The sequence below is a fragment of the Dendrobates tinctorius genome, unplaced genomic scaffold (genome assembly GCF_039654945.1).
Source record: "Dendrobates tinctorius isolate UK_male_01 unplaced genomic scaffold, ASM3965494v1 ptg000071l, whole genome shotgun sequence".
Classification (NCBI taxonomy): Eukaryota; Metazoa; Chordata; class Amphibia; order Anura; family Dendrobatidae; genus Dendrobates; species Dendrobates tinctorius.
The window spans coordinates 4,865,441-4,937,529 of NW_027361739.1; positions in this window are offsets into that span (position 1 = coordinate 4,865,441).

Here is a 72,089-nt window from a genome sequence, read left to right on the forward strand (position 1 = left end):
CACAGGAGAATACACAGGAGTGCGCTGAATACAGGATAGTGCAAGACGGGTACACGTGGGCACATTAGGCGTGTAGCGAGTAACACATCCGGAGGTAAACAAAGCAGGATGCGTGAAAGGAGCACGACAGGGTACAGAATGAGACAGCAGTCGTGCAAGGAGGTGTAACAGAAAACAGAAATAGAGTGAATGCCAGGAGGCACGACTGAGCAAGATACAAGGGACAGAATACGAGAGAATGTGCCAGGAGGCACAACTGAGCATGAAGCAACAAGGGTTCAGAGCAAGTGCTAGGAGCACCACAGAATAGCAGACAGGCAGAGGACCTGAGAACAGCGCACAGCCAGGCTGCGACACAGCTGACCCAGCCAGGAAGCACAACAATAATCAGGCACCTCCCCTAGGGGGAGGTCGTCTGATATAGCACATGACTACTACTGGTTCCGGGTCAGGACCTAGCCAGAAAGCACATGACCACTACAGGTTCCGGGTCAGGTCCTCCATTACCATAGAGAGGACCGAGCCCTATACAGCACTGACAGGAGCGCGCAAGCGCAAACGTGACATGGAGGAGGAGACCAGGGGACGAGAGCTGCGCGTGCGCACCTGACGGGGACCCCCAAGGGACCGCTGTACCGGAGGGAGTGACGTCGGGGCCTAAGCCCCGCCTCCTGCTGAGTGCGGCATAACAGTTAATTAAATGACAGATTGAATACAGTGCAATGCCTTCCATATAGCGGTGAATAGCACTTGCTGTAGTAGAAGAGTTGGTCAAGTTAAATCAAGGCTAAGGAAATGGAAATGTGCAACTTGGACCAAGAAAAACTAATTGCAGAGCAGCGACATTTGAAAAAAGCATTCAAATAATGCTTTGAAAACACTACTTGTGTATCCCGATTTCAATTCAATCTGTCTTTGGAAACCGCTTAAGAGAGTGAGTGCACCATTCTCAGAGAAACTGCCGATACTGAGCGATTGAGCATCCCCCCCCACCTGTCTGCTGAGGCTCCTTCAGCAGACTGAAGCTGACTACTACTGCGCAGCTGCTACAGACTCTGGGTTGCCCATTGTGACACGTGGTCCCATTGTTCCAGTGATCCAAAGTTCCAAAGTATTCCAGGAATAGAACACATCCAAGCATTGTGTTCTATGAATGGAATGAATCCTATCATAGTGTTCCATGGATGGAACACATCCTATTTACTGCAGGCAAGCAGCGCACCAAGCTGCTGCTGCTGCTACAAGCCACTAGAATACCGTCTGTCAGACAGGTGGACGTAGGCCGAACATTCAAATAACTCGCCAGATAAATTGTTGCTTTTCCATTTAATTCATATATGAATTCATTATAATAATAATAATAAAAAAAAGAAGAAGAAGCGGGCGGCACCGCTGTTACCGTGCTAGGATCCGTGGCTTGCAGCAGGCGGTGAGCTCACATGGAGGATTCCCGGGTGCTTGACCTCATAACAAATCACTTGTGGTTTCCAAAGAAAAAAGGTCGCACTCTGCGAGATAATAGTGAAGATTTATTGACACATAATTACATGTCACGTCGGGGATGTGATAACAAGAGTGTCAAGTGGCTGACAACGGCCGTTTCGCGCTACTCGAGCACTTCCACGGGTCAAAGTGCAGGGGGAAATGACGGATTCTTAAGCAAATCATGTCATCCAGTCACTCCTCCTACCTCAGCCGCTGTATAACTAACAAGTAAAACAGACAGGTGCTCAGTGCAAACATATAAAAAACACACATATTTCACCGCTGCAGCGGGAACAATAATCTTACATATAAAGACAAATATTACAAGGACTATTGAGTGATTATCAACATAACTAAAGGACCCCTATTATCAAATTAACCCTTCTGGGTAATCTGTTCCAAAGGAAACAGCTTATTAGTATAAATCCGAGAGCTGCATGATACTAAATCCATAGGAAGTGTGTGCTTCCATACATTATGATCTAATCAAGATATATATATGCAATTTTACCATGGCTCCAGCAATTAAAATAAAAAATTACTGACACCTATCTTTTGGCCATTTATGTCACAATGATGATCTAAGCCCATTGTATTGTCCTTGTTAAAACGATTTTAGGGCAAATTATACCGCATGATTCAGAACTAACCAATTAAGGAAATACCTATATATTTTTTTAATTATATTTTTTTATGAGATATGTATTACTTAACACCAATAATTTACATTATCCCCTAGATATTTGTCTATTTGTCCTTAATTTATAACCTGCCAGTATTTACGGAAAAAGAAATGCATTATTTAAATCAGTTATCACCAAAAAATGGCCATATCTATTTTATCATTGAAACCTATGGGACCAGTTGCCCGTGTATCCATAATCCATTTGGATTCCCGCTTCAATAATAATATATTCAAATTCCCTCCTTGTGGGGGTAACATGACTTTTTCAATACCAGCAAAAGAAAGGACACCTGGATCCATCCCATGTACAGTCCTAACATGATCAATAAGACGTGGCACTCCTTTTCCCGTTGTTATCGACTTGAAGTGTTCCCGAAATCGAACATAGAGTGGACGTATTGTCTTTCCTATGTAAAAAAATCGACATGTACAGAAGATGACATAAACCACATGATCGGTCTTACATGTAATTAGACTGGACACTGTATGTCTAACAGCACCTATTTGTAGTATATGGCCAGTGCAATGATATCTACAATAAGGACATTGTCCACATTTATAATTTCCCTTAGGTATTCCTTGATTCAACCATGTATCACGTGGAGTTATTAACCGGTTCTGCACTAGAACATCCCTAATCCTTGTACTACGTTTATTAGAAATGAGTGGTCCTCTTGACACTATATCAAACAGCTCTCTATCTTGTTCCAAAATGTGCCAGTGTTTCCTAATTACCGATCTAATCTGCCTATCCATCGGACCATAACGGAAACAAAAGGTGAATCTCTTTTCCTTCTTACTCTCTTTACTCTGTTGATAAACTACACATCTCCTGCTGTCATCCCAATGTGATCTCAGTTGTTGAAGTGTGGTGTCCAATAAATGGTCAGGATATCCTCGTTGCCTCAATCTCTCATATAGTTCTCTGGATTGTCGTTCCCGACCATCCACTGTATTATTCAAACGAAATATTCGCAAAAATTGACTATATGGTACTGAATTAACGGTATGTGTGGGATGATAGCTATCATACCGCAATATGGAATTGGTGGCTATAGGTTTCCTAAAAACCGAAGTACAAATAGTATCATCTTTGATCTCCAACAGGACATCTAAAAACTCTAATTTAACACCTCCAAATTTATGGGTGAATACCATATTCATTTGGTTCACATCATTGAGATAATTAACAAATTCCACAAATATATCTTCTGTACCGTCCCAAATTATGAACACATCGTCCACATATCTAAGGTATAGTCTAATATGTCTAAAATATTTTTGCATGTTGTAAATATATTTCTCCTCGAAAGCTCCCAAAAACAGATTCGCAAACGTACAAGATACTGGTGTACCCATCGCTGTTCCCACATTTTGACAATACCATTTTGAATCAAAAGTGAAGGCATTGTGTGTTAAAATAAAACTCAATGCATCACAGACAAAATCAATAAAACCTTGTTCTTTCCCTATGGTACCTAATATCTCTCTAATAGTGTCAACTCCCAATTGTTGAGGAATCCTTGTATACAGACTCTCTACATCTATTGATGTTAGGAAAAAGCCAGGTTGCCAACCAAACTCATGTATTACTTCTAAAAAAGCTTTCGTGTCTCTTATGTAAGACGGGATCTGAGTGAGCAGAGGTCGTAGTAACCAATCTACATATTGTGAAAGTGCCTCCATCACTGATCCTATCCCAGAAATAATGGGGCGACCTGGAGGACAAGAGAGGGATTTATGTAATTTTGGTACGTGGTACCAGTGAGGACGTGTGGGAAATTCAGGTAATAATTTTTCTGCCTTTTTTTCAGAAATAGTATTTTTTACAACATACTGCCTAAGTAAAGACCTCAAGTCTCTTATATATTTAGGGGTAGGATCTCCCACCAATTTAGTGTATGTTACTGTATCTGATAATTGTCGATGGGCTTCTGCTAAATACATTTCTCTGGGCAAAAAAACAGTATTCCCTCCTTTATTTGATGGTCTCACTACTGTGTCCGTCCAATCTCTGATTTCTCTCATTGCTTGCTTCTCTGCCACTGTTAAATTCGAAGGTGCTATAGGATATACTAATGCCTCTACATCTTTAATGACTAACATCTCAAATAAATCGATTAGGTTTCCTGGGGAGACAGGGGGCATATATTGGGATGTTACACCCCCTAAGAATGGGGTTTTAATCATTTGTGGAAAATCACCCTCAGGTTCAGTAATGCTCAACAATAATGCAGCGTCTTCATGCACTTCTGCCAAAGTACCTACTCCTGCCATAAATCCCAAAGGACCCACTTCACATTGTACCTCCCCTGATAATGGAGTGTCAGTAGGTGATTTGAATAAAAAATGCTTATGTAGGTGCATCTTCCTAATAGATTTAAACAAATCAATCTTAAATTCTGTCAAATCAAAATTACCTGGTATACAAAAATTAAGACCCTTAGCTAGTAATGAATAATGAGAATCTTGTAACACATGATCGGTTAGATTAATTACTGCAAGCAATGATGTGTCCCTTAACGTCTTGGTCTCCATGAAACCTGTTTTCTCTTGCGATTTTGTCCATAAGGTCTTCCTCCTTCCTCTTCTGATCCTCCGCCTAAAGGGATGTGTGATCCAGACGCACCTGCCTCTGCTGATGCTTGCTGATCAGATGGAATCATGGATAAACTAACACCTTCTCCCATGCTTGAATCAGAATCCGTTGTCAAATAATCTCTCCTAATTGGTGCATGATTCTGTTTGTGGAAATGGCGCTTATATTTCCCTTTTCCTGATTGTCCAGTATGTGCATTCATTCGTTGCTTATTCCAGCTGAATATCTGACCATTCAAAAAATCATTTTTATCACGTAAAAATTTGTCTCGTTTCCTTAATTTAATCTCTGCCTGCATCGGTAACAATTTACTGTCCATTTTTTTATTCAATGTAAGCCACTGAAACGCGAAACGGCCGTTGTCAGCCACTTGACACTCTTGTTATCACATCCCCGACGTGACATGTAATTATGTGTCAATAAATCTTCACTATTATCTCGCAGAGTGCGACCTTCTTTCTTTGGAAACCATAATAATAATAATAATAATAAATTTTATTTTTATAGCGCCGACATATTCCGCAGCACTTTACATTTCAGAGGGGTTTTGTACAGACAATAGACATTACAGCATAACAATAATCACATACAGTAGATTATAACAAATACCAAGAGGAAAGAGGGCCCTGCTCGCAAGCTTACAGTCTATGAGGAAAGAGGGAGACACGAAAGGTGGGTGGCAACAGTTGCCCTGATTGTATGGACCAGCCATAATGTTAGGTGTGTGACAGTACGGACACAGAGGGCTAATGGATGCATAGAGCATGTGGGAGAATGATGCGGGGAACCTGGTTATGGTAAAACTTTTGGCTCTGCCACACAGGGATAGATTAGGTTAATGTGTTGAGATGGTAGGCCAGTCTGAATAAATGCGTTTTCAGGACACGTTTAAAATTGTGGGGATTGGGGACTAATCGTATTGACCTGGGAAGTGCATTCCAAAGAATTGGCGCGGCACGTGTAAAGTCTTGGAGACGGGAGTGGGAGGTTCTGACTATTGAGGATACTAACCTCAGGTCATCAGCAGAACGGAGGGCGCGGGTAGGGTGGTATACTGAAACAAGGGAGGAGATGTAGGGTGGTGCTGAGCCATGGAGGGCTTTGTGAGTGAGGGTAATAAGTTTATACTGAATTCTGGAGTGGATGGGTAGCCAGTGTAATGACTGGCACAAGGTAGAGGCATCGGTGTAACGATTGGTGAGGAAAATGATCCTGGCTGCAGCATTCAAGACAGATTGGAGGGGGGAGAGTTTGGTAAGAGGGAGACCGATTAGAAGAGAGTTACAATAGTCGAGACGAGAATGAATAAGAGAAACAGTAAGAATTTTTGCAGAGTCAAAGGTAAGAAAAGGTCGAATTCTAGAAATGTTTTTGAGGTGCAGATGACAAGAGCGAGCCAGTGATCGAATGTGGGGGGCAAAGGAAAGCTCGGAATCAAGTATGACCCCAAGACAGCGGGCCTGTTGCTGGGGAGTAATAGTGGAAACACACACAGAAATGGCAATGTCGGGTATTCATTCAAAATTGAACAGTAAATTTCAAAGTTGAAAGGCCACAAGAGGGGGACAATGTTTCAAAAATGAAATTACATATCATTGCATGAGGGATGTGGTAGGAATTGAATGCTTGAATTAAGGCTGGGGAAGTACTGAGGGGAAGGGGCTGCAGGCCTTGTAGCAGGTGGGTGTGCAGAAATGTAGCTATCCAAAGCCAAACACATTACTGCAGCTTATCACACCTGTACCTACCAAGCAGCAAAGGACAAGATAGATCGTTAATTAAATGACAGATTGAATACAGTGCAATGCCTTCCATATAGAGGTGAATAGCACTTGCTGTAGTAGAAGAGTTGTTCAAGTTAAATCAAGGCTAAGGAATTGGAAATGTGCAACTTGGACCAAGAAAAACTAATTGCAGAGCAGCAACATTTGAATAAAGCATTCAAATAATGCTTTGAAAACACTACTTGTGTATCCCGATTTCAATTCAATCTGTCTTTGGAAACCGCTTAAGAGAGTGAGTGCACCATTCTCAGAGAAACTGCCGATACTGAGCGAGCGAGCGAGCATCCCCCCCACCTGTCTGCTGAGGCTCCCTCAGCAGACTGAAGCTGACTACTACTGCGCAGCTGCTACAGACTCTGGGTTGCCCATTGTGACACGTGGTCCCATTATTCCAGTAATCCAAAGTGTACCAGGAATAGAACACATCCAAGCATTGTGTTCTATGAATGGAATGAATCCTATCATAGTGTTCCATGGATGGAACACATCCTATTTACTGCAGGCAAGCAGCGCACCTAGCTGCTGCTGCTACAAGCCACTATAATACTGTCTGTCAGACAGGTGGACGTAGGCCGAACATTCAAATAACTCGCCAGATAAATTGTGGCTTTTCCATTTAATTCATATATGAATTCATTCAAAATTGAACAGTAAATTTCAAAGTTGAAAGGCCACAAGAGGGGGACAATGTTTCAAAAATGAAATGACATATCCTTGCATGAGGGATGTGGTAGGAATTGAATGCTTGAATTAAGGCTGGGGAAGTACTGAGGGGAAGGGGCTGCAGGCCTTGTAGCAGGTGGGTGTGCAGAAATGTAGCTATCCAAAGCCAAACACATTACTGCAGCTTATCACACCTGTACCTACCAAGCAGCAAAGGACAAGATAGATCGTTAATTAAATGACAGATTGAATACAGTGCAATGCCTTCCATATAGAGGTGAATAGCACTTGCTGTAGTAGAAGAGTTGGTCAAGTTAAATCAAGGCTAAGGAATTGGAAATGTGCAACTTGGACCAAGAAAAACTAATTGCAGAGCAGCGACATTTGAAAAAAGCATTCAAATAATGCTTTGAAAACACTACTTGTGTATCCCGATTTCAATTCAATCTGTCTTTGGAAACCGCTTAACCTCTTTCCGACCGCCCACAGTAGATAAACGTTGGCGCTTGCTGGGCTTTGTGCAGCGCCGACGTTTATCTACTGTCGGCGGTTTTGTGCCCCCCGGGACCCCCACATACCTTACAACGTGGGGATCCCGGTGCACAATGCATGCTGGGACCCCCGACGTCATCGAGACCTGATTGGTTCAGGTCCTGATGACGTCAGTGTCACAGCAGCCAATGGGAGCGATCGCTGGGAAAGCTGCTTGTTTCCTGGCGATCTCACTCATTGTAACTCGGCTTCTCCTCTGATCTAACACTGACAGATGATCAGAGGTGAAGCAGCGTTACTGTGTGACTAGATTGCTGGCTGGCACAGCTGATCGCTGCCTGGCACAGCTGTGCCAGGCAGCGATCTTGTCACACAGTAACGCTGCTTCTCCTCTGATCATCTGTCATTGTGAGATAAGAGGAGAAGTCGCGTTACTATTTGCCAGGCAGCGATCTTGTCACATAGTAACGCTGCTTCACCTCTGATCATCTGTCAGTGTGAGATCAGAGTAGAAGTGGCGTTACTATGAGTCAGATATCAGGGCAGCGATCTTGTCACAAAAATAAAAAAAAGTAAAGAAAAAAAAAGCAGGTACACAGGTTAGGGCTAGGGCTAGGGTTAGGGTTAGGGCTAGGGTTAGGGCGAGGGTTAGGGCGAGGGTTAGGGCTATGGTTAGGGCTAGGGCTGGGATTAAGGTTATGGGTGTGTTGGTGTTAGGTTTTTGGTTAGGGTTATGGTTAGGGCTGAGATTAGGGTTAGGGGTGTGTTGTGGTTAGGGTTGGAATTAGAATTGGGGGTTTCCACTGTTTAGGTACATCAGGGACTCTGTAAATGCAATATGACACCCGCAGACCATTCCATCAAAGTCTGTATTCCAGAACGTCACTACTTCCCTTCCGAGCCCCACCGTGTGCCCAAACAGTAGTTTTCTCCCACATATGGGGTACCAGCGTACTCAGGACAAATTGGACAACAACTCTTAGGGTCCAATTTCTCCTGTTACCCTAGTGAAAATAAAAATTGGGGACTAATTGATCATGTTTGTGGAAAAAAAATGATTTTTTTATTTTCACCCCTCTACATTATAAACTTTACTGAAACACTTGGGGGTTCAAAGTGCTCACCACATATCTAGATAAGTCCCTTGAGGGGGTCTAATTTCCAAAATGGGGTCACTTGTGGGGGGTTTCCACTGTTTAGGTACATCAGGGGCTCACCAAATGCGACATTGCATCCGATATCAATTCCAGCCAATTCTGCATTGAAAAAGTCAAACGGCACTCCTTCCGTTCTGAGCTCTGCCGTGTGCTCCAACAGTGGTTTAGCCCCACATAAGGGGTATTGGCATATTCGGGAGAAATTGCACAAAAAATTTTGTGGTTCATTTTCTCTTTTTACACTTGTGAAAATAAAAAAAAATGGTTTTGAAGTAAAATGTTTGTGAAAAAAAGGTAAATGTTTATTTTTTCCTTCCATATTCCATTCATTCATGTGAAGCACCTGAAAGGTTAATAAACTTCTTGAATGTGGTTTTGAGTACATGGAGAGGTGCAGTTTTTAGAATGGTGTCACTTTTGGGTATTTTCTGTCATATTGACCCCCCAAACTCACTTCAAATGTGAGGTGGTCCCTAAAAAAAATGGTGTTGCAAATTTTGTTGTAAAAATGAGAAATCGCTGGTCAACTTTTAACCCTTATAACTTCCTAAAAAAAAAAAAATTATGTTTCCAAAATTGTGCAGATGTAAAGTAGACATGTGGGAAATGTTATTTATAAACTATTTTGTGCGATATCACTCTCTGATTTAAGGGCATAAAAATTAAAAGTTTGAAAATTGCAACATTTTCTAAATTTTTGCCAAATTTTGATTTTTTTAACAAATAAGCGCAGATTATATCTAAAAAATTTTCCGACCATCATGAACTACAATATGTCATGAGAAAACAGTGTCAGAATCAGTAGGATCCGTTGAAGCGTTCTAGAGTTATGACCTCATAAAGTGACACTGGTCAGAATTGAAAAAATTGGCCCGGTCACGAAGGCAAAAACAGGCTCGGGTGCGAAGGGGTTAAGAGAGTGAGTTCACCATTCTCAGAGAAACTGCCGATACCGAGCGAGCGAGCATCCCCCCCACCTGTCTGCTGAGGCTCCCTCAGCAGACTGAAGCTGACTACTACTGCGCAGCTGTTACAGACTCTAGGTTGCCCATTGTGACACGTGGTCCCATTGTTCCAGTGAGCCAAAGTGTTCCAGGAATAGAACACATCCAAGCATTGTGTTCTATGAATGGAATGAATCCTATCATAGTGTTCCATGGATGGAACACATCGTATTTACTGCAGGCAAGCAGCGCACCTAGCTGCTGCTGCTGCTACAAGCCACTAGAATACCGTCTGTCAGACAGGTGGACGTAGGCCGAACATTCAAATAACTCGCCAGATAAATTGTTGCTTTTCCATTTAATTCATATATGAATTCATTCAAAATTGAACAGTAAATTTCAAAGTTGAAAGGCCACAAGAGGGGGACAATGTTTCAAAAATGAAATGACATATCATTGCATGAGGGATGTGGTAGGAATTGAATGCTTGAATTAAGGCTGGGGAAGTACTGAGGGGAAGGGGCTGCAGGCCTTGTAGCAGGTGGGTGTGCAGAAATGTAGCTATCCAAAGCCAAACACATTACTGCAGCTTAACACACCTGTACCTACCAAGCAGCAAAGGACAAGATAGATCGTTAATTAAATGACAGATTGAATACAGTGCAATGCCTTCCATGTAGAGGTGAATAGCACTTGCTGTAGTAGAAGAGTTGGTCAAGTTAAATCAAGGAATTGGAAATGTGCAACTTGGACCAAGAAAAACTAATTGCAGAGCAGCGACATTTGAAAAAAGCATTCAAATAATGCTTTGAAAACACTACTTGCGTATCCCGATTTCAAATCAATCTGTCTTTGGAAACCGCTTAAGAGAGTGAGTGCACCATTCTCAGAGAAACTGCCGATACTGAGCGAGCGAGCGAGCTTCCCCCCCACCTGTCTGCTGAGGCTCCCTCAGCAGACTGAAGCTACTACTGCGCAACTGCTACAGACTCTAGGTTGCCCATTGTGACACGTGGTCCCATGGTTCCAGTTATCCAAAGTGTTCCAGGAATAGAACACATCCAAGCATTGTGTTCTATGAATGGAATGAATCCTATCATAGTGTTCCACGGATGGAACACATCCTATTTACTGCAGGCAAGCAGCGCACCTAGCTGCTGCTGCTGCTACAAGCCACTAGAATACCATCTGTCAGACAGGTGGACGTAGGCCGAACATTCAAATAACTTGCCAGATAAATTGTTGCTTTTCCATTTAATTCATATATGAATTCATTCAAAATTGAACAGTAAATTTCAAAGTTGAAAGGCCACAAGAGGGGGACAATGTTTCAAAAATGAAATGACATATCATTGCATGAGGGATGTGGTAGGAATTGAATGCTTGAAATAAGGCTGGGGTAGTACTGAGGGGAAGGGGCTGCAGACCTTGTAGCAGGTGGGTGTGCAGAAATGTAGCTATCCAAAGCCAAACACATTACTGCAGCTTATCACACCTGTACCTAACAAGCAGCAAAGGACAAGATAGATCGTTAATTAAATGACAGATTGAATACAGTGCAATGCCTTCCATATAGAGGTGAATAGCACTTGCTGTAGTAGAAGAGTTGGTCAAGTTAAATCAAGGCTAAGGAATTGGAAATGTGCAACTTGGACCAAGAAAAACTAATTGAAGAGCAGCGACATTTGAAAAAAGCATTCAAATAATGCTTTGAAAACACTACTTGTGTATCCCGATTTCAATTCAATCTGTCTTTGGAAACCGCTTAAGAGAGTGAGTGCACCATTCTCAGAGAAACTGCCAATACTGAGCGAGCGAGGGAGCATCCCCCCCACCTGTCTGCTGAGGCTCCCTCAGCAGACTGAAGCTGACTACTACTGCGCAGCTGCTACAGACTCTGGGTTGCCCATTGTGACACGTGGTCCCATTGTTCCAGTGATACAAAGTGTTCCAGGAATAGAACACATCCAAGCATTGTGTTCTATGAATGGAATGAATCCTATCATAGTGTTCCATGGATGGAACACATCCTATTTACTGCAGGCAATCAGCGCACCTAGCTGCTGCTCCTGCTACAAACCACTAGAATACCGTCTGTCAGACAGGTGGACGTAGGCCGAACATTCAAATAACTCGCCAGATGATTTGTTGCTTTTCCATTTAATTCATATATGAATTCATTCAAATTTGAACAGTAAATTTCAAAGTTGAAAGGCCACAAGAGGGGGACAATGTTTCAAAAATGAAATGACATATCATTGCATGAGGGATGTGGTAGGAATTGAATGCCTGAATTAAGGCTGGGGAAGTACTGAGGGGAAGGGGCTGCAGGCCTTGTAGCAGGTGGGTGTGCAGAAATGTAGCTATCCAAAGCCAAACACATTACTGCAGCTTATCACTCCTGTACCTACCAAGCAGCAAAGGACAAGATAGATCGTTAATTAAATGACAGATTGAATACAGTGCAATGCCTTCCATATAGAGGTGAATAGCACTTGCTGTAGTAGAAGAGTTGGTCAAGTTAAAACAAGGCTAAGGAATTGGAAATGTGCAACTTGGACCAAGAAAAACTAATTGAAGAGCAGCGACATTTGAAAAAAGCATTCAAATAATGCTTTTAAAACACTACTTGTGTATCCCGATTTCAATCCAATCTGTCTTTGGAAACCGCTTAAGAGAGTGAGTGCACCATTCTCAGAGAAACTGCCGATACTGAGCGAGCGAGCGAGCTTCCCCCCCACCTGTCTGCTGAGGCTCCCTCAGCAGACTGAAGCTGACTACTACTGCGCAGCTGCTACAGACTCTGGGTTGCCCATTGTGACACGTGGTTCCATTGTTCCAGTGATACAAAGTGTTCCAGGAATAGAACACATCCAAGCATTGTGTTCTATGAATGGAATGAATCCTATCATAGTGTTCCATGGATGGAACACATCCTATTTACTGCAGGCAAGCAGCGCACCTAGCTGCTGCTGCTGCTACAAGCCGCTAGAATACAGTCTGTCAGACAGGTGGACGTAGGCCGAACATTCAAATAACTCGCCAGATAAATTGTTGCTTTTCCATTTAATTCATATATGAATTCATTCAAAATTGAACAGTAAATTTCAAAGTTGAAAGGCCACAAGAGGGGGACAATGTTTCAAAAATGAAATGACATATCATTGCATGAGGGATGTGGTAGGAATTGAATGCTTGAATTAAGGCTGGGGAAGTACTGAGGGGAAGGGGCTGCAGGCCTTGTAGCAGGTGGGTGTGCAGAAATGTAGCTATCCAAAGCCAAACACATTACTGCAGCTTATCACACCTGTACCTACCAAGCAGCAAAGGACAAGATAGATCGTTAATTAAATGCCAGATTGAATACAGTGCAATGCCTTCCATATAGAGGTGAATAGCACTTGCTGTAGTAGAAGAGTTGGTCAAGTTAAATCAAGGCTAAGGAATTGGAAATGTGCAACTTGGACCAAGAAAAACTAATTGCAGAGCAGCGACATTTGAAAAAAGCATTCAAATAATGCTTTGAAAACACTACTTGTGTATACCGATTTCAATTTAATCTGTCTTTGGAATCGGCTTAAGAGAGTGAGTGCACCATTCTCAGAGAAACTGCCGATACTGAGCGAGCGAGCGAGCATCCCCCCCCCACCTGTCTGCTGAGGCTCCCTCAGCAGACTGAAGCTGACTACTACTGCGCAGCTGCTACAGACTCTGGGTTGCCCATTGTGACACGTGGTCCCACTGTTCCAGTGATCCAAAGTGTTCCAGGAATAGAACACATCCAAGCATTGTGTTCTATGAATGGAATGAATCCTATCATAGTGTTCCATGGATGGAACACATCCTATTTACTGCAGGCAAGCAGCGCACCTAGCTGCTGCTGCTACAAGCCACTAGAATACAGTCTGTCAGACAGGTGGACGTAGGCCGAACATTCAAATAACTCGCCAGATAAATTGTTGCTTTTCCATTTAATTCATATATGAATTCATTCAAAATTGAACACTAAATTTCAAAGTTGAAAGGCCACAAGAGGGGGACAATGTTTCAAAAATGAAATGACATATCATTGCATGAGGGATGTGGTAGGAATTGAATGCATGAATTAAGACTGGGGAAGTACTGAGGGGAAGGGGCTGCAGGCCTTGTAGCAGGTGGGTGTGCAGAAATGTAGCTATCCAAAGCCAAACACATTACTGCGGCTTATCACACCTGTACCTACCAAGCAGCAAAGGACAAGATAGTTAATTAAATGACAGATTGAATACAGTCCAATGCCTTCCATATAGAGGTGAATAGCACTTGCTGTAGTAGAAGAGTTGGTCAAGTTAAATCAAGGCTAAGGAATTGGAAATGTGCCACTTGCACCAAGAAAAACTAATTGCAGAGCAGCGACATTTGAAAAAAGCATTCAAATAATGCTTTGAAAACACTACTTGTGTATCCCGATTTCAAATCAATCTGTCTTTGGAAACCGCTGCACCATTCTCAGAGAAACTGCCGATACTGAGCGAGCGAGCGAGCGAGCATCCCCCCACCTGTCTGCTGAGGCTCCCTAAGCAGACTGAAGCTGTCTACTACTGCGCAGCTGCTACACACTCTGGGTTGCCCATTGTGACACGTGGTCCCATTGTTCCAGTGATACAAAGTGTTCCAGGAATAGAACACATCCAAGCATTGTGTTCTATGAATGGAATGAATCCTATCATAGTGTTCCATGGATGGAACACATCCTATTTACTGCAGGCAAGCAGCGCACCTAGCTGCTGCTGCTGCTACAAGCCACTAGAATACCGTTTGTTAGACAGGTGGACGTAGGCCGAACATTCAAATAACTCGCCAGATGAATTGTTGCTTTTCCATTTAATTCATATATGAATTCATTCAAAATTGAACAGTAAATTTCAAAGTTGAAAGGCCACAAGAGGAGGACAATGTTTCAAAAATGAAATGACATATCATTGCATGAGGGATGTGGTAGGAATTGAATGCTTGAATTAAGGCTGGGGAAGTACTGAGGGGAAGGGGCTGCAGGCCTTGTAGCAGGTGGGTGTGCAGAAATGTAGCTATCCAAAGCCAAACACATTATTGCAGCTTATCACACCTGTACCTACCAAGCAGCAAAGGACAAGATAGATCGTTAATTAAATGACAGATTGAATACAGTGCAATGCCTTCCATATAGAGGTGAATAGCACTTGCTGTAGTAGAAGAGTTGATCAAGTTAAATCAAGGCTAAGGAATTGGAAATGTGCAACTTGGACCAAGAAAAACTAATTGCAGAGCAGCGACATTTGAAAAAAGCATTCAAATAATGCTTTGAAATCACTACTTGAGTATCCCGATTTCAATTCAATCTGTCCTTGGAAACCGCTTAAGAGAGTGAATGCACCATTCTCAGAGAAACTGCCGATACTGAGCGAGCGAGCGAGCGAGCATCCCCCCACCTGTCTGCTGAGGCTCCCTCAGCAGACTGAAGCTGACTACTACTGCGCAGCTGCTACAGACTCTGGGTTGCCCATTGTGACACGTGGTCCCATTGTTCCAGTGATCCAAGGTGTTCCAGGAATAGAACACATCCAAGCATTGTGTTCTATGAATGGAATGAATCCTATCATAGTGTTCCATGGATGGAACACATCCTATTTACTGCAGGCAAGCAGCGCACCTAGCTGCTGCTGCTGCTGCTACAAGCCACTAGAATACCATCTGTCAGACAGGTGGACGTAGGCCGAACATTCAAATAACTCGCCAGATGAATTGTTGCTTTTCCATTTAATTCATATATGAATTCATTCAAAATTGAACAGTAAATTTCAAAGTTGAAAGGCCACAAGAGGGGGACAATGTTTCAAAAATGAAATGACATATCATTGCATGAGGGATGTGCTAGGAATTGAATGCCTGAATTAAGGCTGGGGAAGTACTGAGGGGAAGGGGCTGCAGGCCTTGCAGCAGGTGGGTGTGCAGAAATGTAGCTATCCAAAGCCAAACACATTACTGCAGCTTATCACACCTGTACCTACCAAGCAGCAAAGGACAAGATAGATCGTTAATTAAATGACAGATTGAATACAGTGCAATGCCTTCCATATAGAGGTGAATAGCACTTGCTGTAGTAGAAGAGTTGGTCAAGTTAAATCAAGGCTAAGGAATTGGAAATGTGCAACTTAGACCAAGAAAAACTAATTGCAGAGCAGCGACATTTGAAAAAAGCATTCAAATAATGCTTTGGAAACACTACTTGTGTATCCCGATTTCAATTCAATCTGTCTTTGGAAACCGCTTAAGAGAGTGAGGGCACCATTCTCAGAGAAACTGCCGATACTGAGCGAGCGAGCGAGCATCCCCCCCCCACCTGTCTGCTGAGGCTCCCTCAGCAGACTGAAGCTGTCTACTACTGCGCAGCTGCTACAGACTCTGGGTTGCCCATTGTGACACGTGGTCCCATTGTTCCAGTGATCCAAAGTGTTCCAGGAATAGAACACATCCAAGCATTGTGTTCTATGAATGGAATGAATCCTATCATAGTGTTCCATGGATGGAACACATCCTATTTACTGCAGGCAAGCAGCGCACCTAGCTCCTGATGCTGCAAGCCGCTAGAATACCGTCTGTCAGACAGGTGGACGTAGGCCTAACATTCAAATAACTCGCCAGATGAATTGTTGCTTTTCCATTTAATTCATATATGAATTCATTCAAAATTGAACATTAAATTTCAAAGTTGAAAGGCCACAAGAGGGGGACAATGTTTCACAAAAGAAATGACATATCATTCCATATGGGATGAGGTAGGAATTGAATGCATGAATTAAGGCTGGGGAAGTACTGAGGGGAAGGGGCTGCAGGCCTTGTAGCAGGTGGGTGTGCAGAAATGTAGCTATCCAAAGCCAAACACATTACTGCAGCTTATCACACCTGTACCAACCAAGCAGCAAAGGACAAGATAGATCGTTAATTAAATGACAGATTGAATACAGTGCAATGCCTTCCATATAGAGGTGAATAGCACTTGCTGTAGTAGAAGAGTTGGTCAAGTTAAATCAAGGCTAAGGAATTGGAAATGTGCCACTTGCACCAAGAAAAACTAATTGCAGAGCAGCGACATTTGAAAAAAGCATTTAAATAATGCTTTGAAAACACTACTTGAGTATCCCGATTTCAAATCAATCTGTCTTTGGAAACCACTTAAGAGAGTGAGTGCACCATTCTCAGAGAAACTGCCGATACTGAGCGAGCGAGCATCCCCCCCCACCTGTCTGCTGAGGCTCCCTCAGCAGACTGAAGCTGACAACTACTGCGCAGCTGCTACAGACTCTGGGTTGCCCATTGTGACACGTGGTCCCATTGTTCCAGTGATCCAAAGTGTTCCAGGAATAGAACACATCCAAGCATTGTGTTCTCTGAATGGAATGAATCCTATCATAGTGTTCCATGGATGGAACACATCCTATTTACTGCAGGCAAGCAGCGCACCTAGCTGCTGCTGCTGCTGCTACAAGCCACTAGAATACCGTCTGTCAGACAGGTGGACGTAGGCCGAACATTCAAATAACTCGCCAGATAAATTGTTGCTTTTCCATTTAATTCATATATGAATTCATTCAAAATTGAACAGTAAATTTCAAAGTTGAAAGGCCACAAGAGGGGGACAATGTTTCAAAAATGAAATGACATATCATTGCATGAGGGATGTGGTAGGAATTGAATGCTTGAATTAAGGCTGGGGAAGTACTGAGGGGAAGGGGCTGCAGGCCTTTTAGCAGGTGGGTGTGCAGAAATGTAGCTATCCAAAGCCAAACACAATACTGAAGCTTATCACACCTGTACCTTCCAAGCAGCAAAGGACAAGATAGATCGTTAATTAAATGACAGATTGAATACAGTGCAATGCCTTCCATATAGAGGTGAATAGCACTTGCTGTAGTAGAAGAGTTGGTCAAGTTAAATCAACGCTAAGGGATTGGAAATGTGCAACCTGGACCAAGAAAAACTAATTGCAGAGCAGCGACATTTGAAAAAAGCATTCAAATAATGCTTTGAAAACACTACTTGTGTATCCCGATTTCAATTCAATCTGTCTTTGGAAACTGCTTAAGAGAGTGAGTGCACCATTCTCAGAGAAACTGCCGATACTGAGCGAGCGAGCGAGCATCCCCCCCACCTGTCTACTGAGGCTCCCTCAGCAGACTGAAGCTGACTACTACTGCACAGCTGCTACAGACTCTGGGTTGCCCATTGTGACACGTGGTCCCATTGTTCCAGGGATCCAAAGTGTTCCAGGAATAGAACACATCCAAGCATTGTGTTCTATGAATGGAATGAATCCTATCATAGTGTTCCATGGATGGAACACATCCTATTTACTGCAGGCAAGCAGCGCTGTTATGAGTTCATTTTCCCCTTCGTCACTGAGGTCTGGTGAGCTCCCTATTCTGGTGGAGTAAGGTAGTGAGCCTGATTATCAGGCACCTGAGCCTGATGATGATGACTGGCTGAGTGGACTCACGGACTGGATATAAGGCTGCCGATGCCCTACGGCCCTACGGGTGATTTCTCTGTGGACTTCTAGGAGACCAGTCTGATTCCTGCTCCTCTAAAGCTAAGTTTTCTGCTTTGCCTGTTAGCATTTGTGTTTTGTTTTTGTTTGCCTTGCTTTTCTGGATTCTGCCATTCCCTGCTGGGGTGAGCTGAATCTCCTTTTGCCGGTTGCTCTGTCTTCAGAATATTCCTGAGTACTGACATAGCTTTTTGAAGCCTAGCGTCTTCAGGGCCTTTTTCACTGTCAGTTTGTTGGCTCTTATTTTCAAAGGGTTTTTCACGGATTGCCGACAGCAGCCTTCCTGTCCTTGCCTATCTAGTTAGCTTGGGCCCCGTCTTTGCTCAGTCTATCTTTCTGTCTGTGTTAGTGTTCTTTCTTCTTGCTTCACCGTCATTATATGTTGGGGGCTGCCTTTTGCTTTGGGGTCTGCTCTGGGGCAGTTTAGATTTCCCTTTCTGTCTTTAGGCTATATAGTCCTTCGGCTGTGATCGAGGGGTCTAGGGCATCGCAGGAACCCCCCACGGCTACTGCTAGTTGTGTTGATAGGTTCAGGGGTCTGCAGTCCGATAGCTGCCAACTTCTCTGGTTTTCTGGACCTAGCTAGCATTTCTGTTTTTGCCTCCTACGGTGACTCATTCATAACAGAATCACCCGCCATACCGCAGATCCTAGGGTACTCAATAGCAGGAAAGAATTGTGTTTAAAAAAAAAAAAAAAAAGAGTGTGTATATTCTTTCCTCTATATCTCTGAGGCCGTAGGGGGAATTTTTTTTTTTTCTCTCAATGGAGATAAAGCAATTGTCTGATCATGTGGAGCAGCTCGCTGTGGAAGTGCGGGGAATTTCCGCCTACCTTGCTCGTTCGCATGCTCTTGAACCAAAGATCCCTACATCTGATGTATTTTTTGGGGATCGATCTAAATTTTTGAGTTTCAAAAATAATTGTAAATTATTTTTTGCCTTGAAGCCTAACTCGTCAGGGAGCTCCGCGCAGCAGGTTAAAATTGTCATCTCTTTGCTGCATGGCGATCCCCAGGATTGGGCGTTTTCTTTGAAACCAGATGATCCTATTCTGACTAATGTGAACGCATTCTTTCAAGCCTTGGGGTTGTTGTATGACGAACCTAATGCTATTGATCAGGCTGAAAAGACCCTGTTGGCATTGAACCAGGGTCGAGATTCTGCAGAGTTGTACTGTCAAAAGTTCCGAAAGTGGGCGGTCCTTACTACCTGGAATGATAATGCCTTGGCTGCTCTCTTTCGGAAGGGTTGTCAGAAGCCGTAAAAGATACTATGGTGGGATTTCCTGTTCCCTCTGGTCTGGACGATTCTATGTCATTAGCCATTCAGGTTGATCGGCGTTTACGTGAACGCAGGATTGCACGAGAGGTGTTGCCACCGGTTGAACAGACGTCTGAACCTATGCAATGTGATAGGGTTTTGTCTAGGGTGCAACGTCAGGAGTTCAGAAGGCGTAATAAGTTGTGTTTTTTCTGTGGAGATGCCTCGCATATTATTTCTGTTTGTCCTAAACGAGAGAAACGCTTTGCACACACGTTTTCTGTTGGTGGTGTTCAACCTAAGTTTATTCTGGCAATTACTCTGATCTGCTCCCTGTCCACATTTTCCGCCAAGGCTTTTGTGGATTCAGGAGCAGCGCTAAACCTAATGGACTTGGATTTTGATAAACGTTGTGGATTTCCGATGACACCTCTTCAGATGCCTATCCCTTTGAGGGGGATTGATGCTACTCCTTTGGCGAAAAATAAACCTCAGTTTTGGACCCAGGTGGTCATGCGGGTCGCCCCAGACCATCAAGAAAATTGCAGATTTTTGGTGTTGCATGGTCTGCATGATGCCGTTGTTCTGGGGTTTCCCTGGTTGCAAATTCATAATCCAGTTTTGGATTGGAAATCTGTATCTGTGGTGAGTTGGGGTTGTCGGGTGTGCCTTTAGTGAGGCTCCGGTTTTATCCACCTCTCCTCAGTCGCATGATGTTCCTGACTATTTGGCGGACTTTTATGATGTATTTAGTGAGAATGAGTCTGCATCTTTGCCTCCTCATAGGAGTTATGACTGTGCAATTGAACTGAGCCCGGGGTGTAGATTTCCCAAGGGTCGGCTCTTCAATTTATCTGTGCCCGAGCACGAGGCTATGCGATCCTATATTAAGGAGGCGTTGGAGAAGGGTCATATTAGACCATCCTCTTCACCCTTAGGTGCCGGTTTTTTTTTTTTGTGGCCAAAAAGGATGGTTCTTTAAGGCCTTGTATTGATTATCGTGCCCTCAACAAAATTACTATTAAATATCAGTATCCGTTACCCCTGATTTCGGATCTATTCTCTAGAGTTAGAGGTGCTTGCTGGTTTACCAAGCTTGACCTCAGGGGGGTGTATAATCTTATCCGCATTAAGCAGGGGGATGAATGGAAGACGGCGTTTAATACTCCGGAGGGACATTTTGAGTACCTGGTGATGCCTTTTGGGCTCACTAATGCCCCTTCTGTCTTCCAGTGCTTCATGAACAATATTTTCCGAGACTTTGTCGATAGATTTTTGATTATCTATCTGGATGATATTTTGATCTTCTCCAAGGATTGGGATTCTCATGTGGAACATGTTCGGACTGTGTTCCGGATCTTGAGGGAGAATTCCCTGTATGTCAAAGGATCGAAATGCCTTTTTGGAGTACAGAGGATTTCATTTTTGGGATTTATTTTGTCTCCGTCAACTATTGAAATGGACCCGGCCAAGGTACAGGCCATTTATGATTGGGTTCAGCCCACTTATTTGAAGGCCCTCCTGAAGTTTTTGGGTTTTGCTAATTTTTATCGGAAATTTATAGCAAAATTTTCTAGTATTGCCAAGCCATTGACTGATCTGACTAAGAAGGGTGCTGATGTGTTGAATTGGTCTCCGGAGGCTGTTGCTTCCTTTCAGGAGCTGAAGCGAAGATTTACCTCCGCCCCGGTTTTGCGGCAACCTGATATCTCACTCCCGTTCCAGGTAGAGGTGGATGCTTTTGAGATTGGTGCAGGAGCTGTTTTGTCCCAAAAGGATCCTGTGACATCTAAGATGAATCCCTGTGCTTTCTTTTCCCGAAAGTTCTCTCCATCTGAACGTAACTATGATGTGGGGAATCGGGAACTGTTGGCCATGAAATGGGCATTTGAGGAGTGGAGAGATTGGTTGGAGGGAGCTAAACATCAAGTTGTGGTCCTCACTGACCACAAGAATTTGTTTTGCCTAGAGTCGGCTAAACGCTTGAACCCTAGACAGGCTAGGTGGGCCTTGTTTTTTACACGTTTTGATTTTGTGGTCTCTTTTCTTCCTGGAACTAAGAATGTCAAGGCAGACGCCCTCTCTAGGAGCTTCTTTGCTGATTCTCCTGTGGTGACCAAGCCTGCTACCATCTTAGGCGAAGGGGTAGTTCTTTCTGCCATCTCGCCCGATTTGAGATTTGCTCTGCAAGAGTTCCAGGAGGACAAGCCTGAGCGTTGTCCCAGTGAAAAGTTGTATGTTCCTGACCAGTGGAAGAAGAGAGTGATGTCTGAAGTTCATTGCTCTGCATTGGCTGGTCATCCAGGTATTTTTGGTACTAGAGATCTGGTGAGTCGCTCTTTTTGGTGGCCCACCTTGTCTCATGATGTCAGGAATTTTGTGCAGTCCTGTGGGACTTGCTCCCGGTCTAAATCTTGTTCTCGCTCTAGTGGGTTGTTGATGCCTTTGCCGGTCCCCAGGAGGCCATGGACCCATATTTCTATGGATTTCATCTCTGATATGCCGGTCTCTCAAAGAATAACTGTTATTTGGGTGATTTGTGATAGGTTCTCTAAGATGGTTCATCTTGTACCACTCTCTAAGTTGCCGTCTTCCTCTGAGTTGGTGCCCCTGTTTTTGCAACAGGTGGTTCGCTTGCACGGGATTCCTGAGAACATTGTATCTGACAGAGGAGTTCAGTTTGTGTCTAGATTTTGGAGGACTTTCTGTTCCAAGCTGGGAATTCAGTTGTCCTTCTCCTCTGCTTTTCACCCTCAGACCAATGGGCAGACAGAGAGAACAAACCAGACCTTGGAGTCGTATTTGAGATGTTTTATTTCCGCTGATCAGGATGATTGGGTTTCATTTTTGCCCTTGGCCGAATTTGCTTTAAATAATAGAGCTAGTTCTGCCACTTTGATGTCACCTTTTTTTTGTAACTTTGGGTTTCATCCTCGATTTTCCTCAGGGCAGGTGGAGCCTTCTGCCTGCCCAGGTGTTGACACTGTGGTGGAGAGAATGCACCAGATCTGGGACCAAGTGGTGGATAAGTTATCTCTCTCCCAGGAAAAGGCCCAGCGGTTTTCCAATCGACATAGGACCATTGGTCCCCAGTTTAAGATTGGTGATATGGTGTGGTTATCATCAAAAAATATTGCTATGAAGGTGGCTTCTCCTAAGTTTAAGCCTAGATTTATTGGACCTTACAAGATTTTGGAGATTATTAATCCGGTCTCTTTTCGTTTGGCTCTTCCTGTCACATTTAAGATCCATAATGTGTTCCATAAGTCCTTGTTGAAGAGGTTTGTTGAACCAGTTGTTCCTGGGGTGGCACCTCCGGACCCTGTATTGGTTGAAGGTAACATGGAATATGAGGTAGAGAAAATACTGGATTCCCGTCTGGCTAGACGGAGACTCCAGTATTTGGTTAAGTGGAAGGGTTATGGTCAGGAGGATAATTCCTGGGTCTCTGCCTCTGATATTCATGCCAAAAGATTGGTGCGTGCCTTTCATCGGGCTCATCCTGATCGCCCTGGTGGCGTGGTTGAGGGTTCGGTGACCCCTCCTCAAGGGGGAGGTACTGTTGTGAGTTCATTTTCCCCTTCGTCACTGAGGTCTGGTGAGCTCCCTATTCTGGTGGAGGAAGGTAGTGAGCCTGATTATCAGGCACCTGAGCCTGATGATGATGACTGGCAAGAGTGGAGTCACGGACTGGATATAAGGCTGCCGACGCCCTTCTGACCTGCGGGTGATTTCTCTGTGGACTTCTAGGAGACCAGTCTGATTCCTGCTCCTCTAAAGCTAAGTTTTCTGCTTTGCCTGTTAGCATTTGTGTTTTGTTTTTGTTTGCCTTGCTTTTCTGGATTCTGCCATTCCCTGCTGAGGTGAGCTGAATCTCCTTTTGCCGGTTGCTCTGTCTTCAGAATATTCCTGAGTACTGACATAGCTTTTTGAAGCCTAGCGTCTTCAGGGCCTTTTTCACTGTCAGTTTGTTGGCTCTTATTTTCATAGGGTTTTTCACGGATTGCAGACAACAGCCTTCCTGTCCTTTCCTATCTAGTTAGCTAGGGCCCCGTCTTTGCTCAGTCTATCTTACTGTCTGTGTTAGTGTTCTTTCTTCTTGCTTCACCGTCATTATATGTTGGGGGCTGCCTTTTGCTTTGGGGTCTGCTCTGGGGCAGTTTAGATTTCCCTTTCTGTCTTTAGGCTATATAGTCCTCTGGCTGTGATCGAGGGGTCTAGGGCATCGTAGGACCCCCCACGGCTGCTGCTAGTTGTGTTGATAGGTTCAGGGGTCTGCAGTCCGATAGCTGCCAACTTCTCTGGGTTTCTGGACTTAGCTAGCATTTTTGTTTTTGCCTCCTACGGTGACTAATTCATAACACAGCGCACCTAGCTGCTGCTGATGCTGCAAGCCGCTAGAATACCGTCTGTCAGACAGGTGGACGTAGGCCGAACATTCAAATAACTCGCCAGATGAATTGTTGCTTTTCCATTTAATTCATATATGAATTCATTCAAAATTGAACAGTAAATTTCAAAGTTGAAAGGCCACAAGAGGGGGACAATGTTTCAAAAATGAAATGACATATCATTGCATGAGGGATGTGGTAGGAATCGAATGCTTGAATTAAGGCTGGGGAAGTACTGAGGGGAAGGGGCTGCAGGCCTTGTAGCAGGTAGGTGTGCAGAAATGTAGCTATCCAAAGCCAAACACATTACTGCAGCTTATCACACCTGTACCTACCAAGCAGCAAAGGACAAGATAGATCGTTAATTAAATGACAGATTGAATACAGTGCAATGCCTTCCATATAGAGGTGAATAGCACTTGCTGTAGTAGAAGAGTTGGTCAAGTTAAATCAAGGTTAAGGAATTGGAAATGTGCAACTTGGACCAAGAAAAACTAATTGCAGAGCAGCGACATTTGAAAAAAGCATTCAAATAATGCTTTGAAAACACTACTTGTGTATCCCGATTTCAATTCAATCTGTCTTTGGAAACCGCTTAAGAGAGAGAGTGCACCATTCTCAGAGAAACTGCCGATACTGAGCGAGCGAGCGAGCATCCCCCCCCACCTGTCTGCTGAGGCTCCCTCAGCAGACTGAAGCTGACTACTACTGCAGAGCTGCTACAGACTCTGGGTTGCCCTTTGTGACACGTGGTTCCATTGTTCCAGTGATCCAAAGTGTTCCAGGAACAGAACACATCCAAGCATTGTGTTCTATGAATGGAATGAATCCTATCATAGTGTTCCACGGATGGAACACATCCTATTTACTGCAGGCAAGCAGCGCACCTAGCTGCTGCTCCTGCTACAAGCCACTTGAATACCATCTGTCAGACAGGTGGACGTAGGCCGAACATTCAAATAACTCGCCAGATGAATTGTTGCTTTTCCATTTAATTCATATATGAATTCATTCAAAATTGAACAGCAAATTTCAAAGTTGAAAGGCCACAAGAGGGGGACAATGTTTCAAAAATGAAATGACATATCATTGCATGAGGGATGTGGTAGGAATTGAATGCTTGAATTAAGGCTGGGGAAGTACTGAGGGGAAGGGGCTGCAGGCCTTGTAGCAGGTGGGTGTGCAGAAATGTAGCTATCCAAAGCCAAACACATTACTGCGGCTTATCACACCTGTACCTACCAAGCAGCAAAGGACAAGATAGATCGTTAATTAAATGACAGATTGAATACAGTGCAATGCCTTCCATATAGAGGTGAATAGCACTTGCTGTAGTAGAAGAGTTGGTCAAGTTAAATCAAAGCTAAGGAATTGGAAATGTGCAACTTGGACCAAGAAAAACTAATTGCAGAGCAGCGACATTTGAAAAAAGCATTCAAATAATGCTTTGAAAACACTACTTGCGTATCCCGATTTCAAATCAATCTGTGTTTGGAAACCGCTTAAGAGAGTGAGTGCACCATTCTCAGAGAAACTGCCGATACTGAGCGAGCGAGCGAGCATCCCCCCACCTGTCTGCTGAGGCTCCCTCAGCAGACTGAAGCTGACTACTACTGCGCAGCTGCTACAGACTCTGGGTTGCCCATTGTGACACGTGGTCCCATTGTTCCAGTGATCCAAAGTGTTCCAGGAATAGAACACATCCAAGCATTGTGTTCTATGAATGGAATGAATCCTATCATAGTGTTCCCAGGTTGGAACACATCCTATTTACTGCAGGCAAGCAGCGCACCTAGCTGCTGCTCCTGCTACAAACCACTAGAATACCGTCTGTCAGACAGGTGGACGTAGGCCGAACATTCAAATAACTCGCCAGATGATTTGTTGCTTTTCCATTTAATTCATATATGAATTCATTCAAAATTGAACAGTAAATTTCAAAGTTGAAAGGCCACAAGAGGGGGACAATGTTTCAAAAATGAAATGACATATCATTGCATGAGGGATGTGGTAGGAATTGAATGCTTGAAATAAGGCTGGGGAAGTACTGAGGGGAAGGGGCTGCAGGCCTTGTAGCAGGTGGGTGTGCAGAAATGTAGCTATCCAAAGCCAAACACATTACTGCAGCTTATCACACCTGTACCTACCAAGCAGCAAAGGACAAGATAGATCGTTAATTAAATGACAGATTGAATACAGTCCAATGCCTTCCATATAGAGGTGAATAGCACTTGCTGTAGTAGAAGAGTTGGTCAAGTTAAATCAAGGCTAAGGAATTGGAAATGTGCAACTTGGACCACGAAAAACTAATTGCAGAGCAGCGACATTTGAAAAAGCATTCAAATAATGCTTTGAAAAGACTACTTGAGTATCCCGATTTCAAATCAATCTGTCTTTGGAAACCGCTTAACCTCTTCACGACCGCCCACAGTAGATAAACGTTGGCGCTTGCTGGGCTTTGTCTACTGTCGGCGGTTTTGTGCCTCCCGGGACCCCCACATACCTTACAACGCGGGGATCCCGGTGCGCAATGCATGCTGGGACCCCCGACGTCATCGAGACCTGATTGGTTCAGGTCCCGATGACGTCAGCGTCACAGCAGCCAATCGGAGCGATCGCTGGGAAAGCTGCTTGTTTCCCGGCGATCTCCCTCATTGTAACGCGGCTTCTCCCTCTGATCTAACACTGACAGCTGATCAGAGGTGAAGCAGCGTTATTGTGTGACTAGATCGCTGCCTGGCACAGCTGATCGCTGCCTGGCACAGCTGTGCCAGGCAGCGATCTTGTCACACAGTAACGCTGCTTCACCTCTGATCATCTGTCATTGTGAGATCAGAGGAGAAGTCGCGTTATTATGTGCCAGGCAGCGATCTTGTCACATAGTAACGCTGCTTCTCCTCTGATCTCACACTGACAGATGATCAGAGGTGAAGTGGCGTTACTATGAATCAGATCGCAGGGCAGCGATCTTGTGACAAAAAAAAAAAAAAAAGTAAAAAAAAAAAAAAATGCAGGGGCTAGGGCTAGGGCTAGGGTTAGGGTTAGGGCTAGGGTTAGGGCTAGGGCTAGGGTTGGGGTTAGGGTTAGGGCTAGGGCTAGGGCTGGGATTAAGGTTATGGGTGTGTTGGTGTTAGGTTTGTGGTTAGGGTTATGGTTAGGGCTGAGATTAGGGTTAGGGGTGTGCTGGGGTTAGGGTTGGAATTAGAATTGGGGGTTTCCACTGTTTAGGTACATCAGGGGCTCTGTAAATGCAATATGACGCCCGCAGACCATTCCATCAAAGTCTGCATTTCAGAACGTCACTACTTCCCTTCCGAGCCCCACCGTGTGCCCAAACAGTAGTTTTCTCCCACATATAGGGTACCAGCGTACTCAGGACTCAGGACAAATTGGACAACAACTCTTAGGGTCCAATTTCTCCCGTTACCCTTGTGAAAATAAAAATTGGGGGCTAAAGGATAATTTTTGTGGAAAAAAAATGATTTTTTTATTTTCACGCCTCTACATTATAAACTTTACTGAAACACTTGGGGGTTCAAAGTGCTCACCACACATCTATATAAGTTCCTTGGGGGGTCTAGTTTCCAAAATGGGGTCACTTGTGGGGGGTTGCCACTGTTTAGGTACATCAGGGGCTCTGCAAACGCGACATGACACCCGCAGACCATTCCATCAAAGTCTGCATTTCAGAACGTCACTACTTCCCTTCCGAGCCCCACCGTGTGCCCAAACAGTAGTTTTCTCCAACATATGGCATACCAGCGTACTCAGGACAAATTGGACAACAACTCTTAGGGTCCAATTTCTCCTGTTACCCTTGTGAAAATAAAAATTGGGGGCTAAAAGATAATTTTTGTGGAAAAAAAATGATTTTTTTATTTTCACGCCTCTACATTATAAACTATACTGAAACACTTGTGGGTTCAAAGTGCTCACCACACATCTATATAAGTTCCTTGGGGGGTCTAGTTTCCAAAATGGGGTCACTTGTGGGGGGTTGCCACTGTTTAGGTACATCAGGGGCTCTGCAAACGCGACATGACACCCGCAGACCATTCCATCAAAGTCTGCATTTCAGAACGTCACTACTTCCCTTCCGAGCCCCACCGTGTGCCCAAACAGTAGTTTTCTCCAACATATGGCGTACCAGCGTACTCAGGACAAATTGGACAACAACTCTTAGGGTCCAATTTCTCCTGTTACCCTTGTGAAAATAAAAATTGGGGGCTAAAAGATCATTTTTGTGGAAAAAAAATGATTTTTTTTTATTTTCACGGCTCTACATTATAAACTTTAGTGAAACACTTGGGGGTTCAAAGTGCTCACCACACATCTAGATAAGTCCCTTGGGGGGGTCTAATTTCCAAAATGGGGTCACTTGTGGGGGGTTTCCACTGTTTAGGTACTCTCCAAATGCGACATGGCATCCGATCTCAATTCCAGCCAATTCTGCATTGAAAAAGTCAAACGGCACTCCTTCCGTTCTGAGCTCTGCCGTGTGCTCAAACAGTGGTTTAGCCCCACATACGGGGTATTGGCGTATTCGGGAGAAATTGCACAAAAAATTTAGTGGTTCATTTTCTCTTTTTACACTTGTGAAAATAAAAAAAAAATGGTTTTGAAGTAAAATGTTTGTGAAAAAAAGTTAAATGTTTATTTTTTCCTTCCATATTCCATTCATTCATGTGAAGCACCTGAAGGGTTAATAAACTTCTTGAATGTGGTTTTGAGTACATTGAGAGGTGCAGTTTTTAGAATGGTGTCAATTTTGGGTATTTTCTGTCATATTGACCCCCCAAACTCACTTCAAATGTGAGGTGGTCCCTAAAAAAAATGGTGTTGCAAATTTTGTTGTAAAAATGAGAAATCGCTGGTCAACCTTTAACCCTTATAACTTCCTAAAAAAAAAAATTATGTTTCCAAAATTGTGCAGATGTAAAGTAGACATGTGGGAAATGTTATTTATTAACTATTTTGTGCGATATCACTCTCTGATTTAAGGGCATAAAAATTAAAAGTTCGAAAATTGCAAAATTTTCTACATTTTTGCCAAATTTTAATTTTTTTAACAAATAAGTGCAGATCATATCTAAAAATTTTTACCACCATCATGAAGTACAATATGTCATGAGAAAACAATGTCAGAATCAGTAGGATCCGTTGAAGCGTTCTAGAGTTATGACCTCATAAAGTGACACTGGTTAGAATTGAAAAAATTGGCCCGGTCACGAAGGCAAAAACAGGCTCGGGTGCGAAGGGGTTAAGAGAGTGAATGCACCATTCTCAGAGAAACTGCCGATACTGAGCGAGCGAGCGAGCGAGCATCCCCCCACCTGTCTGCTGAGGCTCCCTCAGCAGACTGAAGCTGACTACTACTGCGCAGCTGCTACAGACTCTGGGTTGCCCATTGTGACACGTGGTCCCATTGTTCCAGTGATACAAAGTGTTCCAGGAATAGAACACATCCAAGCATTGTGTTCTATGAATGGAATTGTAATATCCACACGTTATGAAGAATTCAAGGTATTAAACTTTAGATATGTTTTATTCTTCGTCCTCCAGCACACAGCATAACACTTGCATTCCCCATGCTACCAGAAGTGAAACTGAAACTTCCCTTCTCATCCCTCTTGTCTCCACCCTCCAAGTCCCATAAGTCTGGCTTGCTTAAAGAGACAGATCTAATTATTATACATTACATCATCCCCTTTTTTTTTTTTTTTTTATAAATAATCTATATTACTGATAAATGCAACAACATGAAAACGTCCAAAGAAATCATATGTCCGTTTTGTCTTATTTGTTCAATTCTAAAACCAGAGAAACAAACAACAAAAAAAAAAAAAACACACAAAACTGTAGTTACACTTCTTCAATAAGCCTCGATGGAGCTCTTCTCTCTCGTGTAGGATAACGTCTGGGCTCATTGAGAGAGTTCATTGTTGATGGACCAGCTACCTCTTGTTGGTCCTCTCCACCATCGGATACCAAATCTTCCACCAAAGAGAGTTCATTGTCATCATTCTGCGGTATGACTTTAAAATATGAAGAATTTCACGTTATGGAGTGTCCATCTCGTTCAGCTGTGATCATGCTGCCTTTCCTTTTGGTAACATAATATTTTGCAGGACCATATACAGGTGAGGTCTTGTTGGTTGGTCTTTGACGTATCACCACGACATCCCCTCTTTCGATGGCACTTGACTGTGTCCTTCGCCTTCTGTCTGCATAACGTTTCATGGCTTGTTTGTTGGAGAAATCTGTGGATCTCACTGAGGAGTCACTTGGTCGGGGATGGCTGGTCACATCAGGGAGACGTATACGCAGGGTTCTGCTGAACATTAAATGAGCTGGAGCAGCATTAGTAGTGGAGTGTGGCGTATTGCGGTAATTACGCATGAATTTGTATAATGACTGTTTCAGTGGGATGTGCTCCAGACTCGCTGCCTTGATACGTTTCCCCAGAGTGCGCATAAAACGTTTCACAATTCCATTGGCTTGCGGCCAGCAAGGTGTGATTTTCCTGTGATTGAATCCCAAGTATTCAGAAAATTGTGTAAACACATGGCCATTGAATGGAGGTCCATTGTCTGTTTTGACCACTTTTGGAATACCATATGCCGAGAAAATGTCGTCCAGCTCTGGTATGACATTATTAGCAGATGTTGAAGAGATAAATGAAATGACAGGGTATCGAGAATATTCATCAATTGTTACGAGAATGTATTGGCCATTTGGCAATGGTCCATATACACTCACTGGCCACTTTATTAGGTACACCATGCTAGTAACGGGTTGGACCCCCTTTTGCCTTCAGAACTGCCTCAATTCTTCGTGGCAGAGATTCAACAAGGTGCTGGAAGCATTCCTCAGAGATTTTGGACCATATTGACATGATGGCATCACACAGTTGGCGCAGATTTGTCGGCTGCACATCCCTGATGCGAATCTCCCGTTCCACCACATCCCAAAGATGCTCTATTGGATTGAGATCTGGTGACTGAGGAGGCCATTTGAGTACAGTGAACTCATTGTCATGTTCAAGAAACCAATCTGAGATGATTCGAGCTTTATGACATGGCGCATTATCCTGCTGAAAGTAGCCATCAGATGCCTGTTCTTAGCTGAGAGGAGTGGTACCCAGTGTGGTCTTCTGCTGCTGTAGCCCATCTGCCTCAAAGTTCGATGCACTGTGCGTTCAGAGATGCTCTTCTGCCTACCTTGGTTGTAACGGGTGGCAATTTGAGTCACTGTTGCCTTTCTATCAGCTCGAACCAGTATGCCCATTCTCCTCTGACCTCTGGCATCAACAAGGCATTTCCGGCCACAGAACTGCCGCTCACTGGATTTTTTTTCTTTTTCGGACCATTCTCTGTAAACCCTAGAGATGGTTGTGCGTGAAAATCCCAGTAGATCAGCAGTTTCTGAAATACTCAGACCAGCCCTTCTGGCACCAACAATCTTGCCACGTTCAAAGGCACTCAAATCACCTTTCTTCCCCATACTGATGCTCGGTTTGAACTGCAGGAGATTGTCTTGACCATGTCTACATGCCTAAATGCACTGAGTTGCCGCCATGTGATTGGCTGATTAGAATTTAAGTCTTAACACACAGTTGGACAGGTGTACCTAATAAAGTGGCCAGTGAGTGTATATATCGACTGCCACTTCCTCCCAGACAGCAGTGGGTAACGGGGACATTTGTAATGGCTCTAAGTTTGATGATGGAGTGATTAATTGACAAGTAGAACAGCGTCTAATCTTTTCTTCCACCAAGTGATCCATATTTGGGAACCACACTTTTTCTCTGAGTAACTTCTTTGTGCCAACAATTCCTAAATGACCTTCATGTGCTATCTGTATGACTAAGTTACGCAAAGTCTTAGGTACAACTAGTTTGGTACCTCGAAGAATGAGGTGTTCTTCAGTGACTGATAATTCCTCACGTACGTTTGAGAATAGTTTTAACTCTTTCAGATCAATCTCAGAATCAGGAAATTTTTCTTTTTGAATTTCATGCCAACTTCGATTTTGGTGATTTGTATTAGGGCACAGAGTGTCTTGTCTTTTGTTGTTTCATTTATAAATTGATCAAGAGAAAGTGCTTTTGGCACGGCATGATCTGTAACAAAACGTAGGTATTCTTCAATGGAGGAATGCACAGGTATATCATCATTAGTAGGATGTCTTGAAAGATAATCAGCCGGATTGCTGTATTTTCCAGGTTTGTGAACAATTTTATAGTTGTAGTCCTGTAGACGTAGGCCCCATCGTTCAATTCGTGCAGGCATTTTAGCTCTGGGATTTCCAAAAATTGTAAGAAGTGCTTGATGATCTGTGACAATGGTGAAGGGAGCTCCATAGAGAAATAAGTGAAAGTGTTCACATCCCCAGACAACTGCCAAGCTTTCTTTTTCAGGTTGAGAATATTTTCTTTCAGTGTTTGTTAAGCTCTTACTTGCATAAGAAATGATGTGAGGATTTTGATTGTTATCCTTGTATTGCGCTAGAATAGCACCCAGTCCCACGGGACTGGCGTCCACAATCAGTTCAGTTCGAAGAGCTGGATCAAAATAAGCCATAGTGGTTGTCGAGCAGAGTTCATTTTTAATTGTTTCAAAAGAGGCCTGACAGCCTTGAGACCATTGAAAAATACAACTTTGTTTTGTAAGTTCCCGTAGTGGATTGCTGATTGTTGAAAAATTCGGAATATATCTAGCACAGTAACTTGCCATTCCAAGGAAAGAACGCACTTCACTAGCATCCTGTGGAATTGAGGCTGTTCTGATAGCTTCCACTTTCTTGGGGTCTGGTTGTACTCCTTTTGCCGAGAAGATGTGACCATAGAATTCTAATGAACCCTTGTCAAACTCGCACTTCTCTTTGTTTAAAGTGAGTCCAGCAGAAAGCAGGCATTCGAAGATAGCATATAGAGCACGATTATGCTCAGCTTGAGTTTTACCAAAAACCAATATGTCATCACTGTAATTAAAGGCATTTGGGATGTGTTGAATGACACTCCTTATTGCATCCTGAAAAATTTCTGCTGCTGAGCAGACTCCAAAAGTCAATCTTTTGTATCTTCTGAGGCCCACATGGGTGGAAAATGTGGTCAAATATCGGGACTCTGGACTCAGTTCTAATTGATGATATCCCTTATTGAGGTCGAGCTTTGAAAAGACGGTGGCTCCATTTAATAAATGAATAATGTCATCAATCGTAGGTGAGATATGTCTTTCCCTCTGGATAGCGGTGTTGGGCAAGCGCATGTCAACACACAGTCTCACTTGATCAGGAGTCTTTGGTTTTGGAACTACCACAAGTGGAGAGACCCACGGAGTGGGACCAGTAACAGTTTCAATAACGTCCTCATCCATGAGCAATTGGAGTTCCTTTTCTACCTTCTGTCTCAGGTGAAATGGAATACGCCTGTGAGGCTGGGCTACTGGACGAACATTGTCATCCACATGAAGGTGTACTTGAGAGTCCTTTAGTTTTCCCAAACCACTAAATAGGGAGGGAAAGCTGTTCACCATAGTTTGTACATCCATATCCGCAGGGTCAGTTATGGTATGAATAATCTGGATGAGCCCTAGCTCCAAGGCAGTGTGATAGCTGAGAAGACATCCTCCCAATCCTTGTAATGTGTGGAAAGTGGTTTTCTGCCTGTTTTCTTTATATCTAATTTCAGCATCAAATTGTCCCATTATAGCTAGAGGTGTTTTAGATCCATAAGGAAAGATTTTAGTCTGCACTTGTTGTAAGACTGGCCTTGTTTTCAATTGTTCATATGTAGTGCCATCTATGATATCCACTGAAGCTCCTGTATCTATTGTAAAGGTAATGTCAGTGTTGCAGATTGAGAGTGTAACACAGGGAGACTGTACTGAACCAGTGACAGAGGTAGTGAACACATAGTTCTCAGTCGCAGACATTTCTTCTGTGTCCTGATTTATCACTTTTACATCTGCAGATTTTGTCATAAGCAGCGGAGGCTTGTAGTGCGCTGATTTGCAAACAGCTGCAAAATGATTCCCTTTTTCACATTTACTGCAGGTTTATCCCATAGCTGGACATTTGTTCTGGTGGTGAGGGAAATCCTGTCCACATCTATAACATTTTTTCTGTTTCTGGGCTTGTTTGCTGGTAAATTTTTCTGTTTGAGATTATGCACATGTAATTTATCCCCATTCTCCATTACGGTAGCCTGATGATCTGCTATTTCTATAGCACGGGCCATTTTGAGCAAATCATGTAGAGAGATATCCTGCTGCAGAGCCTTATGCCTTAGGTTATTAGACGAGCAGGTGACAATTATTTGAGTTAGGATTTCATCATCTACATCTGTAAAGGCACATCCATGTGCTAACTCTTTCAGCCGTGTGACATAAGTGTCTATGGACTCTTCTGGAAGCTGCTTGGCAATCCTGAATTTATATCTTTCATATCTGATATTCTGTTTGGGGTTGAAATACCCAGTGAGAGCTTTAGTGCAGTTGCTGTATGTGTCTGTTTCTGCTGCAGGTAACGTACTGTATATGTCATAGACTCCTGTGCCTGCACAATGCAGGAGCAAAGCTCTCTTTCTTTTCTCCTCCTTTATGTCCATGGCTTCTAGGAAATTCTCAAATCTGTTTAGCCATTTTCTCCAGTTATGGGAGAGATTAATGACATCAGTCATATCAAACTGTGGGAATGTGTGCAAGTAGTCAGCCATGATAGAGTCTCTCAGTGGTGCTGGCGTGTGAAGCGGTAAAAGAGTCCGTACTCACAGCAGTAGGTGATTATATCCCATCCTCGTCGCCAGTTGTAATATCCACACGTTATGAAGAATTCAAGGTATTAAACTTTAGATATGTTTTATTCTTCATCCTCCAGCACACAGCATAACACTTGCATTCCCATGCTACCAGAAGTGAAACTGAAACTTCCCTTCTCATCCCTCTTGTCTCCACCCTCCAAGTCCCATAAGTCTGGCTTGCTTAAAGAGACAGATCTAATTATTATACATTACAGGAATGAATCCTATCATAGTGTTCCATGGATGGAACACATCCTATTTACTGCAGGCAAGCAGCGCACCTAGCTGCTGCTGCTGCTACAAGCCACTAGAATACCGTCTGTCAGACAGGTGGACGTAGGCCGAACATTCGAATAATTCGCCAGATAAATTGTTGCTTTTCCATTTAATTCATATATGAATTCATTCAAAATTGAACAGTAAATTTCAATGTTGAAAGGCCACAAGAGGGGAACAATGTTTCAAAAATGAAATGACATATCATTGCATGAGGGATGTGGTAGGAATTGAATGCTTAAATTAAGGCTGGGGAAGTACTGAGGGGAAGGGGCTGCAGGCCTTGTAGCAGGTGGGTGTGCAGAAATGTAGCTATCCAAAGCCAAACACATTACTGCAGCTCATCACACCTGTACCTACCAAGCAGCAAAGGACAAGATAGATCGTTAAATAAATGACAGATTGAATACAGTGCAATGCCTTCCATATAGAGGTGAATAGCACTTGCTGTAGTAGAACAGTTGGTCAAGTTAAATCAAGGCTAAGGAATTGGAAATGTGCAACTTGGACCAAGAAAAACTAATTGCAGAGCAGCGACATTTGAAAAAAGGATTCAAATAATGCTTTGAAAACACTACTTGTGTATCCCGAATTCAATTCAATCTGTCTTTGGAAACCGCTTAAGAGAGTGAGTGCACCATTCTCAGAGAAACTGCCGATACTGAGCGAGCGAGCGAGCATCCCCCCCACCTGTCTGCTGAGGCTCCCTCAGCAGACTGAAGCTGACTACTACTGCGCAGCTGCTACAGACTCTGGGTTGCCCATTGTGACACGTGGTCCCATTGTTCCAGTGATCCAAAGTGTTCCAGGAATAGAACACATCCAAGCATTGTGTTCTATGAATGGAATGAATCCTATCATAGTGTTCCATGGATGGAACACATCCTATTTACTGCAGGCAAGCAGCGCACCTAGCTGCTGCTGCTGCTACAAGCCACTAGAATACCGTCTGTCAGACAGGTGGAAGTAGACCGAACATTCAAATAACTCACCAGATAAATTGTTGCTTTTCCATTTATTTCATATATGAATTCATTCAAAATTGAACAGTAAATTTCAAAGTTGAAAGGCCACAAGAGGGGAAAATGTTTCAAAAATGAAATGACATATCATTGCATGAGGGATGTGGTAGGAATTGAATGCTTGCATTAAGGCTGGGGAACTACTGAGGGGAAGGGGCTGCAGGTCGTGTAGCAGGTGGGTGTGCAGAAATGTAGCTATCCAAAGCAAAATACATTACTGCAGCTTATCACACCTGTACCTACCAAGCAGCAAAGGACAAGATAGATCGCTAAATAGATGACAGATTGAATACAGTGCAATGCCTTCCATATAGAGGTGAATAGCACTTGCTGTAGTAGAAGAGTTGGTCAAGTTAAATCAAGGCTAAGGAATTGGAAATGTGAAACTTGGACCAAGAAAAACTAATTGCAGAGCAGCGACATTTGAAAAAACCATTCAAATAATGCTTTGAAAACACCACTTGTGTATCCCGATTTCAATTCAATCTGTCTTTGATAACCGCTTAAGAGAGTAAGTGCACCATTCTCAGAGAAACTGCCGATACTGAGCGAGCGAGCGATCATCCCCCCCACCTGTCTGCTGAGGCTCCCTCAGCAGACTGAAGCTAACTACTACTGCGCAGCTGCTACAGACTCTGGGTTGCCCATTGTGACACGTGCTCCCATTGTTCCATTGATCCAAAGTGTTCCAGGAATAGAACACATCCAAGCATTGTGTTCTAAGAATGGAATGAATCCTATCATAGTGTTCCATGGATGGAACACATCCTATTTACTGCAGGCAAGCAGCGCACCTAGCTGCTGCTGCTGCTGCTAAAAGCCACTAGAATGCCATCTGTCAGACAGGTGGATGTAGACCGAAAATTCAAATAACTCGCCAGATAAATTGTTGCTTTTCCATTTAATTCATATATGAATTCATTCAAAATTGAACAGTAAATTTCAAAGTTGAAAGCCCACAAGAGGGGGACAATGTTTCAAAAATGAAATGACATATCATTGCATGAGGGATGTGGTAGGAATTGAATGCTTGAATTAAGGCTGGGGAAGTACTGAGGGGAAGGGGCTGCAGGCCTTGTAGCAGGAGGGTGTGCAGAAATGTAGCTATCCAAAGCCAAAAAACACATTACTGCAGCTTATCACACCTGTACCTACCAAGCAGCGAAGGACAAGATAGATCGTTAATTAAATGACAGATTGAATACAGTGCAATGCCTTCCATATAGAGGTGAATACCACTTGCTGTAGTAGAAGAGTTGGTCAAGTTAAATCAAGGCTAAGGAATTGGAAATGTGCAACTTGGACCAAGAAAAACTAATTGCAGAGCAGCGACATTTGAAAAAAGCATTCAAATAATGCTTTGAAAACACTACTTGTGTATCCCGATTTCAATTCAATCTGTCTTTGGAAACCGCTTAAGAGAGTGAGTGCGCCATTGTCAGAGAAACTGCCGATACTGAGCGAGCGAGCATCCCCCTCACCTGTCTGCTGAGGCTCCCTCAGCAGACTGAAGCTGACTACTACTGCGCAGCTGCTACAGACTCTGGGTTGCCCATTGTGACACGTGGTCCCATTGTTCCAGGGATCCAAAGTGTTCCAGGAATAGAACACATCCAAGCATTGTGTTCAATGAATGGAATGAATCCTATCATAGTGTTCCATGGATGGAACACATCCTATTTATTGCAGGCAAGCAACGCACCTAGCTGCTGCTGCTATAAGCCACTAGAATACCGTCTGTCAGACAGGTGGACGTAGGCCGAACATTCAAATAACTCGCCAGATAAATTGTTGCTTTTCCATTTAATTCATATATGAATTCATTCAAAATTGAACAGTAAATTTCAAAGTTAAAGGCCACAAGAGGGGGACAATGTTTCAAAAATGAAATGACATATCATTGCATGAGGGATGTGGTAGGAATTGAATGCTTGAATTAAGGCTGGGGAAGTACTGAGGGGAAGGGGCTGCAGGCCTTGTAGCAGGTGGGTGTGCAGAAATGTAGCTATCCAAAGCCAAACACATTACTGCAGCTTATCACACCTTTACCTACCAAGCAGCAAAGGACAAGATACAGTTGTGGCCAAAAGTATTGACACCCCTGAAATTCTGTCAGATAATACTCAGTTTCTTCCTGAAAATGATTGCAAACACAAATTCTTTGGTATTATTATCTTCATTTAATTTGTCTTAAATGAAAAAACACAAAAAGAATTGTCCTAAAGCCAAATTGGATATAATTCCACACCAAACATAAAAAAGAGGGTGGACAAAAGTATTGGCACTGTTCAAAAAATCATGTGATGCTTCTCTAATTTGTGTAATTAACAACACCTGTAACTTACCTGTGGCACCTAACAGGTGTTGGCAATAACTAAATCACACTTGCAGCCAGTTGACATGGAATAAAGTTGACTCAACCTCTGTCCTGTGTCCTTGTGTGTACCACATTGAGCATGGAGAAAAGAAAGAAGACCAAAGAACTGTCTGAGGACTTGAGAAACCAAATTGTGAGGAAGCATGAGCAATTTCAAGGCTACAAGTCCATCTCCAAAGACCAGAATGTTCCTGTGTCTACCGTGCGCAGTGTCATCAAGAAGTTTAAAGCCCATGGCACTGTGGCTAACCTCCCTAGATGTGGACAGAAAAGAAAAATTGACAAGAGATTTCAACGCAAGATTGTGCGGATGTTGGATAAAGAAACTCGACTAACATCCAAACAAGTTCAAGCTGCCCTGCAGTCCGAGGGTACAACAGTGTCAACCCGTACTATCCGTCAGCGTCTGAATGAAAAGGGACTGTATGGTAGGAGACCCAGGAAGACCCCACTTCTTACCCCGAGACATAAAAAACCCAGGCTGGAGTTTGCCAAAACTTACCTGAAAAAACCTAAAACGTTTTGGAAGAATGTTCTCTGGTCAGATGAGACAAAAGTAGAGTTTTTTGGGCAAAAGCATCAACATAGAGTTTACAGGAGAAAAAAAGATTACAGGAGAAAAAAAGAGGCATTCAAAGAAAAAAACACGTCCCTACAGTCAAACATGGCAGAGGTTCCCTGATGTTTTGGGGTTGCTTTGCTGCCTCTGGCACTGGACTGCTTGACCGTGTGCATGGCATTATGAAGTCTGAAGACTACCAACAAATTTTGCAGCATAATGTAGGGCCCAGTGTGAGAAAGCTGGGTCTCCCTCAGAGGTCATGGGTCTTCCAGCAGGACAATGACCCAAAACACACTACAAAAAGAACTAGAAAATGGTTTGAGAGAAAGCACTGGAGACTTCTAAGGTGGCCAGCAATGAGTCCAGACTGAATCCCATAGAACACCTGTGGAGAGATCTAAAAATGGCAGTTTGGAGAAGGCAGCCTTCAAATATCAGGGACCTGGAGCAGTTTGCCAAAGAAGAATGGTCTAAAATTCCAGCAGAGCATTGTAAGAAACTCAATGATGGTTACCGGAAGTGGTTGGTCGCAGTTATTTTGGCTAAAGGTTGTGCAACCAAGTATTAGGCTGAGGGTGCCAATACTTTTGTCTGGCCCATTTTTGGAGTTTTGTGAGAAATGATCAATATTTTGCTTTTTGCTTCATTATCTCTTTTGTGTTTTTCATTTAAGACAAATTAAATGAAGATAATAATACCAAAGAATTTGTGTTTGCAATCATTTTCAGGAAGAAACTGAGTATTATCTGACAGAATTGCAGGGGTGTCAATACTTTTGGCCACAACTGTACATCGTTAATTAAATGACAGATTGAATACAGTGCAATGCCTTCCATATAGAGGTGAATAGCACTTGCTATAGTAGAAGAGTTGGTCAAGTTAAATCAAGGCTAAGGAATTGGAAATGTGCAACTTGGACCAAGAAAAACTAATTGCAGAGCAGCGACATTTGAAAAAAGCATTCAAGTAATGCTTTGAAAACACTACTTGTGTATCCCGATTTCAATTCAATCTGTCTTTGGAAACCGCCTAAGAGAGTGAGTGCACCATTCTCAGAGAAACTGCCGATACTGAGCGAGCGAGCGAGCGAGCATTCCCCCCCACCTGTCTGCTGAGGCTCCCTCAGCAGACTGAAGCTGACTACTACTGCGCAGCTGCTACAGACTCTGGGTTGCCCATTGTGACATGTGGTCCCATTGCTCCAGTGATCCAAAGTGTTCCAGGAATAGAACACATCCAAGCATTGTGTTCTATGAATGGAATGAATCCTATCACAGTGTTCCATGGATGGAACACATCCTATTTACTGCAGGCAAGCAGCGCACCTAGCTGCTGCTGCTGCTACAAGCCACTAGAATACCGTCTGTCAGATGGGTGGACGTAGACTGAACATTCAAATAACTCGCCAGATAAATTGTTGCTTTTCCATTTAATTCATATATGAATTCATTCAAAATTGAACAGTAAATTTCAAAGTTGAAAGGCCACAAGAGGGGGACAATGTTTCAAAAATGAAATGACATATCATTGCAATAGGGATGTGGTAGGAATTGAATGCTTGAATTAAGGCTGGGGAAGTACTGAGGGGAAGGGGCTGCAGGCCTTGTAGCAGGTGGGTGTGCAGAAATGTAGCTATCCAAAGCCAAACACATTACTGCAGCTTATCACACCTGTACCTACCAAGCAGCAAAGGACAAGATAGATCGTTAATTAAATGACAGATTGAATACAGTGCAATGCCTTCCATATAGAGGTGAATAGCACTTGCTGTAGTAGAAGAGTTGGTCAAGTTAAATCAAGGCTAAGGAATTGGAAATGTGCAACTTGGACCAAGAAAAACTAATTGCAGAGCAGCGACATTTGAAAAAAGCATTCAAATAATGCTTTGAAAACACTACTTGTGTATCCCGATTTTAATTCAATCTGTCTTTGGAAACCGCTTAAGAGAGTGAGTGCACCATTCTCAGAGGAACTGCAGATACTGAGCAAGCGAGCGAGCATCCCCCCCACCTGTCTGCTGAGGCTCCCTCAGCAGACTGAAGCTGACTACTACTGCGCAGCTGCTACAGACTCTGGGTTGCCCATTGTGACACGTGGTCCCATTGTTCCAGTGATCCAAAGTGTTCCAGGAATAGAACACATCCAAGCATTGTGTTCTATGAATGGAATGAATCCTATCATAGTGTTCCATGGATGGAACACATCCTATTTATTGCAGGCAAGCAGCGCACCTAGCTGCTGCTGCTATAAGCCACTAGAATACCGTCTGTCAGACAGGTGGACGTTCTCCGAACATTCAAATAACTCGCCAGATAAATTGTTGCTTTTCCATTTAATTCATATATGAATTCATTCAAAATTGAACAGTAAATTTCAAAGTTGAAAGGCCACAAGAGGGGGACAATGTTTCAAAAATGAAATGACATATCATTGCATGAGGGATGTGGCAGGAATTGAATGCTTGAATTAAGGCTGGGGAAGTACTGAGGGGAAGGGGCTGCAGGCCTTGTAGCAGGTGGGTGTGCAGAAATGTAGCTATCCAAAGCCAAACACATTACTGCAGCTTATCACACTTGTACCTACCAAGCAGCAAAGGACAAGATAGATCATTAATATTAGAGTGTTATAGTGTTAGCGACTCCTAGAGTGGACCCTCTGGGTCGCGGCACCAACCCTCCCAGGGCGAGCTATCCTAGTGAGGACCACCCCCTATACAGGGAGTGTCAGGAGCAAGCCCCAGGGGATACGATACCACGACTGCTGGCACCAGGCAGCCGGCTCACAGGAGATAACGAGACTGTGTGACTGGAGGGTGCAGGATACTAGGGAACACAGGAGAATACACGGGAGTGCGCTGAATACAGGATAGTGCAAGACGGGTACACGTGGGCACATTAGGCGTGTAGCGAGTAACACATCCGGAGGTAAACAAAGCAGGATGCGTGAAAGGAGCACGACAGGGTACAGAATGAGACAGCAGTCGTACAAGGAGGTGTAACAGAACACAGAAATAGAGTGAATGCCAGGAGGCACGACTGAGCAAGATACAAGGGACAGAATACGAGAGAATGTGCCAGGAGGCACAACTGAGCATGAAGCAACAAGGGTTCAGAGCAAGTGCTAGGAGCACCACAGAATAGCAGACAGGCAGAGGACCTGAGAACAGCGCACAGCCAGGCTGGGACACAGCTGACCCAGCCAGGAAGCACAACAATAATCAGGTACCTCCCCTAGGGGGAGGTCGTCTGATATAGCACATGACTACTACTGGTTCCGGGTCAGGACCTAGCCAGAAAGCACATGACCACTACAGGTTCCGGGTCAGGTCCTCCATTACCATAGAGAGGACCGAGCCCTATACAGCACTGACAGGAGCGCGCAAGCGCAAATGTGACATGGAGGAGGAGACCCGGGGACGAGAGCTGCGCGTGCGCACCCGACGGGGACCCCCGAGGGACCGCCGTACCAGAGGGAGTGATGTCGGGGCCGAAGTCCCGCCTCCTGGTGAGTGCGGCATAACAGTACCCCCTCCTTTAAGCCCCCTCTCTCTAGAACTGGAAAATAGCACCTTGACACTAGGAGCGGGATCCAGACACTTCCTAACTGCATGAGGACCACTCAGATCCAGAGTCTCAATACGAGAAAATTCGGTCTCCTGCCATACCCTGGAGAACTCCACGGACAGAGAATCGGAGGCAGGTATTCCCGAGACAGGTCGAACCGGCAGAGGCACACTGATATGGTCGTAGGCCGAAGCGGTGGTGCAGTCATTGGAAGTCAATTCATCCTTAAGAGGCGAGCTGTCGGAGGATGGTTGCTTGGGAAGTCTCTTCTTGGCACACGATGGACAAGCAGCCACGAAGTCTTTGACGTCCTGAGCAATAGACGGCCACCAGTAATCGTGGGATAAACGGGAGAGTGTCCTCTTGGCACCAACATGGCCGGCAGCCGGAGAAGACTGTCCCCAGGATAACACACCTTTATGGTTACCTTTAGACACAAAGGTCTCCCCTGGGCGCTGGGGCGTCAACTTGACGGAAGCTACGGTAATTACCTTGAGCCGGTCACTTGACGGAGGTGGAGACTGACTCTCAGCCTCCTTCTCGACAATGTCACAAGTCACAGACGGTTTGCTTGACGGATGTGGAGACTGACTCTCAGCCTCCTTCTCGACAATGTCACAAGTCACAGACGGGTTGCTTGACGGATGTGGAGACTGACTCTCAGCCTCCTTCTCGACAATGTCACAAGTCACAGACGGGTTGCTTGACGGATGTGGAGACTGACTCTCAGCCTCCTTCTCGACAATGTCACAAGTCACAGACGGGGTGGAGGACGGCGGACCTGTAACCGTCGAAGACGAGCAAGCAGGGTTCTTCGGATGAACGAACAGCAGGCAACTCTTTTGACAGGACGGTCCCCAACGAAGTATGTCACCGGATTGCCAGTCCAGGGTCGGCCCATGAACACGTAACCAAGGAAGGCCAAGAAGAAGGGTATGAGGCGAAGTCGGCAATACGTGGAAGGAGATCCGCTCCCGATGACATGTGCCAATCTGCAACTCAACTTCCTCAGTGACCTGGTTAACGGTGTCCTGCAAGGGCTTACCGTCGACCGGAACTACTGACCTAGGAGACTCCAGGGATCTGACAGGAATACGAAACTTCTTAACTGCCTCGAGACTAATAAAGTTACCCACTGCCCCAGAGTCCACAATAGCTTTCACAGTAAAAGTCTCGAAACCAAAATTCAGGGAAAGAGGCACGGTCAGGGGTAGAGAGGAATCACATACGCTTGAGGAGACCTCACTTAACAGTCCCAGGCGGAGAGACTTCCCCGGTCTCTTGGGACATGAGCGTAGAAAGTGGGAGGCATCCCCACAATAGAAACAGAGCCCTTTTGCCTGCCTTTTCACACGACGCCGTTGAGCTATCTGGAGGCGATCCACCTGCATAGGCTCAGGTACCGGATCTGCCGAAGATAACTTGGGTAACGGCTGAGAAAAACTGCGAGTGGACAAAGAAAGGCGAGAGGACCCTCTCTCTGGCTGACTCGCGGGTGTGCTCCTGGAAGCGCAAATCAATGCGTGTCGCGAGAGAGATAAGATCCTTCAAATTGGTAGGGGTATCTCGGCCCGCCAGTTCGTCTTTGATCCGACCGGACAGACCACGCCAAAAGGCCCCTACGAGGGCATTATTATTCCAACCTAGCTCAGAGGACAAAGTGCGAAAACATATCGCGTATTGTCCAACCGATAGAGAACCTTGATGAAGATTAAACAGGGACTCGGTGGTGGAAGCAAGGCGACCCGGCTCGTCGAACACCTTGCGGAAAGTGTCCAAAAAGATGGAAAGCTGAGCGACGAGCGGGTCATCACGCTCCCAAAGGGGATTCACCCACCAAGCGCCTTACCCTCTAAGTGCGAAACTATAAATGCTATTTTAGCACGATCGGTGGGGTAATGCTGTGGCAAAAACTCAAAATGCAAACGACATTGGTTCAAGAACCCGCGACACAATACAGGGTCACCACTATACCGGGGTGGCTTGCATAGGCGCGGAAGCGAGTGTGGAAGCATGGCCTGGGCAGATTGTATGGAAAAGAGCCGATTATCTACCGATGCTATATAGTTGAGAATCTGAGCCTGGGAGTCACGTTGCTGCGCAAGTTCCTGCTGGAGACTAGCCAACTGGGCACCATTCCCAGGCTCAGAGGACTGAGAGGCAGATAAACCGGACTGCATGGACTTGAGAAATGCCATAATCCTAATCTGGTTTTCCCGGAGGAAAGTCAGCTCCTTTTGGACAGAAGCCGCAGTACCAGCAGGGTCCATGGCCTGATTATACTGTTAGAGTGTTAGAGTGTTAGCGACTCCTAGAGTGGACCCTCTGGGTCGCGGCACCAACCCTCCCAGGGCGAGCTAGCCTAGTGAGGACCACCCCCTATACAGGGAGTGTCAGGAGCAAGCCCCAGGGGATACGATACCACGACTGCTGGCACCAGGCGGCCGGCTCACAGGAGATAACGAGACTGTGTGACTGGAGGGTGCAGGATACTAGGGAACACAGGAGAATACACAGGAGTGCGCTGAATACAGGATAGTGCAAGACGGGTACACGTGGGCACATTAGGCGTGTAGCGAGTAACACATCCAGAGGTAAACAAAGCAGGATGCGTGAAAGGAGCACGACAGGGTACAGAATGAGACAGCAGTCGTGCAAGGAGGTGTAACAGAAAACAGAAATAGAGTGAATGCCAGGAGGCACGACTGAGCAAGATACAAGGGACAGAATACGAGAGAATGTGCCAGGAGGCACAACTGAGCATGAAGCAACAAGGGTTCAGAGCAAGTGCTAGGAGCACCACAGAATAGCAGACAGGCAGAGGACCTGAGAACAGCACACAGCCAGGCTGCGACACAGCTGACCCAGCCAGGAAGCACAACAATAATCAGGCACCTCCCCTAGGGGGAGGTCGTCTGATATAGCACATGACTACTACTGGTTCCGGGTCAGGACCTAGCCAGAAAGCACATGACCACTACAGGTTCCGGGTCAGGTCCTCCATTACCATAGAGAGGACCGAGCCCTATACAGCACTGACAGGAGCGCGCAAGCGCAAACGTGACATGGAGGAGGAGACCAGGGGACGAGAGCTGCGCGTGCGCACCTGACGGGGACCCCCAAGGGACCGCTGTACCGGAGGGAGTGACGTCGGGGCCTAAGCCCCGCCTCCTGCTGAGTGCGGCATAACAGTTAATTAAATGACAGATTGAATACAGTGCAATGCCTTCCATATAGCGGTGAATAGCACTTGCTGTAGTAGAAGAGTTGGTCAAGTTAAATCAAGGCTAAGGAAATGGAAATGTGCAACTTGGACCAAGAAAAACTAATTGCAGAGCAGTGACATTTGAAAAAAGCATTCAAATAATGCTTTGAAAACACTACTTGTGTATCCCGATTTCAATTCAATCTGTCTTTGGAAACCGCTTAAGAGAGTGAGTGCACCATTCTCAGAGAAACTGCCGATACTGAGCGAGTGAGCATCCCCCCCCACCTGTCTGCTGAGGCTCCCTCAGCAGACTGAAGCTGACTACTACTGCGCAGCTGCTACAGACTCTGGGTTGCCCATTGTGACACGTGGTCCCATTGTTCCAGTGATCCAAAGTTCCAAAGTATTCCAGGAATAGAACACATCCAAGCATTGTGTTCTATGAATGGAATGAATCCTATCATAGTGTTCCATGGATGGAACACATCCTATTTACTGCAGGCAAGCAGCGCACCAAGCTGCTGCTGCTGCTACAAGCCACTAGAATACCGTCTGTCAGACAGGTGGACGTAGGCCGAACATTCAAATAACTCGCCAGATAAATTGTTGCTTTTCCATTTAATTCATATATGAATTCATTATAATAATAATAATAATAATAAAAAAGAAGAAGAAGCGGGCGGCACCGCTGTTACCGTGCTAGGATCCGTGGCTTGCAGCAGGCGGTGAGCTCACATGGAGGATTCCCGGGTGCTTGACATAACAAATCACTTGTGGTTTCCAAAGAAAAAAGGTCGCACTCTGCGAGATAATAGTGAAGATTTATTGACACATAATTACATGTCACGTCGGGGATGTGATAACAAGAGTGTCAAGTGGCTGACAACGGCCGTTTCGCGCTACTCGAGCACTTCCACGGGTCAAAGTGCAGGGGGAAATGATGGATTCTTAAGCAAATCATGTCATCCAGTCACTCCTCCTACCTCAGCCGCTGTATAACTAACAAGTAAAACAGACAGGTGCTCAGTGCAAACATATAAAAAACACACATATTTCACCGCTGCAGCGGGAACAATAATCTTACATATAAAGACAAATATTACAAGGACTATTGAGTGATTATCAACATAACTAAAGGACCCCTATTATCAAATTAACCCTTCTGGGTAATCTGTTCCAAAGGAAACAGCTTATTAGTATAAATCCGAGAGCTGCATGATACTAAATCCATAGGAAGTGTGTGCTTCCATACATTATGATCTAATCAAGATATATATATGCAATTTTACCATGGCTCCAGCAATTAAAAGAAAAAATTACTGACACCTATCTTTTGGCCATTTATGTCACAATGATGATCTAAGCCCATTGTATTGTCCTTGTTAAAACGATTTTAGGGCAAATTATACCGCATGATTCAGAACTAACCAATTAAGGAAATACCTATATATTTTTTTAATTATATTTTTTTATGAGATATGTATTACTTAACACCAATAATTTACATTATCCCCTAGATATTTGTCTATTTGTCCTTAATTTATAACCTGCCAGTATTTACGGAAAAAGAAATGCATTATTTAAATCAGTTATCACCAAAAAATGGCCATATCTATTTTATCATTGAAACCTATGGGACCAGTTGCCCGTGTATCCATAATCCATTTGGATTCCCGCTTCAATAATAATATATTCAAATTCCCTCCTTGTGGGGGTAACATGACTTTTTCAATACCAGCAAAAGAAAGGACACCTGGATCCATCCCATGTACAGTCCTAACATGATCAATAAGACGTGGCACTCCTTTTCCCGTTGTTATCGACTTGAAGTGTTCCCGAAATCGAACATAGAGTGGACGTATTGTCTTTCCTATGTAAAAAAAATCGACATGTACAGAAGATGACATAAACCACATGATCGGTCTTACATGTAATTAGACTGGACACTGTATGTCTAACAGCACCTATTTGTAGTATATGGCCAGTGCAATGATATCTACAATAAGGACATTGTCCACATTCATAATTTCCCTTAGGTATTCCTTGATTCAACCATGTATCACGTGGAGTTATTAACCGGTTCTGCACTAGAACATCCCTAATCCTTGTACTACGTTTATTAGAAATGAGTGGTCCTCTTGACACTATATCAAACAGCTCTCTATCTTGTTCCAAAATGTGCCAGTGTTTCCTAATTACCGATCTAATCTGCCTATCCATCGGACCATAACGGAAACAAAAGGTGAATCTCTTTTCCTTCTTACTCTCTTTACTCTGTTGATAAACTACACATCTCCTGCTGTCATCCCAATGTGATCTCAGTTGTTGAAGTGTGGTGTCCAATAAATGGTCAGGATATCCTCGTTGCCTCAATCTCTCATATAGTTCTCTGGATTGTCGTTCCCGACCCTCCACTGTATTATTCAAACGAAATATTCGCAAAAATTGACTATATGGTACTGAATTAACGGTATGTGTGGGATGATAGCTATCAAACCGCAATATGGAATTGGTGGCTATAGGTTTCCTAAAAACCGAAGTACAAATAGTATCATCTTTGATCTCCAACAGGACATCTAAAAACTCTAATTTAACACCTCCAAATTTATGGGTGAATACCATATTCATTTGGTTCACATCATTGAGATAATTAACAAATTCCACAAATATATCTTCTGTACCGTCCCAAATTATGAACACATCGTCCACATATCTGAGGTATAGTCTAATATGTCTAAAATATTTTTGCATGTTGTAAATATATTTCTCCTCGAAAGCTCCCAAAAACAGATTCGCAAACGTACAAGATACTGGTGTACCCATCGCTGTTCCCACATTTTGACAATACCATTTTGAATCAAAAGTGAAGGCATTGTGTGTTAAAATAAAACTCAATGCATCACAGACAAAATCAATAAAACCTTGTTCTTTCCCTATGGTACCTAATATCTCTCTAATAGTGTCAACTCCCAATTGTTGAGGAATCCTTGTATACAGACTCTCTACATCTATTGATGTTAGGAAAAAGCCAGGTTGCCAACCAAACTCATGTATTACTTCTAAAAAAGCTTTCGTGTCTCTTAGGTAAGACGGGATCTGAGTGAGCAGAGGTCGTAGTAACCAATCTACATATTGTGAAAGTGCCTCCGTCACTGATCCTATCCCAGAAATAATGGGGCGACCTGGAGGACAAGAGAGGGATTTATGTAATTTTGGTACGTGGTACCAGTGAGGACGTGTGGGAAATTCAGGTAATAATTTTTCTGCCTTTTTTTCAGAAATAGTATTTTTTATAACATACTGCCTAAGTAAAGACCTCAAGTCTCTTATATATTTAGGGGTAGGATCTCCCACCAATTTAGTGTATGTTACTGTATCTGATAATTGTCGATGGGCTTCTGCTAAATACATTTCTCTGGGCAAAAAAACAGTATTCCCTCCTTTATCTGATGGTCTCACTACTGTGTCCGTCCAATCTCTGATTTCTCTCATTGCTTGCTTCTCTGCCACTGTTAAATTCGAAGGTGCTATAGGATATACTAATGCCTCTACATCTTTAATGACTAACATCTCAAATAAATCGATTAGGTTTCCTGGGGAGACAGGGGGCATATATTGGGATGTTACACCCCCTAAGAATGGGGTTTTAATCATTTGTGGAAAATCACCCTCAGGTTCAGTAATGCTCAACAATAATGCAGCGTCTTCATGCACTTCTGCCAAAGTACCTACTCCTGCCATAAATCCCAAAGGACCCACTTCACATTGTACCTCCCCTGATAATGGAGTGTCAGTAGGTGATTTGAATAAAAAATGCTTATGTAGGTGCATCTTCCTAATAGATTTAAACAAATCAATCTTAAATTCTGTCAAATCAAAATTACCTGGTATACAAAAATTAAGACCCTTAGCTAGTAATGAATAATGAGAATCTTGTAACACATGATCGGTTAGATTAATTACTGCAAGCAATGATGTGTCCCTTAACGTCTTGGTCTCCATGAAACCTGTTTTCTCTTGCGATTTTGTCCATAAGGTCTTCCTCCTTCCTCTTCTGATCCTCCGCCTAAAGGGATGTGTGATCCAGACGCACCTGCCTCTGCTGATGCTTGCTGATCATAGAATAGAATAGAATCGTAGAGTTGGAAGGGACCTCCTGGGCCATCTGGTCCAACCCCCTGCTCAAAGCAGGATTCGCTAAATCATCCCAGTCAGATGTCTGTCCAGCCTCTGTTTGAAGACTTCCATTGAAGGAGAACTCACCACTTCTCGTGGCAGCCTGTTCCACTCATTGATCACTCTAACTGTCAAAAAGTTTTTTCTAATATCTAATCTGTGTCTCTTCCCATTCAGTTTCATCCCATTGCTTCTAGTCTTTCCTTGTGCAAATGAGAATAAAGTTGATCCTTCTACAATGTGACAGCCCTTTAGATATTTGTAGACAGCTATTAAGTCTCCTCTCAGTCTTCTCTTTTGCAAACTAAACATTCCCAAATCCTGCAACCTTTCCTCATAAGACAGGGTTTGCAGACCGGTCACCATTCTGGTCGCTCTTTTCTGAACTTGCTCCAGTTTGTTGATGTCTTTTTTAAAATGTGGTGCCCAAAACTGGACACAATATTCCAGATGAGGTCTGACCAAAGAGGAGTAGAGGGAAATAATGACTTCACGTGATCTAGACTGTATGCTTCTGTTAATACATCCTAGAATTGCATTTGCCTTTTTTGCTGCTGCATCACACTGTTGACTCATATTCAGTCTGTGATCTATTAGTATACCCAAGTCTTTTTCACATGTGCTGTCACTTAGCCCTATTCCTCCCATTCTATATACAGTGCCTACAAGTAGTATTCAACCCCCTGCAGATTTAGCAGGTTTACACATTCGGAATTAACTTGGCATTGTGACATTTGGACTGTAGATCAGCCTGGAAGTGTGAAATGCACTGCAGCAAAAAAGAATGTTATTTCTTTGTTTAATTTTTTTTTAAATTGTGAAAAGTTTATTCAGAGGGTCATTTATTATTCAACCCCTCAAACCACCAGAATTCTGTTTGGTTCCCCTAAAGTATTAGGAAGTATTTCAGGCACAAAGAACAATGAGCTTCACATGTTTGGATTAATTATCTCTTTTTCCAGCCTTTTCTGACTATTTAAGACCCTCCCCAAACTTGTGAACAGCACTCATACATGGTCAACATGGGAAAGACAAAGGAGCATTCCAAGGCCATCAGAGACAAGATCGTGGAGGGTCACAAGGCTGGCAAGGGGTACAAAACCCTTTCCAAGGAGTTGGGCCTACCTGTCTCCACTGTTGGGAGCATCATCCGGAAGTGGAAGGCTTATGGAACTACTGTTAGCCTTCCACGGCCTGGACAGCCTTTGAAAGTTTCCTCCCGTGCCGAGGCCAGGCTTGTCCGAAGAGTCAAGGCTAACCCAAGGACAACAAGGAAGGAGCTCCGGGAAGATCTCATGGCAGTGGGGACATTGGTTTCAGTCAATACCATAAGTAACGTACTCCACCGCAATGGTCTCCATTCCAGACGAGCACGTAAGGTACCTTTACTTTCAAAGCGTCATGTCAAGGCTCGTCTACAGTTTGCTCATGATCACTTGGAGGACTCTGAGACAGACTGGTTCAAGGTTCTCTGGTCTGATGAGACCAAGATCGAGATCTTTGGTGCCAACCACACACGTGACGTTTGGAGACTGGATGGCACTGCATACGACCCCAAGAATACCATCCCTACAGACAAGCATGGTGGTGGCAGCATCATGCTGTGGGGCTGTTTCTCAGCCAAGGGGCCTGGCCATCTGGTCCGCATCCATGGGAAGATGGATAGCACGGCCTACCTGGAGATTTTGGCCAAGAACCTCCGCTCCTCCATCAAGAATCTTAAGATGGGTCGTCATTTCATCTTCCTACAAGACAACGACCCAAAGCACACAGCCAAGAAAACCAAGGCCTGGTTCGAGAGGGAAAAAATCAAGGTGTTGCAATGGCCTAGTCAGTCTCCTGACCTTAACCCAATTGAAAACTTGTGGAAGGAGCTCAAGATTAAAGTCCACATGAGACACCCAAAGAACCTAGATAACTTGGAGAAGATCTGCATGGAGGAGTGGGCCAAGATATCTCCAGAGACCTGTGCCGGCCTAATCAGGTCTTATAAAAGACGATTATTAGCTGTAATTACAAACAAGGGTTATTCCACAAAATATTAAACCTAGGGGTTGAATAATAATTGACCCACACTTTTATGTTTAAAATGTATTAAAATTTAACTGAGCCACATAATTTTTGTTTTTTAAGATTTATGCATCTGTTAATAAATCCTGCTCTTGTTTGAAGTTTGAAGGCTCTAACTTATTTGCATCTTATCAAACCTGCTAAATCTGCAGGGGGTTGAATACTACTTGTAGGCACTGTATGCTTTTTTCATTTTTATTGCCCAGATGTAGTACTTTGCATTTCTCCCTGTTAAAAACCATTCTGTTAGTTGCTGCCCACTTCTCCAGTTTATTTAAATCTTTTTGAATCCTCTCTCTCTCTTCTCTAGTATTAGCTATCCCTCCTAGCTTTGTGTCATCAGCAAATTTAATCAGTTTACCCTCAATTCCTTCATCTAAATCGTTGATAAAGATGTTGAACAATACAGGGCCCAGGACAGAGCCCTGTGGTACCCCACTTGAGACATTCTTCCAACTGGATGTGCAGCCATTTACGACCACTCTTTGGGTCCGATCACTAAGCCAGTTATGAATCCACCTAACAGTTGCCTTGTCCATTCCATACTTAGTCATTTTTTCAATAAGGATTGTATGAGAGACTTTGTCAAATGCTTTGCTGAAGTCAAGATATACTATATCTACAGCATTTCCTTGATCCACCCAATCAGTGATACCGTCATAGAAGGAAATTAAGTTAGTCTGACATGACTTATTAGTTAGAAACCCATGCTGACTCTGTTTAATCACTTCATTCTTATCCAGGTATTGACATACATGTTGTTTAATAATTTGTTCAAAGATCTTTCCTGGTATAGATGTCAGACTCACCGGCCTATAGTTGCCTGGGTCCACCTTCTTCCCCTTTTTGAAGATAGGAACAACATTTGCTCTTCTCCAGTCTTCTGGCACTTCTCCTGTTCTCCAAGAATTTTCAAAGATTATGGAGAGGGGTTCAAAAATTTCTTCTGCTATCTCCTTCAGTACTCTGGGGTGTAATTCATCTGGACCTGGAGACTTGAATTCATTTAGGTTAGCTAAGTGTTTCCTCACTATCTTTCTGTTTATAGATATCCTGGATTCTTCTATTCCCTTAATAGGACAGTGAATAACAGTTGATGTTGCATTTCCTTTCTGAGAGAAAACAGATGCAAAATAGGAATTTAAAAGTTCAGCCTTCTCAACATCCTGTCTTACCATTTCATCATTTTCATCCTGTAAAAATCCTATAGCATCTTTGACTTTTCTTTTACTTTTGATATATCCCCAAAATCCTTTATTATTGCTTTTGACATCTCTTGCAAGCCTCAGTTCATTTTCAGCTTTAGCTAATCTGATTTGTGCCCTGCAGGTTCTGCAGACAGCATTATATTCTTCTTTAGATATGCCTCCCTCTTTCCATTTTATAAACATTTTTTTCTTCCTTTTTAGCATGTGCTTAAGTTCTGTGTTCATCCATCCTGGTTTCCTTAAATGCTTCCTATTCTTCCCTCTTTTCGGAATTGTTAACAACTGTGCTTTGAGAATTTCATTTTTCAAAATTTCCCATCCTTCCTGGACATTTTTGTCTTTAAGGATATCCAGCCATTGGATCCCTCCAATTCTCTTTCTGAATCCCTTAAAATCTGCCTTTCTGAAATCTAACCTTGACGTCTGAGTCTTCACAGGTCTTCCACCTCTAGTAATCCAAAATTCTAAAATAGCATGGTCGCTACCTCCTAGGGTCCCAGCCACTTTTACCTCCTCAACCATTTCCTCCCTGTTTATAAGGATTAGATCCAAGGTAGCAGTTCCCCTTGTTTTCTCCCTTACCTTTTGGAAGATAAAGTTGTCAGCAAGAGAGGATAAGAATTTCCTTGACCTGTTAGTTTTGCCTGAGAGAGATTCCCAACAAATGTCTGGATAGTTGAAATCTCCCATGACAACTATGTCATATTTTTTGGAGAACTTGGCCATCTGATGCATAAAGAGTTCATCTATATCTTCGGCTTGCACAGGCGGCCTGTAGTAAATGCCTACAATGGTGTCCTTTCCATTGTTCTGTCCTTGTATTCTTACCCAAACAGTTTCCACAGAACTTCCAGTCTCTGAAGCTTCAATCTCTGTGCAGATATACGCGTTTCGAACATACAATGCGACACCCCCTCCTCGTTTATCAAGTCTGTTTCTTGCAAATAAGTTGTATCCTTCTAGTCTTGTATTCCAATCATGTGTATTGTCCCACCAAGTTTCAGTGATTCCAATTACATCATATTTCTGTTCCTGTGTTAGTAGTTCCAATTCTCCTTGTTTGTTGCCCATGCTTTGTGCATTAGTATAGAAACATTTTAGTTTGTGATTGGTTTCTCTTTCTCCAATATTTTTATTAATTAGATTCTTTCGTCTTTGTTCTTCCTTTCCACTTCTAATAGCAGAGTTCTCAATAGCATTTGTCAGGTGTATGGCTTTTTCTGGTCTTTTGCTTCCCTTCCCATGTTGTTCTAGTTTAAAGCTCTCAGATGGAATCATGTTTATCAGATGGAATCATGGATAAACTAACACCTTCTCCCATGCTTGAATCAGAATCCTTTGTCAAATAATCTCTCCTAATTGGTGCATGATTCTGTTTGTGGAAATGGCGCTTATATTTTCCTTTTCCTGATTGTCCAGTATGTGCATTCATTCGTTGCTTATTCCAGCTGAATATCTGACCATTCAAAAAATCATTTTTATCAAGTAAAAATTTGTCTCGTTTCCTTAATTTAATCTCTGCCTGCATCGGTAACAATTTACTGTCCATTTTTTTATTCAATGTAAGCCACTGAAACGCGAAACGGCCGTTGTCAGCCACTTGACACTCTTGTTATCACATCCCCGACGTGACATGTAATTATGTGTCAATAAATCTTCACTATTATCTCGCAGAGTGCGGCCTTATTTCTTTGGAAACCATAATAATAATAATAATAATAAATTTTATTTTTATAGCGCCGACATATTCCGCAGCACTTTACATTTCAGAGGGGTTTTGTACAGACAATAGACATTACAGCATAACAATAATCACATACAGTAGATTATAACAAATACCAAGAGGAAAGAGGGCCCTGCTCGCAAGCTTACAGTCTATGAGGAAAGAGGTAGACACGAAAGGTGGGTGGCAACAGTTGCCCTGATTGTATGGACCAGCCATAATGTTAGGTGTGTGACAGTACGGACACAGAGGGCTAATGGATGCATAAAGCATGTGGGAGAATGATGCGGGGAACCTGGTTATGGTAAAACTTTTGGCTCTGCCACACAGGGATAGATTAGGTTAATGTGTTGAGGTGGTAGGCCAGTCTGAATAAATGCGTTTTCAGGACACGTTTAAAATTGTGGGGATTGGGGACTAATCGTATTGACCTGGGAAGTGCATTCCAAAGAATTGGTGCGGCACGTGTAAAGTCTTGGAGACGGGAGTGGGAGGTTCTGACTATTGAGGATACTAACCTCAGGTCATCAGCAGAACGGAGGGCGCGGGTAGGGTGGTATACTGAAACAAGGGAGGAGATGTAGGGTGGTGCTGAGCCATGGAGGGCTTTGTGAGTGAGGGTAATAAGTTTATACTGAATTCTGGAGTGGATGGGTAGCCAGTGTAATGACTGGCACAAGGTAGAGGCATCGGTGTAACGATTGGTGAGGAATATGATCCTGGCTGCAGCATTCAAGACAGATTGGAGGGGGGAGAGTTTGGTAAGAGGGAGACCGATTAGAAGAGAGTTACAATAGTCGAGACGAGAATGAATAAGAGAAACAGTAAGAATTTTTGCAGAGTCAAAGGTAAGAAAAGGTCGAATTCTAGAAATGTTTTTGAGGTGCAGATGACAAGAGCGAGCCAGTGATCGAATGTGGGGGGCAAAGGAAAGCTCGGAATCAAGTATGACCCCAAGACAGCGGGCCTGTTGCTGGGGAGTAATAGTGGAAACACACACAGAAATGGCAATGTCGGGTATTCATTCAAAATTGAACAGTAAATTTCAAAGTTGAAAGGCCACAAGAGGGGGACAATGTTTCAAAAATGAAATGACATATCATTGCATGAGGGATGTGGTAGGAATTGAATGCTTGAATTAAGGCTGGGGAAGTACTGAGGGGAAGGGGCTGCAGGCCTTGTAGCAGGTGGGTGTGCAGAAATGTAGCTATCCAAAGCCAAACACATTACTGCAGCTTATCACACCTGTACCTACCAAGCAGCAAAGGACAAGATAGATCGTTAATTAAATGACAGATTGAATACAGTGCAATGCCTTCCATATAGAGGTGAATAGCACTTGCTGTAGTAGAAGAGTTGTTCAAGTTAAATCAAGGCTAAGGAATTGGAAATGTGCAACTTGGACCAAGAAAAACTAATTGCAGAGCAGCGACATTTGAAAAAAGCATTCAAATAATGCTTTGAAAACACTACTTGTGTATCCCGATTTTAATTCAATCTGTCTTTGGAAACCGCTTAAGAGAGTGAGTGCACCATTCTCAGAGAAACTGCCGATACTGAGCGAGCGAGCGAGCATCCCCCCCACCTGTCTGCTGAGGCTCCCTCAGCAGACTGAAGCTGACTACTACTGCGCAGCTGCTACAGACTCTGGGTTGCCCATTGTGACACGTGGTCCCATTATTCCAGTAATCCAAAGTGTTCCAGGAATAGAACACATCCAAGCATTGTGTTCTATGAATGGAATGAATCCTATCATAGTGTTCCATGGATGGAACACATCCTATTTACTGCAGGCAAGCAGCGCACCTAGCTGCTGCTGCTACAAGCCACTATAATACTGTCTGTCAGACAGGTGGACGTAGGCCGAACATTCAAATAACTCGCCAGATAAATTGTGGCTTTTCCATTTAATTCATATATGAATTCATTCAAAATTGAACAGTAAATTTCAAAGTTGAAAGGCCACAAGAGGGGGACAATGTTTCAAAAATGAAATGACATATCCTTGCATGAGGGATGTGGTAGGAATTGAATGCTTGAATTAAGGCTGGGGAAGTACTGAGGGGAAGGGGCTGCAGGCCTTGTAGCAGGTGGGTGTGCAGAAATGTAGCTATCCAAAGCCAAACACATTACTGCAGCTTCTCACACCTGTACCTACCAAGCAGCAAAGGACAAGATAGATCGTTAATTAAATGACAGATTGAATACAGTGCAATGCCTTCCATATAGAGGTGAATAGCACTTGCTGTAGTAGAAGAGTTGGTCAAGTTAAATCAAGGCTAAGGAATTGGAAATGTGCAACTTGGACCAAGAAAAACTAATTGCAGAGCAGCGACATTTGAAAAAAGCATTCAAATAATGCTTTGAAAACACTACTTGTGTATCCCGATTTCAATTCAATCTGTCTTTGGAAACCGCTTAACCTCTTTCCGACCGCCCACAGTAGATAAACGTTGGCGCTTGCTGGGCTTTGTGCAGCGCCGACGTTTATCTACTGTCGGCGGTTTTGTGCCCCCCGGGACCCCCACATACCTTACAACGTGGGGATCCCGGTGCACAATGCATGCTGGGACCCCCGACGTCATCGAGACCTGATTGGTTCAGGTCCTGATGACGTCAGTGTCACAGCAGCCAATGGGAGCGATCGCTGGGAAAGCTGCTTGTTTCCTGGCGATCTCACTCATTGTAACTCGGCTTCTCCTCTGATCTAACACTGACAGATGATCAGAGGTGAAACAGCGTTACTGTGTGACTAGATCGCTGCCTGGCACAGCTGATCGCTGCCTGGCACAGCTGTGCCAGGCAGCGATCTTGTCACACAGTAACGCTGCTTCTCCTCTGATCATCTGTCATTGTGAGATAAGAGGAGAAGTCGCGTTACTATTTGCCAGGCAGCGATCTTGTCACATAGTAACGCTGCTTCACCTCTGATCATCTGTCAGTGTGAGATCAGAGTAGAAGTGGCGTTACTATGAGTCAGATATCAGGGCAGCGATCTTGTCACAAAAATAAAAAAAAGTAAAGAAAAAAAAAGCAGGTACACAGGTTAGGGCTAGGGCTAGGGTTAGGGTTAGGGCTAGGGTTAGGGCGAGGGTTAGGGCGAGGGTTAGGGCTAGGGTTAGGGCTAGGGCTGGGATTAAGGTTATGGGTGTGTTGGTGTTAGGTTTTTGGTTAGGGTTATGGTTAGGGCTGAGATTAGGGTTAGGGGTGTGTTGGGGTTAGGGTTGGAATTAGAATTGGGGGTTTCCACTGTTTAGGTACATCAGGGACTCTGTAAATGCAATATGACACCCGCAGACCATTCCATCAAAGTCTGTATTCCAGAACGTCACTACTTCCCTTCCGAGCCCCACCGTGTGCCCAAACAGTAGTTTTCTCCCACATATGGGGTACCAGCGTACTCAGGACAAATTGGACAACAACTCTTAGGGTCCAATTTCTCCTGTTACCCTAGTGAAAATAAAAATTGGGGACTAATTGATCATGTTTGTGGAAAAAAAATGATTTTTTTATTTTCACGCCTCTACATTATAAACTTTACTGAAACACTTGGGGGTTCAAAGTGCTCACCACATATCTAGATAAGTCCCTTGAGGGGGTCTAATTTCCAAAATGGGGTCACTTGTGGGGGGTTTCCACTGTTTAGGTACATCAGGGGCTCACCAAATGCGACATTGCATCCGATATCAATTCCAGCCAATTCTGCATTGAAAAAGTCAAACGGCACTCCTTCCGTTCTGAGCTCTGCCGTGTGCTCCAACAGTGGTTTAGCCCCACATAAGGGGTATTGGCATATTCGGGAGAAATTGCACAAAAAATTTTGTGGTTCATTTTCTCTTTTTACACTTGTGAAAATAAAAAAAAATGGTTTTGAAGTAAAATGTTTGTGAAAAAAAGGTAAATGTTTATTTTTTCCTTCCATATTCCATTCATTCATGTGAAGCACCTGAAGGGTTAATAAACTTCTTGAATGTGGTTTTGAGTACATGGAGAGGTGCAGTTTTTAGAATGGTGTCACTTTTGGGTATTTTCTGTCATATTGACCCCCCAGACTCACTTCAAATGTGAGGTGGTCCCTAAAAAAAATGGTGTTGCAAATTTTGTTGTAAAAATGAGAAATCGCTGGTCAACTTTTAACCCTTATAACTTCCTAAAAAAAAAAAAATTATGTTTCCAAAATTGTGCAGATGTAAAGTAGACATGTGGGGAATGTTATTTATAAACTATTTTGTGCGATATCACTCTCTGATTTAAGGGCATAAAAATTAAAAGTTTGAAAATTGCAACATTTTCTAAATTTTTGCCAAATTTTGATTTTTTTAACAAATAAGCGCAGATTATATCTAAAAAATTTTCCCACCATCATGAAGTACAATATGTCATGAGAAAACAGTGTCAGAATCAGTAGGATCCGTTGAAGCGTTCTAGAGTTATGACCTCATAAAGTGACACTGGTCAGAATTGAAAAAATTGGCCCGGTCACGAAGGCAAAAACAGGCTCGGGTGCGAAGAGGTTAAGAGAGTGAGTTCACCATTCTCAGAGAAACTGCCGATACCGAGCGAGCGAGCATCCCCCCCACCTGTCTGCTGAGGCTCCCTCAGCAGACTGAAGCTGACTACTACTGCGCAGCTGCTACAGACTCTAGGTTGCCCATTGTGACACGTGGTCCCATTGTTCCAGTGAGCCAAAGTGTTCCAGGAATAGAACACATCCAAGCATTGTGTTCTATGAATGGAATGAATCCTATCATAGTGTTCCATGGATGGAACACATCGTATTTACTGCAGGCAAGCAGCGCACCTAGCTGCTGCTGCTGCTACAAGCCACTAGAATACCGTCTGTCAGACAGGTGGACGGAGGCCGAACATTCAAATAACTCGCCAGATAAATTGTTGCTTTTCCATTTAATTCATATATGAATTCATTCAAAATTGAACAGTAAATTTCAAAGTTGAAAGGCCACAAGAGGGGGACAATGTTTCAAAAATGAAATGACATATCCTTGCATGAGGGATGTGGTAGGAATTGAATGCTTGAATTAAGGCTGGGGAAGTACTGAGGGGAAGGGGCTGCAGGCCTTGTAGCAGGTGGGTGTGCAGAAATGTAGCTATCCAAAGCCAAACACATTACTGCAGCTTATCACACCTGTACCTACCAAGCAGCAAAGGACAAGATAGATCGTTAATTAAATGACAGATTGAATACAGTGCAATGCCTTCCATATAGAGGTGAATAGCACTTGCTGTAGTAGAAGAGTTGGTCAAGTTAAATCAAGGCTAAGGAATTGGAAATGTGCAACTTGGACCAAGAAAAACTAATTGCAGAGCAGCGACATTTGAAAAAAGCATTCAAATAATGCTTTGAAAACACTACTTGTGTATCCCGATTTCAATTTAATCTGTCTTTGGAATCGGCTTAAGAGAGTGAGTGCACCATTCTCAGAGAAACTGCCGATACTGAGCGAGCGAGCGAGCATCCCCTCCACCTGTCTGCTGAGGCTCCCTCAGCAGACTGAAGCTGACTACTACTGCGCAGCTGCTACAGACTCTGGGTTGCCCATTGTGACACGTGGTCCCACTGTTCCAGTGATCCAAAGTGTTCCAGGAATAGAACACATCCAAGCATTGTGTTCTATGAATGGAATGAATCCTATCATAGTGTTCCATGGATGGAACACATCCTATTTACTGCCGGCAAGCAGCGCACCTAGCTGCTGCTGCTACAAGCCACTAGAATACAGTCTGTCAGACAGGTGGACGTAGGCCGAACATTCAAATAACTCACCAGATAAATTGTTGCTTTTCCATTTAATTCATATATGAATTCATTCAAAATTGAACACTAAATTTCAAAGTTGAAAGGCCACAAGAGGGGGACAATGTTTCAAAAATGAAATGACATATCATTGCATGAGGGATGTGGTAGGAATTGAATGCATGAATTAAGACTGGGGAAGTACTGAGGGGAAGGGGCTGCAGGCCTTGTAGCAGGTGGGTGTGCAGAAATGTAGCTATCCAAAGCCAAACACATTACTGCGGCTTATCACACCTGTACCTACCAAGCAGCAAAGGACAAGATAGATCGTTAATTAAATGACAGATTGAATACAGTCCAATGCCTTCCATATAGAGGTGAATAGCACTTGCTGTAGTAGAAGAGTTGGTCAAGTTAAATCAAGGCTAAGGAATTGGAAATGTGCCACTTGCACCAAGAAAAACTAATTGCAGAGCAGCGACATTTGAAAAAAGCATTCAAATAATGCTTTGAAAACACTACTTGTGTATCCCGATTTCAAATCAATCTGTCTTTGGAAACCGCTGCACCATTCTCAGAGAAACTGCCGATACTGAGCGAGCGAGCGAGCGAGCATCCCCCCACCTGTCTGCTGAGGCTCCCTAAGCAGACTGAAGCTGTCTACTACTGCGCAGCTGCTACACACTCTGGGTTGCCCATTGTGACACGTGGTCCCATTGTTCCAGTGATACAAAGTGTTCCAGGAATAGAACACATCCAAGCATTGTGTTCTATGAATGGAATGAATCCTATCATAGTGTTCCATGGATGGAACACATCCTATTTACTGCAGGCAAGCAGCGCACCTAGCTGCTGCTGCTGCTACAAGCCACTAGAATACCGTTTGTTAGACAGGTGGACGTAGGCCGAACATTCAAATAACTCGCCAGATGAATTGTTGCTTTTCCATTTAATTCATATATGAATTCATTCAAAATTGAACAGTAAATTTCAAAGTTGAAAGGCCACAAGAGGAGGACAATGTTTCAAAAATGAAATGACATATCATTGCATGAGGGATGTGGTAGGAATTGAATGCTTGAATTAAGGCTGGGGAAGTACTGAGGGGAAGGGGCTGCAGGCCTTGTAGCAGGTGGGTGTGCAGAAATGTAGCTATCCAAAGCCAAACACATTACTGCAGTTTATCACACCTGTACCTACCAAGCAGCAAAGGACAAGATAGATCGTTAATTAAATGACAGATTGAATACAGTGCAATGCCTTCCATATAGAGGTGAATAGCACTTGCTGTAGTAGAAGAGTTGATCAAGTTAAATCGAGGCTAAGGAATTGGAAATGTGCAACTTGGACCAAGAAAAACTAATTGCAGAGCAGCGACATTTGAAAAAAGCATTCAAATAATGCTTTGAAATCACTACTTGAGTATCCCGATTTCAATTCAATCTGTCCTTGGAAACCGCTTAAGAGAGTGAATGCACCATTCTCAGAGAAACTGCCGATACTGAGCGAGCGAGCGAGCGAGCATCCCCCCACCTGTCTGCTGAGGCTCCCTCAGCAGACTGAAGCTGACTACTACTGCGCAGCTGCTACAGACTCTGGGTTGCCCATTGTGACACGTGGTCCCATTGTTCCAGTGATCCAAGGTGTTCCAGGAATAGAACACATCCAAGCATTGTGTTCTATGAATGGAATGAATCCTATCATAGTGTTCCATGGATGGAACACATCCTATTTACTGCAGGCAAGCAGCGCACCTAGCTGCTGCTGCTGCTGCTGCTACAAGCCACTAGAATACCATCTGTCAGACAGGTGGACGTAGGCCGAACATTCAAATAACTCGCCAGATGAATTGTTGCTTTTCCATTTAATTCATATATGAATTCATTCAAAATTGAACAGTAAATTTCAAAGTTGAAAGGCCACAAGAGGGGGACAATGTTTCAAAAATGAAATGACATATCATTGCATGAGGGATGTGCTAGGAATTGAATGCCTGAATTAAGGCTGGGGAAGTACTGAGGGGAAGGGGCTGCAGGCCTTGCAGCAGGTGGGTGTGCAGAAATGTAGCTATCCAAAGCCAAACACATTACTGCAGCTTATCACACCTGTACCTACCAAGCAGCAAAGGACAAGATAGATCGTTAATTAAATGACAGATTGAATACAGTGCAATGCCTTCCATATAGAGGTGAATAGCACTTGCTGTAGTAGAAGAGTTGGTCAAGTTAAATCAAGGCTAAGGAATTGGAAATGTGCAACTTAGACCAAGAAAAACTAATTGCAGAGCAGCGACATTTGAAAAAAGCATTCAAATAATGCTTTGGAAACACTACTTGTGTATCCCGATTTCAATTCAATCTGTCTTTGGAAACCGCTTAAGAGAGTGAGGGCACCATTCTCAGAGAAACTGCTGATACTGAGCGAGCGAGCATCCCCCCCACCTGTCTGCTGAGGCTCCCTCAGCAGACTGAAGCTGTCTACTACTGCGCAGCTGCTACAGACTCTGGGTTGCCCATTGTGACACGTGGTCCCATTGTTCCAGTGATCCAAAGTGTTCCAGGAATAGAACACATCCAAGCATTGTGTTCTATGAATGGAATGAATCCTATCATAGTGTTCCATGGATGGAACACATCCTATTTACTGCAGGCAAGCAGCGCACCTAGCTCCTGATGCTGCAAGCCGCTAGAATACCGTCTGTCAGACAGGTGGACGTAGGCCGAACATTCAAATAACTCGCCAGATAAATTGTTGCTTTTCCATTTAATTCATATATGAATTCATTCAAAATTGAACAGTAAATTTCAAAGTTGAAAGGCCACAAGAGGGGGACAATGTTTCAAAAATGAAATGACATATCATTGCATGAGAGATGTGGTAGGAATTGAATGCTTGAATTAAGACTGGGGAAGTACTGAGGGGAAGGGGCTGCAGGCCTTGTAGTAGGTGGGTGTGCAGAATTGTAGCTATCCAAAGCCAAACACATTACTGCAGCTTATCACACCTGTACCTACCAAGCAGCAAAGGACAAGATAGATCGTTAATTAAATGACAGATTGAATACAGTGCAATGCCTTCCATATAGAGGTGAATAGCACTTGCTGTAGTAGAAGAGTTGGTCAAGTTAAATCAAGGCTAAGGAATTGGAAATGTGCAACTTGGACCAAGAAAAACTAATTGCAGAGTAGCGACATTTGAAAAAAGCATTCAAATAATGCTTTGAAAACACTACTTGTGTATCCCGATTTCAATTCAATCTGTCTTTGGAAACCGCTTAAGAGAGTGAGTGCACCATTCTCAGAGAAACTGCCGATACTGAGCGAGCGAGCGAGCATCCCCCCCACCTGTCTGCTGAGGCTCCCTCAGCAGACTGAAGCTGACTACTACTGCGCAGCTCCTACAGACTCTGGGTTGCCCATTGTGACACGTGGTCCCATTGTTCCAGTGATCCAAAGTGTTCCAGGAATAGAACACATCCAAGCATTGTGTTCTATGAATGGAATGAATCCTATCATAGTGTTCCATGGATGGAACACATCCTATTTACTGCAGGCAAGCAGCGCACCTAGCTGCTGCTGATGCTGCAAGCCGCTAGAATACCGTCTGTCAGACAGGTGGACGTAGGCCTAACATTCAAATAACTCGCCAGATGAATTGTTGCTTTTCCATTTAATTCATATATGAATTCATTCAAAATTGAACATTAAATTTCAAAGTTGAAAGGCTACAAGAGGGGGACAATGTTTCACAAAAGAAATGACATATCATTCCATATGGGATGAGGTAGGAATTGAATGCATGAATTAAGGCTGGGGAAGTACTGAGGGGAAGGGGCTGCAGGCCTTGTAGCAGGTGGGTGTGCAGAAATGTAGCTATCCAAAGCCAAACACATTACTGCAGCTTATCACACCTGTACCAACCAAGAAGCAAAGGACAAGATAGATCGTTAATTAAATGACAGATTGAATACAGTGCAATGCCTTCCATATAGAGGTGAATAGCACTTGCTGTAGTAGAAGAGTTGGTCAAGTTAAATCAAGGCTAAGGAATTGGAAATGTGCCACTTGCACCAAGAAAAACTAATTGCAGAGCAGCGACATTTGAAAAAAGCATTTAAATAATGCTTTGAAAACACTACTTGAGTATCCCGATTTCAAATCAATCTGTCTTTGGAAACCACTTAAGAGAGTGAGTGCACCATTCTCAGAGAAACTGCCGATACTGAGCGAGCGAGCATCCCCCCCCACATGTCTGCTGAGGCTCCCTCAGCAGACTGAAGCTGACTACTACTGCGCAGCTGCTACAGACTCTGGGTTGCCCATTGTGACACGTGGTCCCATTGTTCCAGTGATCCAAAGTGTTCCAGGAATAGAACACATCCAAGCATTGTGTTCTCTGAATGGAATGAATCCTATCATAGTGTTCCATTCATGGAACACATCCTATTTACTGCAGGCAAGCAGCGCACCTAGCTGCTGCTGCTGCTGCTACAAGCCACTAGAATACCGTCTATCAGACAGGTGGACGTAGGCCGAACATTCAAATAACTCGCCAGATAAATTGTTGCTTTTCCATTTAATTCATATATGAATTCATTCAAAATTGAACAGTAAATTTCAAAGTTGAAAGGCCACAAGAGGGGGACAATGTTTCAAAAATGAAATGACATATCATTGCATGAGGGATGTGGTAGGAATTGAATGCTTGAATTAAGGCTGGGGAAGTACTGAGGGGAAGGGGCTGCAGGCCTTGTAGCAGGTGGGTGTGCAGAAATGTAGCTATCCAAAGCCAAACACATTACTGAAGCTTATCACACCTGTACCTTCCAAGCAGCAAAGGACAAGATAGATCGTTAATTAAATGACAGATTGAATAGAGTGCAATGCCTTCCATATAGAGGTGAATAGCACTTGCTGTAGTAGAAGAGTTGGTCAAGTTAAATCAACGCTAAGGGATTGGAAATGTGCAACCTGGACCAAGAAAAACTAATTGCAGAGCAGCGACATTTGAAAAAAGCATTCAAATAATGCTTTGAAAACAGTACTTGTGTATCCCGATTTCAATTCAATCTGTCTTTGGAAACTGCTTAAGAGAGTGAGTGCACCATTCTCAGAGAAACTGCCGATACTGAGCGAGCGAGCGAGCATCCCCCCCCACCTGTCTACTGAGGCTCCCTCAGCAGACTGAAGCTGACTACTACTGCACAGCTGCTACAGACTCTGGGTTGCCCATTGTGACACGTGGTCCCATTGTTCCAGGGATCCAAAGTGTTCCAGGAATAGAACACATCCAAGCATTGTGTTCTATGAATGGAATGAATCCTATCATAGTGTTCCATGGATGGAACACATCCTATTTACTGCAGGCAAGCAGCGCTGTTATGAGTTCATTTTCCCCTTCGTCACTGAGGTCTGGTGAGCTCCCTATTCTGGTGGAGTAAGGTAGTGAGCCTGATTATCAGGCACCTGAGCCTGATGATGATGACTGGCTGAGTGGACTCATGGACTGGATATAAGGCTGCCGATGCCCTACGGCCCTACGGGTGATTTCTCTGTGGACTTCTAGGAGACCAGTCTGATTCCTGCTCCTCTAAAGCTAAGTTTTCTGCTTTGCCTGTTAGCATTTGTGTTTTGTTTTTGTTTGCCTTGCTTTTCTGGATTCTGCCATTCCCTGCTGGGGTGAGCTGAATCTCCTTTTGCCGGTTGCTCTGTCTTCAGAATATTCCTGAGTACTGACATAGCTTTTTGAAGCCTAGCGTCTTCAGGGCCTTTTTCACTGTCAGTTTGTTGGCTCTTATTTTCAAAGGGTTTTTCACGGATTGCCGACAGAAGCCTTCCTGTCCTTGCCTATCTAGTTAGCTTGGGCCCCGTCTTTGCTCAGTCTATCTTTCTGTCTGTGTTAGTGTTCTTTCTTCTTGCTTCACCGTCATTATATGTTGGGGGCTGCCTTTTGCTTTGGGGTCTGCTCTGGGGCAGTTTAGATTTCCCTTTCTGTCTTTAGGCTATATAGTCCTCCGGCTGTGATCGAGGGGTCTAGGGCATCGCAGGAACCCCCCACGGCTACTGCTAGTTGTGTTGATAGGTTCAGGGGTCTGCAGTCCGATAGCTGCCAACTTCTCTGGTTTTCTGGACCTAGCTAGCATTTCTGTTTTTGCCTCCTACGGTGACTCATTCATAACAGAATCACCCGCCATACCGCAGATCCTAGGGTACTCAATAGCAGGAAAGAATTGTGTTTAAAAAAAAAAGAGTGTGTATATTCTTTCCTCTATATCTCTGAGGCCGTAGGGGGAATTTTTTTTTTTTCTCTCAATGGAGATAAAGCAATTGTCTGATCATGTGGAGCAGCTCGCTGTGGAAGTGCGGGGAATTTCCGCCTACCTTGCTCGTTCGCATGCTGTTGAACCAAAGATCCCTACACCTGATGTATTTTTTGGGGATCGATCTAAATTTTTGAGTTTCAAAAATAATTGTAAATTATTTTTTGCCTTGAAGCCTAACTCGTCAGGGAGCTCCGCGCAGCAGGTTAAAATTGTCATCTCTTTGCTGCATGGCGATCCCCAGGATTGGGCGTTTTCTTTGAAACCAGATGATCCTATTCTGACTAATGTGAACGCATTCTTTCAAGCCTTGGGGTTGTTGTATGACGAACCTAATGCTATTGATCAGGCTGAAAAGACCCTGTTGGCATTGAACCAGGGTCGAGATTCTGCAGAGTTGTACTGTCAAAAGTTCCGAAAGTGGGCGGTCCTTACTACCTGGAATGATAATGCCTTGGCTGCTCTCTTTCGGAAGGGTTGTCAGAAGCCGTAAAAGATACTATGGTGGGATTTCCTGTTCCCTCTGGTCTGGACGATTCTATGTCATTAGCCATTCAGGTTGATCGGCGTTTACGTGAACGCAGGATTGCACGAGAGGTGTTGCCACCGGTTGAACAGACGTCTGAACCTATGCAATGTGATAGGGTTTTGTCTAGGGTGCAACGTCAGGAGTTCAGAAGGCGTAATAAGTTGTGTTTTTTCTGTGGAGATGCCTCGCATATTATTTCTGTTTGTCCTAAACGAGAGAAACGCTTTGCACACACGTTTTCTGTTGGTGGTGTTCAACCTAAGTTTATTCTGGCAATTACTCTGATCTGCTCCCTGTCCACATTTTCCGCCAAGGCTTTTGTGGATTCAGGAGCAGCGCTAAACCTAATGGACTTGGATTTTGATAAACGTTGTGGATTTCCGATGACACCTCTTCAGATGCCTATCCCTTTGAGGGGGATTGATGCTACTCCTTTGGCGAAAAATAAACCTCAGTTTTGGACCCAGGTGGTCATGCGGGTCGCCCCAGACCATCAAGAAAATTGCAGATTTTTGGTGTTGCATGGTCTGCATGATGCCGTTGTTCTGGGGTTTCCCTGGTTGCAAATTCATAATCCAGTTTTGGATTGGAAATCTGTATCTGTGGTGAGTTGGGGTTGTCGGGTGTGCCTTTAGTGAGGCTCCGGTTTTATCCACCTCTCCTCAGTCGCATGATGTTCCTGACTATTTGGCGGACTTTTATGATGTATTTAGTGAGAATGAGTCTGCATCTTTGCCTCCTCATAGGAGTTATGACTGTGCAATTGAACTGAGCCCGGGGTGTAGATTTCCCAAGGGTCGGCTCTTCAATTTATCTGTGCCCGAGCACGAGGCTATGCGATCCTATATTAAGGAGGCGTTGGAGAAGGGTCATATTAGACCATCCTCTTCACCCTTAGGTGCCGGTTTTTTTTTTTTGTGGCCAAAAAGGATGGTTCTTTAAGGCCTTGTATTGATTATCGTGCCCTCAACAAAATTACTATTAAATATCAGTATCCGTTACCCCTGATTTCGGATCTATTCTCTAGAGTTAGAGGTGCTTGCTGGTTTACCAAGCTTGACCTCAGGGGGGTGTATAATCTTATCCGCATTAAGCAGGGGGATGAATGGAAGACGGCGTTTAATACTCCGGAGGGACATTTTGAGTACCTGGTGATGCCTTTTGGGCTCACTAATGCCCCTTCTGTCTTCCAGTGCTTCATGAACAATATTTTCCGAGACTTTGTCGATAGATTTTTGATTATCTATCTGGATGATATTTTGATCTTCTCCAAGGATTGGGATTCTCATGTGGAACATGTTCGGACTGTGTTCCGGATCTTGAGGGAGAATTCCCTGTATGTCAAAGGATCGAAATGCCTTTTTGGAGTACAGAGGATTTCATTCTTGGGATTTATTTTGTCTCCGTCAACTATTGAAATGGACCCGGCCAAGGTACAGGCCATTTATGATTGGGTTCAGCCCACTTATTTGAAGGCCCTCCTGAAGTTTTTGGGTTTTGCTAATTTTTATCGGAAATTTATAGCAAAATTTTCTAGTATTGCCAAGCCATTGACTGATCTGACTAAGAAGGGTGCTGATGTGTTGAATTGGTCTCCGGAGGCTGTTGCTTCCTTTCAGGAGCTGAAGCGAAGATTTACCTCCGCCCCGGTTTTGCGGCAACCTGATGTCTCACTCCCGTTCCAGGTAGAGGTGGATGCTTCTGAGATTGGTGCAGGAGCTGTTTTGTCCCAAAAGGATCCTGTGACATCTAAGATGAATCCCTGTGCTTTCTTTTCCCGAAAGTTCTCTCCATCTGAACGTAACTATGATGTGGGGAATCGGGAACTGTTGGCCATGAAATGGGCATTTGAGGAGTGGAGACATTGGTTGGAGGGAGCTAAACATCAAGTTGTGGTCCTCACTGACCACAAGAATTTGTTTTGCCTAGAGTCGGCTAAACGCTTGAACCCTAGACAGGCTAGGTGGGCCTTGTTTTTTACACGTTTTGATTTTGTGGTCTCTTTTCTTCCTGGAACTAAGAATGTCAAGGCAGACGCCCTCTCTAGGAGCTTCTTTGCTGATTCTCCTGTGGTGACCAAGCCTGCTACCATCTTAGGCGAAGGGGTAGTTCTTTCTGCCATCTCGCCCGATTTGAGATTTGCTCTGCAAGAGTTCCAGGAGGACAAGCCTGAGCGTTGTCCCAGTGAAAAGTTGTATGTTCCTGACCAGTGGAAGAAGAGAGTGATGTCTGAAGTTCATTGCTCTGCATTGGCTGGTCATCCAGGTATTTTTGGTACTAGAGATCTGGTGAGTCGCTCTTTTTGGTGGCCCACCTTGTCTCATGATGTCAGGAATTTTGTGCAGTCCTGTGGGACTTGCTCCCGGTCTAAATCTTGTTCTCGCTCTAGTGGGTTGTTGATGCCTTTGCCGGTCCCCAGGAGGCCATGGACCCATATTTCTATGGATTTCATCTCTGATATGCCGGTCTCTCAAAGAATAACTGTTATTTGGGTGATTTGTGATAGGTTCTCTAAGATGGTTCATCTTGTACCACTCTCTAAGTTGCCGTCTTCCTCTGAGTTGGTGCCCGTTTTTGCAACAGGTGGTTCGCTTGCACGGGATTCCTGAGAACATTGTATCTGACAGAGGAGTTCAGTTTGTGTCTAGATTTTGGAGGACTTTCTGTTCCAAGCTGGGAATTCAGTTGTCCTTCTCCTCTGCTTTTCACCCTCAGACCAATGGGCAGACAGAGAGAACAAACCAGACCTTGGAGTCGTATTTGAGATGTTTTATTTCCGCTGATCAGGATGATTGGGTTTCATTTTTGCCCTTGGCCGAATTTGCTTTAAATAATAGAGCTAGTTCTGCCACTTTGATGTCACCTTTTTTTTGTAACTTTGGGTTTCATCCTCGATTTTCCTCAGGGCAGGTGGAGCCTTCTGCCTGCCCAGGTGTTGACACTGTGGTGGAGAGAATGCACCAGATCTGGGACCAAGTGGTGGATAAGTTATCTCTCTCCCAGGAAAAGGCCCAGCGGTTTTCCAATCGACATAGGACCATTGGTCCCCAGTTTAAGATTGGTGATATGGTGTGGTTATCATCAAAAAATATTGCTATGAAGGTGGCTTCTCCTAAGTTTAAGCCTAGATTTATTGGACCTTACAAGATTTTGGAGATTATTAATCCGGTCTCTTTTCGTTTGGCTCTTCCTGTCACATTTAAGATCCATAATGTGTTCCATAAGTCCTTGTTGAAGAGGTTTGTTGAACCAGTTGTTCCTGGGGTGGCACCTCCGGACCCTGTATTGGTTGAAGGTAACATGGAATATGAGGTAGAGAAAATACTGGATTCCCGTCTGGCTAGACGGAGACTCCAGTATTTGGTTAAGTGGAAGGGTTATGGTCAGGAGGATAATTCCTGGGTCTCTGCCTCTGATATTCATGCCAAAAGATTGGTGCGTGCCTTTCATCGGGCTCACCCTGATCGCCCTGGTGGCGTGGTTGAGGGTTCGGTGACCCCTCCTCAAGGGAGAGGTACTGTTGTGAGTTCATTTTCCCCTTCGTCACTGAGGTCTGGTGAGCTCCCTATTCTGGTGGAGGAAGGTAGTGAGCCTGATTATCAGGCACCTGAGCCTGATGATGATGACTGGCAAGAGTGGAGTCACGGACTGGATATAAGGCTGCCGACGCCCTTCTGACCTGCGGGTGATTTCTCTGTGGACTTCTAGGAGACCAGTCTGATTCCTGCTCCTCTAAAGCTAAGTTTTCTGCTTTGCCTGTTAGCATTTGTGTTTTGTTTTTGTTTGCCTTGCTTTTCTGGATTCTGCCATTCCCTGCTGAGGTGAGCTGAATCTCCTTTTGCCGGTTGCTCTGTCTTCAGAATATTCCTGAGTACTGACATAGCTTTTTGAAGCCTAGCGTCTTCAGGGCCTTTTTCACTGTCAGTTTGTTGGCTCTTATTTTCATAGGGTTTTTCACGGATTGCAGACAACAGCCTTCCTGTCCTTTCCTATCTAGTTAGCTTGGGCCCCGTCTTTGCTCAGTCTATCTTACTGTCTGTGTTAGTGTTCTTTCTTCTTGCTTCACCGTCATTATATGTTGGGGGCTGCCTTTTGCTTTGGGGTCTGCTCTGGGGCAGTTTAGATTTCCCTTTCTGTCTTTAGGCTATATAGTCCTCTGGCTGTGATCGAGGGGTCTAGGGCATCGTAGGACCCCCCACGGCTGCTGCTAGTTGTGTTGATAGGTTCAGGGGTCTGCAGTCCGATAGCTGCCAACTTCTCTGGTTTTCTGGACTTAGCTAGCATTTTTGTTTTTGCCTTCTACGGTGACTAATTCATAACACAGCGCACCTAGCTCCTGCTGCTGCTACAAGCCACTAGAATACCGTCTGTCAGACAGGTGGACGTAGGCCGAACATTCAAATAACTCACCAGATAAATTGTTGCTTTTCCATTTAATTCATATATGAATTCATTCAAAATTGAACAGTAAATTT